This window comes from Primulina tabacum, chromosome 9, assembly GCF_025594145.1.
Source record: "Primulina tabacum isolate GXHZ01 chromosome 9, ASM2559414v2, whole genome shotgun sequence".
Classification (NCBI taxonomy): Eukaryota; Viridiplantae; Streptophyta; class Magnoliopsida; order Lamiales; family Gesneriaceae; genus Primulina; species Primulina tabacum.
The window spans coordinates 34,955,211-35,015,284 of record NC_134558.1 but is presented as its reverse complement, the minus strand read 5'-3'; the positions used below and the strand labels follow the sequence as shown (position 1 = coordinate 35,015,284).

Genomic DNA, 60,074 nt, shown 5'->3' with positions numbered 1-60,074 from the left:
ATAGATTTCACTGTTAAATTCAAATAATAAAAGGAGGAAGATTAGTCGGACTTCCGGAAGCTAAGGAGATAGATACATACACGCACTTGTGCACGGATTGGAGTTTTTAGAGCAAGAAATTCACGGAGCCGTTGCTGATTGAAAGAGTGGTGATCGCCGTATTGCCCTGAATGTTGCAAACATCTACAGACAACCTCCGTAACGATGTTGGCTGAAGATCGTGTTTAGTTGCTCGTGTTTTTCGGGATCACGTTTTGCTTTCTTAATTACTGTTTATTATTGTTGGTTGTTTTAGAAGGCATTTATTTTCTCAACCTGTTGAGAAAATTGATTTTCGTCTAGATTACTAGTGATAGGTTTCTGTAAACGGTTAAGTTTTCTAGTGATTAATTTTTGTCCTGAGACACCGCGCAAGTATTTATACTTATGCAAATTTAGTCTTGTCCATTTAGTTATTTAAAGTGAATTTGTGTTACAAACTTTAATATTCCGCTGCATGTTGTCTCAAATGTTGTAACATTTGGCACAACACTTAATTCCGATAAAACACAAATTCATAATCTTATTTTACTGTTATTATATTAACGTACATCTGTCAAGCAATATTCCTTGCAAATATTATGATCTCCAATTACATAGTTGATTTCATATTAATATATCTGATATAATTTCATTTCAATATAAACATATGCCACTTTTTTTAAAGTTTAGCTGTCGAAGTTAAGACCTTAGATATAATAATATAAACTCGAGCATAATTTTATTTGAGGAAAGTAGATGATAGTTTACTTCGTAAAAAGTAAAATCTTTTAGATGATAATTTATAAATAACCTACAAAAAATTATTTTTGTTTTTAATCTTAGTCAAACTTTAACCTCATTGTTTTACCTCAAGGAATCAAGATACACACGCACACACAAGAATGATTTCCCCTCTTATTTTCACTCCCAACTTCAACATCATCGCCCTATTCCATTTTGCAATTTTGTAACTTCAAGTATAATAGTATTAATTTGGGGTGTTGTGGTTAAATTTATCAGGATGACGAGATTGGATAACTTAAAAAGTAAAAACTTGTGTGAGACGATCTCACGGATCGTATTTTGTGAGACAGATCTCTTATTTTAGTCATTCATGAAAAAATATTACTTTTTATTGTGAATATCAGTAGGGTTGAACCGTCTCACAGATAAAGATTCGTGATACCGTCTCACAGAGACCTACTCAACTTAAAAAAACAAAATAAGGACAAATTTTTTTTTAAAAGAAAACCTTACACACCAAGATTTTTACATTTGAGGGGTCTACAACATACATTTGCAGACCGCTCGCTGTATGCCTTTATTCGGCCAACTAGTTGAGCCGTCGGAACCATTGCAGTTACTTAAGCCAACAGTCCTCAGTATATGTACAAGTGATCATGGTCTCGTAACGCATTTACGTCTTCCACGTGAGATCCGTCAGCCATGATAATCGTGGTCCCTCGTTTCCCAAGCTTTTTTTCTACATTTACCAAACAAATGTGAAGCAAAGTGTCTACAAAGTTTCAAGATGGAATCCCGCGAGTAGAGATAATCTTTTGTTACATTTGTTATTTCATGTAAATATTTAGTATAATGTAAGATTTGATAGAAAACGCTCACCTGCTAAGGACAAGAGTTCTGATATTGATCCAGGTAGATGGGCGAGTTTTCCCCCGGCTTCGTTTTGTTTGTCCGCTGGATGATGTCCATGGAGTACCACCCTTGTTAGACGTATGCTTGGCGTGTAAACAGTGGAGCTAACTGAATTATTATACAGTCATGTGAGTTATGTACTAAGAAATAATACATTATAGTTCTATCACTGAGTGAATACAAGATGTGGAGCATCCTGTACTAAAACATCAAGCAGATGGTGTCATACTGTTTTCTTCTTGGCTTGGTCCTTCATGATTTTGACGTTCCTCAGCTGGTGTCATGGCCTGAAAATGAACTGATCAGCGCTTTGTACTTATGTTCAGTGATGGAAATGTGGCGGGATATATTCTTTTCGTAAACTATATTGGGTTAAACATCGCGGATATTTTCATGAAAACTAGATCTTCCTAGCCTCAAAACGTATTTTGATTGCATGTTAGCTGTGTCCGCTTTACTTTTCGCTTTCATGTATACATTCTAGGCATGTAATTCCAAAAACTGCCAGGTTTTCGTTTTTGTATGTTTCCAACTTATTAGAACAGACAATATGAGCGAACTGTGATTAAGACTTTGCGTTAGTGTAATGGTTCAAGGTTACCTCCACGTAGGATTCATCAAATAACTCCGTTACAAATGGCATCTCCTCTAGCATCTCCTTCTTCAGGCTTTTCAAATGCTGAAAAATACAGATGGCAGAAGCATTTATCATTTCAAAATTCATGTACACCATCAAACAGAGAATTATAAATAAAACACAGCATATGTTATGCTGACCTGAAGAAAATTTGAGATGATTGTCTTTCCATCTTCGTTTAGAGGCTGCACCAATTGCTTGAAATGATTGTGGCTGATCCTGATGACCTGGGAAAGTCTCTTTGTTCTCACTGTAAAAAGTTGGGGAATATTTAAGATCACACCGACTTCTCCAAAGATATCTGGAGATCCTAACTTTGTCAAGAACTGGAAAAATTACATCACAGTCAGATTTTACATGGCACGAAAATGGCATGCTAAATAATGGTCCTGGAGCTAAAGACTACCAAGCTAACTTAAGATGACGTTGAGAAAAGAACATCGTATATACCTGCTCCATTCTGTTTTTGTGCGTTAGCACGTCCTGCAGTTTTGGAGATTATAAGATTTTGCTTGTGTAAATATGCTAAAAAATAGTTGAAAACGTTATATTTATACCACTGCTCCTGATACTATAATGTAGAAATCAGTTGGTATCTCGTTTTGTATGACAATATCCATTCTAGGTGGATAATATTCTGCTCTCATCTCTGGAACCTGTCATAAGAAGATATCAGTACAAACTTATTTGATAACAATCTTGGTATTTAATGGTGACCATAATCTCTGAAATGCTTGATTTTTAGGAAAAAGATCAATTATTGAAAGTTAAAATGGATTACCAATTGGACAATGAAGTCTTCAGAAACTCCTTTGAAAAGGTAGCTGTTTTCGACTGTCCTACGAAAGAGATGCTGAGCAATGCTAGATCTAATTGCCTTAGGCAAGTCTTCGAGTACTTCTTCTTGCTGTAGTTCCGCAGTCTTGAATTTGAGGGTCACGTGTGCTAGCATTTGCTCCTTTAAGCCCTCCGGAAGTCGATTCTTGCTAGCATAACGTAGGATCTCGTGGATGGCATCCCTCTTCAAATGCAAGATAGATAAAAAAAAATATTGTCGAGTTTGAAGAGTATATATATCAGCAAAATGCACTTGCTTCGTAATGATCATTTACCATGGCAAATGTTCGAACCGAGCTATGGACAACAAGATTGGTCATATTTCCAATCAAATAAGCCGTTAGACCGATGTTGAAAAGCATGTAGAAGATGGAGAAAACCTTCTCCCCAGTATTCTCTGCGTGCAGGTCTCCATATCCTGTTGTTGAGAGAGTTACAATCGACCAATACATCGAATATGTATATCCTAACCACACACTTTTTTCCTCAAAACCGGGAACTTGAGATCCTATCCAAGTATTATCTGCAATACGATAATGTAACGCCAGCCAGAAGTAGAAGCAACCCGCGGAGTGTACAGCAAACAATGTCACCTGTCAGACAACACGGACGGTTAGGTGCATGCTTGCACATGATAAAGGGGATACAAAGTTACTTACACATATCAATTTGCAGCATCTAGTCCAAAAATAGCTGAAGCGAGTGTCTTTCTCTAGCCTGAAGCAAGCCAGAGAGCTCTTTTAGATATAAATGAGACGCAAAGAGTAGGATAGACTCGAATATTTTTGACATGCCTCCTCACAAACAAAACATAGATATGAATAGAATTTTGTTTTGCACGATCCTTGGAGTAGAGATAATACCTAGAGAAGAAATCGCTGACACGCCTAAGTCGCCATAGCCTAAGCAAGTTGAGGAAGCCGAAGACATCGCTGCTGGACTTTTTTCCAGTAAAAATCCTGTATATAGTTTGGAATGGTAGAGTCGAAGCTATGTCCATTGGAAACCATAGATGTGAAACATACCTGAGAAACCACAGAAATCATCAATATAAGAAACTCGAGAGGAACATGTGGTTAATGTAATAGCGTGTGTAGTTTCACACCTCAAAGCTATTTTCTTGTGATCATCAACGAGCAAATATGTGGATTTGTCCAAATACGCGACGAAGAAAGTGAGAACGATGTCGATACCGAAGAAGAAATCAACAGCCAAGTCGGCAGGCATCAGTGCTCCATTCGACAATTCCCTGAAAGCTAGCTCAAAAGGAGATGACCATGCCGAGTACACCACTAGCACCACCAAGAAACTCTGCCACCAACTGCAATCACAAAATTCTTGTGATTTTACACACTTTGAGAGTTTATATTAGAAATAAGAAAATTTTTGAATACTTGAATATACTCTAAAATTTACGAGGCATTTAATGGAAGCATAACTAGGAGGAGTAGGCCATCACTAATATTTTTAAATGATTTTATTAATGTCGTAGATAAGCATATATAATAATATAAATAAATTTTTAGGAGCTAATTGTTATTTTAATATATGAAATATTATATCAATAAAAAATTGTGAGCCCGTGAATATATTAATGGTGATTTGAATGGTTACCATATCCCACAAATAAGTCAAGATGGATTATTAGACACAAGGTTTAATTATATATTACTGAATAACATAAGATAATTACTGAATGAAGTGACAAGAATTTAACGAGTGGGAAAATTATAAACTATTTATTTATAGAGCAAAATTATCCTGAGAAATTTCAAACTAATGTAAAAATATAGGACCCATTTTTCGAAAGATGACCCACTTTTCAATGGATTTTTTTAATTTCTAGAAGAGAAATTAATCAGTAAAATTCATGCTTATAACGCATATATAAACTCAGAAAAAATAGTAGCAATTAGAGTGTATATGCCAAAACTATTTGTTGCCGACAATAATTTTGAGTCAACAAAATGATATGAAAATAATATATATAATAATTCAAACATTTTGGTCCCAAATTTAAATGTAAATTAGCTATCGATGGGACAAATTTGGGGGGAAAAACTCTAATTATATTTGCCTATAAAGCCAAATTTGGTGGTCAGACTCGATCGAATCGAGATGTCCAACGTATTGACCTGTAAAAAATTGAAGAAATATAGAGACCCGCATAGACCAATAATGAAGATGACCATAAATAATAATTAACTAATTAAAAATTTGTGTAAGACGATGTCACGCGTCGTATTTTGTGAGACAGATCTTCTATTTAGATTATCTATGAAAAAATATTAATTTTTATTCTAAGAGTATTACTTTTTATTGTGAATATCGGTAGAGTTGACATGTCTTACAGATAAAGATTCGTGAGACCGTCTCACAAGATATATACTCTGTTAACTAATCCGTGTGTGTTAGCGTGTGATGATTTAGTAGTTAATTAATCATTTTGTTAGTCAACGAAGTAATTAGAGGCAACTAAAGCTAGCTAGCTAGTATTAAAACAACTCTTAGACTTAATTATTTATTAAATTAAAAATTTACAAAACATAATTGTGATAATTAAACATAATTAATGCAGGCAATTACGCATTTTAAAAGGGCCTCAAAATTAAATTTCCCTATATGAAAAAATAAGCGCTCTAAATTTACGTGTTTACCTTTTTCTTGAGGACATCGGCTTAATTAAATGCAAAACTTGGTAGAAATCAACAGAACTAACCACAACGATGCATGCTAAAAACTCAGAACCAGAATCAAGATTCAAGATAAACACAAAACACACACACACACACACAATTACACATATATATTATGTATGTATTTCATATCAGAATATGTTCAAGAAATTTGGCTTTTATGAAAATTGAATCACTTTATTTTTTTGCACCTACTCTTTGCGATTTCTTGAGAAGGTCATATGTATGTATGTATGTGTGTATAAAACTTACCGGTATCTTCTGTCATAAGGAGCAATAACAAATTTCTTAAGAGTAAGAGAGCCCTCTCCGACAACCGTCCCAAAAGCCGGCAGAAGGCTGCTAGAAATAGAGGCCAAGTTCTTGATTTCTCCCTCGCTCGAATGATGCCGGTATATCAGCGGCACCGGCGATCTTGCCTCCGATGTCAATGGTGATCTTCCTTCCATTGCCATGTATATATTTACTATATTTTATTATGACTACTACATCAAACAAAAACACTCAGAGCTAGTGGGGAGAATTAAGCTCTTCTTTTCTTTCTTTCTTTCTTTCTTCTCTGTGCTCTGTGTGTAATGATTGTGTAGAAGGATCAGTTAATCAGATGATGCTATATGTATATGTATATGCACAAGAAGAATTGTGAAGAGATATTGGATTAATAATTTCTTTTATATATATTTTTGAAAATTTGACTCTTCTCTCTGTCCTTTTTCTAATATATTTGAAAATTTGACTTTTCTCTCTGTCTTTTTTTCTAATTTCGACTTATGTTATAGGGGGCGGTTAGTGGTGGTGGGATTGTTTAAAATATTGGGGATTTAATGATATTTTATTTTTGGTGATTACATATTTAACGGCAGCGGATTGCCAAGGCGTTGGGTGTCACAATAACAGTAATCTATAAATTATAAATAATAAAATATATTGGAAAACTTTTTAATTTGTAATGAAAGCAGGATTTGAAGTTGTCAAATTCAAATGTATTTGTCAGCATCAAATCAAAACACACACACGATTTATATATACGGGATATTTTTTTATAATTTATTTAATTTATATTTAAATGAATATCAAAATATAATTATAAAAAATAACGAAAAAATATATTAAAATAAAAAAATTAAAAATAAAAAAAACCCAATTAGAAATAGAACATGCAACTTATTATTTATGGCAAAAACTTGTGTGAGACGGTCTCACGAGTCGTATTTTGTGAGACAGATCTCTTATTTGGTCATCCATAAAAAAATTATTAATTTTTATACTAATAGTATTACTTTTCATTGTAAATATCGATATGATTGACCCATCGAGATTACCTTACAAGAGATATATTCATTATTTAGACAATAAAGATTCTATTAACTTAAATACATTAAATTACACCAAAATTTTAACAATTTATTAATATATATGCAATTATTAAAACTATAAATGTGACCAATGTCAACATCGGCAAACGGGACAAATTGCATTTACATAAGAGCCGGTTTTATGATTTTTCCATATTTTCACAAGCAATGAATGGGCAATGGAACGATTGGATTGTCGAAACCAATGGGAAACAACATTCACGACCATCAGCTGAAGAAAAACCTAAAAAAATCATAGCACAATAAACTATCAGTAATTCAAACGATCAGGATACTCTTAAGATGAGGGCGTTGACTTGTAAACAACAATTTTCCAACGTCATCGTGTGCCGACTTATTATTTTTTTAGTACATAAAATAATTGGTGCTATAAGACTATAATAACAAATAAATAGTCAGATGTGTGCGAGTGTTCCTTGAAACAGCAGTTTAAAATCCCAGTTTAAATTTCATTTAAAGCACACCATAAAAAAGTATCATAGACGTAAATTATGACTAGTTAAACAAATACCGATATCTGTTCACATTCACGATCACAAGAATCTTGATGTATTTAAAGAGTAGAGTTACGAGAATGTACCGATGAAACCAAGTTTTATCACACCGAGGAGTGCACAAAATTTCCAGAAATCAAAGAATATACATTTACAAGATCAAGCACCTGTGAGCACACGAATGCATTCACGTCAGATGATACACAGATTTAGAAGGACTGATGATGTACCAACCTTGGAGGGTAATATGAAAATGAACCCTCAGAAGGAAAAAGAGAGGAAAAATGGCATCCCTCCTACAGATGGAGATGCTATATCTTGTACAGGCTGTGAGCACACTAGTATTTACATGTTTGTTTCAACTATAAAAATTTATGATAGTAACGATGAAAGCCAACCCGACCCTCGTTAACATCTTCCAAACATCATGTCTTCACGACATCTTCTGGAGCCGATGATCCGAAGAGGACTAGGAAATTTCTGATGCCAGTCTTTCAGAGCTTTTCTTTTATTACAATAGATTTGAAATTCCAACATTATGTAAATTGATATCTTGTACCAGCATCTCTGGAAAATGACGCAGCATCAGGCAAAAAAATTGCAGAACATGGGCCATGATCACCTCAGACTAACTTCTGGTGCCTTGGGGCAAAAGCTACATGTACTGTGCCAACCACTGCTTGCACATATCAAGAACTGGAAGTGCATTGGCATGTAACGCCTGCAAATATAGGTACCGACAATGGTTTATCACTGATGAAGAGGTAGTAGTGACATTGAAGTCCCGAAAATTTAATTTGGATATGTGAGCAAAACCTGATGGGCAACATACTGAACATCAGCCACGCTGCCACTCCTTGATGCAATTTGGAAAGCACTTTTGAGACGACCACACACAACACAGGCCAACACTTTCCTGCAAAATCCAACTTAGACTGTAAGGCGTTCTGATTCAACCGGTGATGGGAAAAGGTACAAGGAATAAAGAAAAACAAGATTTGTGAGAGACTAAAGTACTTGTCCAAACCACGATTACAAAGAAAAATCAACCTCCTCCTTTTTATCCACTAACCGGATGGATTCAAAATGACAGGGATGAGCAACATCATTTAACCATTTTGCGGGGCATTTGGTGAAACAGTGAATTATAGTTTTAAAATTAATGTGACTACTCGAATGTGCTTGAATTGCAATTCATGTATAACGTGCATTGGAAAGAACAGATTTGAGTCCCAAACTTAATTCCTGATTAACAAAATCAACAGACTATCGAACAAGATATTTCCCAACATTGCCACTCGATTTGCGAAATCTCTGATTAAAGTAGCAAGACGAAAAAGATACCTAACCTGTGGCTGCTAATCAACATGTCAATAAGGCGATCAGGGCGCTCCTTATGTTTGTTAGCATACACATTAATTGCTGTCCCCAAGACCTGCAAAACATATTAAATACAATAACTACGATACATATGGGCGTAACTTCTGAAAAAGCACAAAATCAAAGCACCAAAGTAGATCCCCTGTTAACTCAGACTTGGTAGGCCTCCCAAAGCTAGAGTTCCATCAAGTGAATCAGAACATCTATACCTCCCTAATATACAAGATGGAAATTTTACGTCTACAGTACAACATAGACATTACCATATTCTAAGTTTAATGAAAAACACACAATATCTCAAGTCACGTCATTCAACATAACTGAGGTCATCTACTAGATTTACCATAAATACAGGATATTTATGTTCCAAATGAGTGCGAGAAGTCACTTTAGCATAAGTAAGTCCCATGCTCTTATTTCACCATCTAGTTTGTCAATTGCTAGTCTGTAAAATCTAACTTGTCTTGCAGTATAATAATATCAACTTGGGTAAATTTGCACTCAAACTGCACAAACACGGAGACCAGAAATCATGTTGCAGTTCTATTTGTACCTTTTTATCTGTAATTATTAATACAAGTAGAAACCAAAATACCCTGTGCTCAAGGAACAGTACCTGATCCCAATCGTCCTCATCAATGGTACCCTTGATATTTCTGAAAAACTCAGTTAATTGTCCTCCCTTCTTTCTCTCGGCAAGTGATGCAGCAACGCCAGCATAAATGTCAACAGCTGGAACAATTTCATTACCGTAAATGTACTGTTCATAATTCACTAAACAAAACAGGCATATCAAGGTATGGAACGACCAATAATTGACATAATAAAATAAATACCTGGAAGATTAAATTCATAGACTACTTGGAAAGCCAAGTCAAAATTCTTCTCACCAAGAGTCTCCGCTATTTCACATCTTCTCCTGCATATACAAACATAATATATATTGGGCTCATTACATAGACAAAATATGGGGATGGCGAAGGGAAAGACAATTGAATCAAGACTTCAGTAGGAGAAAAAGCCTTTCGAGCTCAATTCAGAGACCACTAATGCTACTATTCTATCTATCACATAAAAATGAACATGTGAAAACGTGTGTGGGTAGGTAGACTCTCTTAACTTCGCCATTTAACTGTATAATCTCATATAAATTCAAGAAGATGCAAAATCAGGGCTCCTGAAATAAATTTGACATGAACTCTTCAATATAGCGATATCAGTCGTTTGTCAGAACAAGGGAAAGAAATAGGTGCATAGAACTATTTGGAAGCTTTATGTTAAGAAAAAAGGTAATGGGTTTAAAATCTGAAATGAATTAATGTGTATAACCCAGCATATGATTTGACTTCAACAAAATGATTTTATCTTGACCTTGGAGCTATGTCAAAGAACTTGCACTGATACAATTAAAACATAAGCTTATTAAACTTCTGTTCTGATTTTGATAAGGCATGTTAAAATATCAAGGAGTAGTACTTCGGTGACAGATGGAGAATAATCAAGCAGCAAAAATATAAAATCATGAAACCTGAATGTTTCAGGGTCATTTGGATTCCCGAAAAGAGAGTGTTTCCATTGTTGACCTTCTGCATCACTGAAGCATCTCACGACATCCATCTAAGAGGCCACGAGAATTTAAAAAGGTTATCTAAGTTGACGTGCAAAAATGCAAGTTGAACTTGCACTATGAAATTCACAGCCTCAAGCGACACAAGATTCAGATGAAAGGGAAGGTGACAATCAAATAATATGAGGACAATTGTATGTTAAATGTCTTCACAAGACAACTAAAACATGTTACCAACAGTCACCCACCAGATACTGGAAACCAATACATGATATTTAAAGCTGATGCCAAACCTAGAGATTATTTTGTGTTCCGAAAATTGATTAATGGAAATGCTCATTAATTGGACAAGGGGTCAAGAAATGCACATCAAAAAAGAAATTTTAAGACAATTGAGCTTAACAATTTCATTGACTAGAAGCTTAGAAGCACTTAAAATAGCTCTTGCAAAAACTACCTTAAAATTGCATAACCAAGCCATTCCCCGTGAATATTGACATCACAAAGTCTATAGAGCAATGTAGACAAGGATCTAATAAAAATATGCAAGAAGATTTTGCGAAACAGATAAAAGATTATCAAATGACAATTATTCCGAACAGGGTACAGAAGAAAGTTATGATATTCACAATCAAGATGACGTAGTGGCACATTGGTTAAAGAACAAGCATCCAATAGTTCATATGAATAATCTGCCTTACACATTTCTTTTCACTAGCAAGTGATATGATTCCTTCCACTTAGTGACTTCATATTCATTCCATATTATTACCTGAATCGCAATACGAGCAGAGAATTTGACCAATCCTTCTTCAGTAAGCTTCTCTGAAGCAGTTTTCCCCCGAATACCTTTGGTTACAAGTTTTGTAGAATCACTCACTCTATATCGTGCTGACAAGCCTTCGTCAAAATGCATCTGCACCAAAAAAGGATTGGGATATGAAAATGAAGAAACATTAATCAGAAAAAAACTTGTCAGCTTGCAAATTTTGTAATAGGAGCATGTTATGAGTTATGTTATAATTCTAAATCAAATTTTCTAAAGAGCCAAATGTGTAATTTTATATGGACAATTCAGATGCGCCTGGACTCTCAATCTCGTAGGATGTACTTAGCACATAAAAAAACATGGAATATTCACCGAAATTTGAACATAGACAAGATGAGATTCAGTCTACACAAGTAAACTAAAGAGTAATTTCATTTTGGAATTTCGAACTTCACATACATAACCATAGCTAAATGTAGAGTTTGAAGTAACCATGCTTTTTCTACGCTCAGTGCTGCTTGGGGGGCTTTATTTTCCTGTTTGATTTATTGCTATCATATACAATCTGACACCTCTCCGGATTACTTAATATATGAGAGGCTAGAAATATGATGAGTGCATTTTAAACAGTTAAAAGATGAGAGTTAGCACAGCATTTACAGAAGACCAAAAACTTTTGCTCCTGATAATCAACACTCCAAGAGCAAAAAAAAAAAAAAAAACTCAATAATTTTGGATACATTAGATTGAACCAAATACATTAAAATATTGTGCTCAAGTCCAAGATTTACACGAAAAAATTAATTCTTTTTTCTCCTAGTCCTCATAATCATGCAAAATTTGTGCTCAATGCATCCACCCTTAGAAATGAATAATAATATACGACGCAAATATAAGTTTCAATACACAAATATACCATCTTCAAAGAACGGAAATATGTATTTTCTAAACAAGATAAATCAACCAAACATAGCATAATGTAGTTGTTGATTCCTCCATGTACCCCATTCTTTGCAGCAGTGACAACATTTTTTGGAAAGTTATTAATCAATTGGAGAAAATAAGACCAAGTAAATAACAAGTAACACCTATAAATACGGTATGGGTGACCTTAGCATGTTCCAAGTGCTTTAAAGCTTCCTCTTGAGAAGCAGAGTTCATAAACAACTGAATACAGCAAAGCCCAGCAGCAACATAGTCTTTTTTTATCACCTAAAACAACATTCAACAATTAGTAACCTAGTTACAAATCTATAGAAAATCTGATAAGATTGTCGGTTAAGAATCATATCAAAGATAGAAACGTAAGCATGCTACCACAAGCATATAAATGGTCTATCTTTCTTTCTCTCTCTCCCCCTATATATATAGGTTTCTGAAAGGAGACATTCGATGAAGAATGTCTCGTGAGGTTTAGAGAAGTAACAATTTTAGAATTAATTTTGACAATGGTACAGTATGCTAAAGCCCATCCCAGACGGTAAAAAGAATAAGGAACCTTTACAGCTATAGAATTCAAAAAATTGAAAGAAATATGGTGCTCCTAGTGTCATTACTCAGTTCAGCAATTTTTTAATAGAGAACAACCTCCTAAGATACTTCTAGGTCCTATTTCCGTTTTATTCCACTGAGTGATGTGGTTATAACTCTGAAGATTCCGACATAAATGTAAATCACATATTGTAAACTCTTTTCTCCAAACTGGAAAATTAAGTGAACAAATACTTCATTAAATAGAAAATCTAATTTTAAGGTAAAAAAGAATAAGCTCAACAGTGAAATGCACGTCCCAGACACATTTCAGTGATGGGCATCTATTAATCATTATTTTAATCCCTCACAGTTTCAAGTCAGGAGTCATACGTATGTCAGAAACTGGGATAGATCTTTTGGAGGTGTTGATTTAAATTATTTTTTAATAAAATTTATCTCAAGGAACTGGAAGTGTGATGCAAATTCCGATGCATTGATTCATGAATAGGAAACTATTGGAAATATATTTTATTGTATTTTTTGCTTAGATAGAATAGAAAGTATACACAATACAATCATAAAGATAGAGTAGGATTTGATTAGATCAATTAGGGCTTTTCATGATTACATTTCCTTAAATTGTATGTGGACAAACATGTATATATTATGTATCAGAATTAATAATGCGGCAAGCAAGAAAGTTTCTGCCCAATTCTTGTTTCATGGTATCAGAGAGGGCGATACTGCTGCCTTGTCTTTGATTCACTTGTGCCTGTTTCACTGTTCACAAAATGGCCTCCGAAGTATCATCCATCGTGGAAACCACATCAACCGTATCCAAATCCTCTTTTACTCTTTCGTTTGACAACCAGTCTCTAAAAATCACACATCACAAACTTAATGGCGTGAATTTTCAAGAATAGTTTCAGTCCGTCATACTTGTCATCATGGAAAGAGGAAAAATTGGCTAACTGAATGGAGCAGTTACTGCCCCGCTGAAAACTCGATTGTCATGGCTTGGCTCGTCAATTCTACGAACCAAGCATTGGCCGAATATGTCTTTTTTATCAGACTACTAAGGATTGGATGCAATTCAGGAAATATATTATGATCTCGAAAATACATCACAATGTTTCGAGATTCGCTAAAAAATCAACTTCAAACAAGGCGGTCTCACTGTTACAGAATATTGCAATTTCCTCATGGAATTGTGTCAAGAAATTGATATCCTTTTATGAAATTGGATGGGTATGTCCTACCGATGCCGAGAAGTACAAAAAGATGCTGGAAAGAGTCTTACATGGGCTGAATCCAGACTTAGATGAACTGAGTGGAAGGTTGCTGGGTGTGAAGCCATTCCCCGCTCTATGTAAATCTTTTGTGGAAGTGAAGAGAGAAGAAAGCATAGAACGACACACTTTGGAAACTCGAGGTCCTGCCCTTGTACAAACAAACACGACAATGGTCGAAATACTCCCTCGTATGACAAACCAGTACCCCAATTCCTGTCACTTGGCTGAATAAAACCCCAACACCAATGCTGGACTTGAAGACATGCTACGGCAGCTCCTACACCAGACCAAACTCTCAACAAATGTCGATGGTCAAAACTCTAAAACTCCCACCACTGCTGTGTCACGACAGGTACAATCAACCATATTTTTCTGTCAAAGCAACCTAATTGTTGGATCATAGATACTAGGGCTTCAGACCATATGACAGGGTCCATGGAAATTTTTGATGACCAGTATTTTAAATGGCGGTCGAAGCGGCCACCTAGGTGGTGCCTAGGCGGTAGGCGGCCCTCGACCGCACCGCCTATAAATGAGGCGGGTGGTTTAGGCGGCCCAAGCTATACGGCATTGGGGAGGCGGGTCGAGTCGGCGAGCAGGCGGGCGAGACGGGCAGTCAAGATTTTTAAGTTGTAGTCAACAATTTTAAAAACCTAGTCAAAGTCAACTAATTTTAAATATCAAAACCCTAGCTCACCTCACTTTCTTTATTTTATTTTTGGTTTTCACTCTCAACTCTCAAGTCTCAACCACCAGACACAGTCTGACACCCGCTGCCTGCCACCGCCGTCGACTGCCGCCAGCAGTCAGAATATTTAGGTTAGGTAAAAATAATTATATTAATTTGTTAGCACAATAGCATTAATATGATGATGAATTTTTATTAATTGCACATTATCTAGATGATATTATATTGTACGAAGCTTCTTTGTATTTAAACATTATTTAATTGTACATTTTACATAAAAAAATGATGACTATTTGTGATTATATTGCATGATTATCTATGATAATATATAAAAAAATTACTTAAAAAATTCAACCGCCTAGACGGCCGAGGCGGTAGGCGGTCACCGACCGCCCGGCCCAGCCACCACTTCCCGCCATTTACAACCTTGTTGATGACTATGCATTTGTGGGCTAGGGCAAGGTTTGCTTATCCAATATGATATTGAAATATGTTTTTTTGTGCCTATGTCATTGTTTGTTGTTTCTAATTATGATATTTTGTTATGTCATCAACGTTTGACACATCCCAATTTCTCTTATAAGCAAACGTAGTATTCTCATATTTTCATCAATAAGAAAAAGATTTGTTTCCGTGTGAGAATTGAGTTTTTGCAAACCAATCCAGAAGTTATCATCCGCCCCATAAATACAAACTCTCTAAACCTTTTTACCCGATTCATAGTTATATATGAGGTCCTCTCGAACATCTAATTTGTATCGAACTCACTGGTTTATTACTTTCATTGATGACCATACTCAGGTTTGTAGGGTCTATTTGATGAAAAATAAATTAGTCCTTTAACTGATTCACACAATTTCACAAATTTGTCCTAAATGTTTTCCAGTCCACCATCCAAGTTACTCGAACAGATGATGGTCGAGAATTTTTTTTCTCGTGAATTTTGTCAATATTTGGGGGATAATGGGATACACAACCAAAGTTCTTGCATTGACACACCTAAGCAAAATGGTGTTGTTGAACGAAAAAACCGTCATTTGTTGGAAGTAGCTCGATCTCTTATATTCACTAGTTTTGTTCCCAGTACTTATTGGGGGAGGCTATTCTTACGTTAGCTTATTTTTTTAATCGCCTACCTTCAAAGACCCTTCAATGCAGAACTACTTTGAATGTTCTTGTTGAATACTTCCCAACCACGAATCTTTTCAATTCATTGTGTCCAAAAGTGCTTGGTTGCATTGCTTATGTCCATAATACACAACCAATCGAAGTAAACTCAATCCCAAAGCCTTTAAATGTGTCTTCATTGGGTATTCTCCGACCCAAAAAGGATACATATGTTATTAACCCTTCCTCAAGCGTTTCTTTGTCTCATGTGATGTCACTTTTTTAGAAAATAGGATGTTCTATTCGAACGACCGTCTCCAGGGGATAGAATTTGGATAAAGACGAGCATTGGGATCCCACGGTCTCATTTTCTATATCACAAGATGTCTCACCATTATTCATACATTTGGCACCAACCGAACCAGTGCATACATGATAGTACACCACTTCTACACCTGAATTTAAGTTTCATTCCTATTCCTGATCCAAGTCCGTCAAGTCCAGTATCACATCAAGATCACGGAGGATAACCTAGTTCCATGAAACCTCTTTTTTCAAACCTATTCTCGCAGACCGAAAGCTCCACAACAAGATCAATCGTTGAACGAAGAATCGGTTTCTGTTCAGAACAGTGACTTGGAGCTGCCATTGCAATGCTGAAAGAGGTAAAATCATGCACTAAACACCCTATCTCAAATTTTCCAACATGCAGAAAATTATCTCCTTTTTTAAGGCTTTTACAGCAAAGATTGATGATGCAAAAGTTACAAAAGATATACACAAAGCTCTAAAAGACCCAAAGAGGAATGATGTTTTGCAGGAAAAAATGAATGCATTGCATGAAAATGGAACTTGGGAAGTGGTTGACTTACAAAAGGATAAAAAGGTCGTCGGGAGTAGATGGGTCTTCACTGTGAAATATATAAGGTTCGATTAGTGGCACAAGGCTTCACACAAACATATAGAATTGATTATGAAGAAACATTTGCTCCAGCAGCCAAATTCAATTATGTCCGAGTTCTCTAGCAGTAAACCTAGATTGGGAGTTGCATCAACTTGATGTAAATAATGTCTTATTAAATGGAAGACTTGATGAAGTGTCTATGAAGATTCCACAGGGGTTTGAGTTTTAGAACAAGGTTAAGTCTGCAAGCTTTAAAAATCACTGTATGGTCTGAAACAATCCCTACGTGCATGGTTTACTAGATTCAGTTCGACTCTTACTCTATTTGGATATATTCAAGGAAAGGCGAATCACACTATGTTCATCAAAAAAGGAGAAACTAAAAAAAGGCATCGTAATTGTGTATGTAGAAGATATCATAATCATCTACATCATAATCACAGGAGATGATATTACTGATATTCATAAGCTCAACAACAAGCAGAAGGAAGAATTCCAAGTAAAAGACTTGGGACGCTTGAAATAATTCCTTGGGATGGAAGTGGCTAAAAGTGAGTCAAGTATTTTAATTTCTCGAAGAAAACATACCCTTGAACTACTGAATGAAACCGGGAAATTGGGATGCAAACCAGTGGGAACTTCATTGGAAAGAAATTGGAAGAGCTAGATTAAAAATGATGAGCCATCCATGGACATGGGGAGATACCAAAGCCAGGTTGGTAGATTGATTTAACTCAAGATTATAAACGATGAGTTCCATGGAAATGGGGAGATACCATAGCCAGGTTGGTAGATTGATTTACCTCGCTCTTATAGGATCAGATATTGCATATGCTGTGAATGTCGTAAGTCAATACATGCATTCACCTAGCCAAAGACACATCGAGGCAGTAAATCATATTATGAGATATCTTAAAAGGACTCCTGGGAGAGGACTGATGTTTGTTAAAAATGAGAACATCAGTATTGAAGGTTATGTTGATGCTGACTGGGAAGGGAGTGAAGATTGCAAATCAACTTCACGATATTGAACCAAGTTGTGGGGCAACTTGTGACTTGGAGGAGCAAGAAACAAACAGTTGTGGCAAGGAGTAGCGCAAACGCAAAGTTTTGGGCTATTGCTCAAAGAACGTGTGAAGTTATATGGCTTCAGAGACTAACGCAGGACTTGCAAATCCCCACTCACCATCCAACCAAGTTGTACAGAGACTGCAAATCTGCCATTAGAATTGTGAAAAATCCTATTCAGCATGATCAAATGAAACATGTATTATTAATCGAAACTTCATCAAGAATGAAATTGAGGAAAGAGGCATCGACTTATGTTATATCTCTTCCCGTGCACAAGAGGCAGATATCCTAGCAAAGAGTCTCCCTAGGCCAAGTCATGAAGATCTACTAAACAAGCTTGGAATGCGAAATATCTATTCCTAAGCTTGAGGGAGAGTCTTGGAGATTATTAAAATAAAATCTATTATATTTTTTCTTTAGATAGAATAAGAAAGTATACACGGTATAATCATAAAGATAGAGTAGGATTTGATTAGATCAATTAGGGATTTTTATGATTATTTTTCCTTAAATTGTATGTGGATAAATATGAATATATTATGTATCAGAATTAATAAAGCGGCAAGTAAGAAAGTTTGTCCAATTCCTGTGTCACTAACTATAAATTTCTAGAATGGTATTGCAACCAAAACAAGAAGTCAAAAAAGGGAAGTTTAACGTAAAGAAATGTGCATACCTGGAACTTGTACAGATAATTGAAGTACTTATGAGTTTCACAGTAGAGACAGATGCGGGCAACTGCCGCAGCAGTGTGCTGATTCACGGACTGATCTTGTGCCGTGGAAATCCTTGATGATATCACTTCCTCTAGGACAGGAATGGCGCCATAATCGATGCACAGATCACATAAATCATCGATCGTCCCATAATCAGTTGCTAAAGAATCTGGTCGTTGAGGGGAAGAAGATGTAGCAACCGCAACCAGGGAAGATGGCTGTGGTGGAGTGGGAACGGAATTGGAAGGAAAAAACAACAGGCAAGCCTCCTTATATCGGCCATGTCTAAACAGAAAATTGAGCAAATGCTGACGAGCATACTGCAATTGCAAAATATACTGTATCAAGGAACTATATGTGGACCAATAAACTGACATAGATCATAACAGCTATGAAGTTGATTGAAAAAATCGCAAATATAAACACAGAGCACAGCCAACATGACAGCAAGTGAATCAAAAGCCACAATTATCTGACATGGAATGGGGAAAAGATACATTGTAGGAAAGCAGGAGACAAAGAGAGTGAACGCAATTACCAGCATGCAAAAACAGATGAAACAAGAATCAAGACAATTAATAATTAAATAACATTGATACGAGTAGACAAATAACTAGCACATCATACTTACTGCTTGAGTTCCTCGAGTCGTAGCTATATAAAATTAAATAATCCATGTCCAAATGAGTTCGAAGATATTATCAATAAATTTGAGATGGATGTTAGAGCCAGATAATAACAGCGAAGTTCTAAGTTCTAACTTAGAAAACATGCAAGACACGGTCCTAAGAAACAAGGACAAACAAAAAAGAAGAAGAAGAGAACCCAAATCACTCTAGAATGACTTTAACACCAAAATATTAGGTCATAATAAATCAAAACACTTACTTCTTGTAAATAGTTAACACATTCATTGTATCTAATACTGTCGAGGTTGCTTCGTGGTCCCTCTTCAAGATCTGAGTTATGTGCAGGACTGTCCTTAGTGGCTTCTTGGGACCTCCTAGACCTCTCTGACCGTGGAAATGTAGAAGGCATGTACAAAATATTAAGATAGGAATCAGCAGACAGAGGGTCATCTAAAACTGCTGGTGCACTTTTAGCCAAATGTTCATACCTATATCATAGATTGAAAATGCACAGGATAAGCTGACATATTGGATGCACAGGATAAGCTGACATATCAACTATTTCAAAAAGGGAAACTAATTATATAATTTAATTTGCTCTTGTAGCTGAACTTCAATTGTGCTGGTGAACATTACACTTACGTGTCTGGCGATGTAAACAGAATTTACAGAAGAAAGTAATTCTATGGATCTTAAATCCAATCCAAAAAACTGAGAGAACACGTCAAACTTTTACAGCAGCAAAATGATTGTCGGAAGGATCCAAGAATTTCTGGGTAAGTCAATAATTTCTATAAAAATAAAGTAAATTTGAAGTCAATAAGGTGATACACTGTGTGAATAACAATTAAATGACAAATTAGTTCAAGGTCTCCAAACACTTCCACAATAGCAGGTTATTTTGATGGAACAGCTCCTACAGGTTGAGATTTTAGTGGCAAACCACTCATGCAGTACAAGCTATCTTTTGCGGTTTTAGAAGTGATCCTTCCAAGAGACTATTTTCATTTACAATTTGAATCCCTATGTCCTTTTAGTTTTCTCCATGTTTAGAACCCAGACTCCCCAATATTTTCTTAATACAACATTTTCTCAGAAATTTAGGTATATGATTGTAGATTTAGCCCCATTTACCTTTTTATCAGGATTTCCACTAACACAAAATATTCTAAGAATGAAATGCTGAGACATGCAGCATATTTTGTTCAAAGTCGACTTCTGTCCAGATCTGAGATCAGAAAACCCCAGTCAATAATCACTTTCAGTTCGATACACAAGCAGGTAGCAGCATTATTCAGACAAAGTAGTGAGTAGAATATCTTCAGGAGAAGATTTCTTTTGCTAAAGTAATCAACTTTTCACCAGGATTTGACAATTGATAATCAAATATAGAGGCCAGGAACAACAGATCACTAAATGCGGTTTAAATGCCAAGATTTCATTTTTCAAGTGTAAAATCTTACATGGACCGTACTGATGCAACATCAACCGGAGGACCTCCTTCAATAGTACTAATGATGTCAATAATCACAGGGGTAGAGTCGCCCTTATATAACTGAAGAGCTTGCCTGTACATTATCCCGTAAACTACGTTAAATAGAGAAGGCATTATTCTTCTAATAAATCCATGAAGAAGATATGACCAAATCATTCATGGAACAAGCTTTAACCACACTCCCCCGACATAATGAAATTTTAAGAGATAATTGCGCGAAACACCCCAATGAAATTCTAGTTGAGCTAAATCCTCCATGTGTAAAGGATTTGAACATTTTAGTCTCTCTTTTAATATGCAGATTGTGTCAATACCTTTGTGAAAATCCTCGTTGAGCTAATACCCTTCTCTATAACAGATGTGAACATTTTAGTGCTTCTATTATATTCTTTTAGCATGCAGATCCCATCCCGTTTCTATGAGAAAATTATGTCAAATGTCCATCAACGTTTTTTCGCATATCTCATTTTTTCCCATTCAACATAAGATTAATTGACGTAATTAAATCGAAACAACTGTAGCAAACTTTGATTTGTAGTAGAAAAAGAGAATTTTTGGGAATTAATTGGCTAAAATGTTAAACAACTTCAAATTCTCGTTGATCTAATAACATTACAAATAGAGGAATTAGTTCAACATCTTAACCAATTAATTCCCAAAAATACTCCTCTTCTACTAGAGAATCAAAGTTTCTCACAATTATTTCGATTCAATTGCATCAATTAATCATATATTGAATGCGTAAAAAGAACGAAAAACACGAAAAAACGTTAATGGATATTTGGAGTAATTTTCTCATAGAATAGGGGTCTAAATGCTCAAAGATATATAAATAGACAATGAAATATTCAAATTCGTTACAGATGAGGTATTAGCTCAACGAAAATTTTCACAAAGATATTGACACAATTTGTGTAATAACAGAAATACTGAAATGCTTAAATCCATTTTTACGGAGAGGAATTAGCTCAACAAGAATTTCATAGGGGTATTTGGTGCAATTATCTTGAAATTTTAACCTACTTGAATTTCACACGAGCTTGTGCATAGTGTTCTGTTCGAATCAGGGCATGGCCCCATGAACTCCAAACAGGGAAAACATCGATCTGAAGAAAGAAAATAAAATATAAGTAGTTGAATATAACTGGACAACTAAGGCCAAAAGGATTTGGTTATCTCTACCTTACACTTTTTACAAGTATATACAGCCATGCTATACCGTTCCTCATTGATCAATCGATCCCTAAGAGATTGGGATGACTCTTTATCTGCAATATCATCAAGCGAGGCAGCTATCCCTGATCCCAAAAGACTCTGCAGTAATTCGGCACGTCCAAGCCACACATCTACCTGAGATACTGCTTCAGAGAGTTCATCAGTTGACTGAGTGCCCACACTAGAGCCGCCTGTATCAGAGGATGCATCATCAGCGTCCCGGCCTTTTTCAGACATATTACCAGACAAATCATTGGCCCCGGACAATTTTCTAAGCTGGGATTTAGCAAAAAGCAAACCCTGCAAGATCCAGAATGCATTCCAAAAATGTTAGTCTAATGAAATGCTGCACTTTTTCTAACAGTTAACAAGCTTGGTACCTGCACAAATGTTTCTGTTGCGTGATATGCTTGACCAATAGTTTCCATAGATGCATTTTCAGGCAACTGCAGAGAGCTCAAGACAATTTTCATCTGATTACTACACAAGTCCAGAGCAGCTTTTCCAGCAGCACTTTCATCTGAACATAGTGAGAGTAATGCCTTGGAGGAAAAATACAACGCAGGAATTAGGATTGCTGCTCAAATTGATCATTTTTTGAGTGCAGCTAGATAAGACTTCTCAAATTGCTTAAAGTGCAAATACAGTTAATTCAGGCCAAATTTTGAAGACGAATAATGAGGATTAACTGCATGCAGACAGGAAACAAAGCATGCAAGTTCAAATCAAAACTATACAGCAGGATATACTAAGTTCTTGCACGAGATATAAATTACCAACGGACAATCCATCAAAATAATTGACATTGAACTCAGCGATTGACATTTTTAATCCTTTATTTTTGCATATAAAGGAAGCTCTAGGCTCCATACTGATGGTACTCACTCATACATGCTAAAACTAGCCTCAGAATTCTATCAATAGCCAGATTTTGACATCATATTGCTATTACTCAGTGCAAAATATTGAAGAGGCTGTGAAACTAGGTAAGGAGAAAATATGGTAGATTTCGTATCAAGTGCTAATATTTCATATTCCGAATAAAAGCAGTTAGATCTGCCTGAAATACAATGTTCTCAATATTCTACAGTGCAGGTTTCTGCTGAAATATGATACAGGTGCACCATAACATGAAACATTCATTCAAGACCTGAAAATTTTCCAAAATTTTCAGACGTAGCCATCATTTCTTTTTCTTTTTGGTTAATCCTAAATATTAAGATTATGTAATTCACATTGTGAAAACAAACACTTCCGCCACAATATTAAATGAAAATAACAGTCTTCAATTTATATGAAATAATGGGTCTGAAGGAATAAGAAAAGTATCCATCACTTATGTTGCACAGATCTATCAAAAATAGGCTTATGCTAGGCATGTTTCTCGATGGTAGCTTATTACTGAGTCAGAAAAAGGTCGTCACATAGGGAAATCCTTTGATCTTGACACTGATGAACACAAGATAAAACCCAAATTAAAAATGCATAGCAGAAGGTGCCTGAACTCGGACATCTCAATAACGGATGCTCCATTCTAGCAGACCAGATTCTACAAACCTTGAACAGAATGACGTCAGGGGCACTTTCATATCTATGAGAAGAACGGACAGCTTCGTCCTTCTTGAGATCACTTGTTAGCATCCACTCTGTAGCAATAGAAGCAGAAGGAAGCCTTTCTTGACCATCCGCGGTGAATAATGAAACACGGTCTTCCTGAATACCAGTCATGGCCTCCCAAGCAACCTTTTCAGATTGTGTCAATCCTGAACTTTTTCTCTTCCTCTGATTGTCTTTTGGTGCACCCTTATCTCCTGCATTACGAGGAGTCCAAGAAAATGCCCGACGAGCCTCTTTTTGCAAGTTACTCAAGCTGCTACTAAAAGATGACCTTGTGGGTGTGCTAGCCTTGGTTCTCTGTTTTGCTCTTGGACCAGAAATTGAAATCCTGGATTCCCTAGCGGGGAAACTCGTGCTAATGGCAATAGCTTTGGCAGCATATCCAACAATGATGCTGTTGTCTCTCAATGAGGGGAACTCTTTGAGTATCTACAAGCCATTGGTACAAAGGGTTCAGGACAAGCTAGTATTAACAAAGGGTGGTTGATATGATAATTTACCAGAGAAGCAGACTGCAATTGCTTCCTCATAAGCAAAACTTCTAGAATCAAACGAGGGTGTTCGTGCAGGGAAGAGCATCTTTGCTGCCAAGGTAATGGCAAGGAGGCCAATACACGAAGACCTAAAGCCCATGCGTTCAGCCGGGAGACCTCAACTTCGGAAAGATTTCCATCTCTTCTCTTTAGAAAGAAGTGCACCTTATCGAAAGCCACCAAAATCTAATTTGTCAGAGCTGGGTAAAACAAATCATTTAACTTGTCAAAACATAAAAATATCTCAACTTACAAGCAGCTGCTTGGAGCTAAGGTTGGGCAAGAGTTGCATAGCACTCATCGCAACAGGCAAAGCATCTTCAGAATCATGAAGTGAAGAAAGAAATCGAGAAGCTTCTGCAGGGCCTCCACCACTTACAGGGTCTGCATTGAGAAGCTTAACAAGTTGACGGCCCTGGAGTTCTCTTCGCAGTTCAATAGAAAGTCCTGCACTTTCGGCCACTTCTAACGCGGCCGACACAACTCCTTTCTCGGCCAATCGAAGTGCAAGACCCTCAGGATCTTCCTTACAATCTGTCTCAACCTGAGTGAAACAAAAAAATAATTGCAGTAGAAAAAAATTGTGCTGAATTTTTCGAATAAAAAAAAATTCATGTGTGGAGAAAAAGAAAATACATGTTCACATTTTTATTCATTTAATAAATTAACAAAACAGATATTTCACCTCTTGCCAGCTGGTGTAGCGATCATCTGCACATAAAATGCGTTTGAATCTGCACAGGGCTTGTTTTCTTTGAACAACCTGTATATACAAACGGTAAATAACGCGAATGTCAACTTATTTCCTGCAATACAAAGCAGCATCCTTTTGTTGATAAAACTTGTGCCATTTAAAGTACAGATCAAAGCCAATTCAAGTACCTCAATTTTAAGTGGATCACCATCAGGCAAATGGCAGCTGCACACAGTGAGAACATCCAAAGCTGCTTCCAGCTCCCATTTGTGCAAATATCTGAAGAAAAATAAATTTGTCAAGCTATGGCAAAAGGAAAGGGTATTATTGAAAGACTGCAACAGGACTTAGTCGTCATACGTAAGAGCTAGTCTAGCTGCCCGCTGTTTATCCTTCATACGTAGACAATACTGCCAACTATTGCTCCAGATACGAAAGCCTGAGCTACCTTGAGATGGTCCGGAAAAAGTATCATCCTCCATACTAATAATGAGCATTTGAAGCAACCTGTCTGAGGCCCCATTGCGCAAGAAACGGTCAGACAGTGCTAGAGCATCAAGCAATTTCCCTTCATCCATCAATCTGTTCGGTAAAATTATCTATTCTAAGTGAAACAAGTTTATTTTACTTATAGGAATAGTACATCTATGACATACAGCTGAAAGATTTTACCTGTCTACAGCTTTTTCATAGGGTCCTTCATTCTCCCAATCAAAAGAAAGGAAAACTGCATTATCATGTTCTACAGTTTCAGACCTAGGAGATTCATGCCTGACATCAGAAGCCACGTTACCTTGATCCTTAAGCTCGGGCAGTGGCATTGAAAGGTTACTACCAACATCATCCATTTCTGATTCAGTGTCAGTGTCATTTTCACGAAACCGCTTCATGAAGGTTTTGGTTTCAGAATGGTCTTTAACCTCATCTATTCCATGTTCTGTCATGACAGCAAACTCAGAAACTCGGTGAAGGTTAGTTTGCATTTGTATCCAGCGATTCAAGGTTGGAAATCTGCAAACCAAAATGAAAAGAGTTACAGATAGGTTGAACATTCACAAGGTTACCACAATATTTTGCTGAAACAAACCTCTCTGATTGATCCAGGGCAAATTCATAAAAAAACCTATCGTCATAAGGTGAAGGTAATAATCCATCATTCAAGGAACTAGTTATAGCAGGATCACTGCCACGGTACAACATAGTACTTCCAAACACACAAGCAAGGACTGCCCTGACAGCAGATAGCTTGACAAGATGTTTCACGACATCCAACTTGAGAGGGTATAACGGGACTCCAGGAGTGGCCGAAGAACGAGTATAAAACATCGGTTTAGCTTCTCTGATAGGTGAGATAACCTTGCTTTCAGTGTAAATCTTAGGAAGGCTTGGAATCACTGGAATGCAAGCCCATCCGTGACCAGACCTTGGAGGGTAGACAGGAGGTACACAAGCAGAAATAACTTCATGCACAAAGTCTGAACTCATTATCTCTGCAACCTTTCCAGCTGCATCAGTGCTGCCTCTTTCAAATACCAAACGAGTTAAGAGCTGCAAGAAAGTTCACAAACTAGTATAAGCCAAGTTGGACCAGCGCCCTTTACACGGTTCATAATGGATGAGAAGGAAATGTCTCGGACAATGACAGTAAATCAGCAGTAAGAATACTAAACAATCCAGTTCAACATGACCAGATGAAACATGCATAAGTTAAGAGATGCTTCAACTTTTCACTGTGATCAACTGAAAGTTTCTTAGGTCCTAATCAATAGTTTCAGTTTCTAATTTTTAGCATCTTCATTTCTGTCGAGGTGTCGTTGAGCTGTAAATAGCTCTGTAAATAGGTTGGGAGAATTAATTTGTAATCCCTGAGATTGAGGGAATTAGTTAGGTAGTTTCCAGATTTAGGATTGAGTTAGTTTCCTTATTTTTCTCCTTGTAATCTCCTATATAATACGTATTATATCAATTCAAAGAGAATGATATACAAAAAAAAATTCTTTTTCTCTATTATCTGATTTCTCACGTGGTATCAGAGCCCTAGGAATTTTTCTGGGGTTTCGTATTCTTCAAGCAGCCTTCATTGCTGTGTGTTTCCTTTTCATATTCCAGTTTTTTTTCTGGGCTTCCATTTCTACGTGTTCCAGCCTTCATTGCTGTGAATCTCTTCTTCACCATGTCAATGTCCGAAGAATCCAATTCTGTTCAGAAAATTGGAGAGTTGCAGAATATTCGGGCATCCAACAGATTCAATGGGAAGAACTATCTCAAATGGTCCCAAATTGTCCGCACATACCTAAAGGGCAAAGGGAGGCTTAATCACCTACTTGGAACCGGACCAGAAGAAAGGGATCCAACCTTTGCCGCATGGGATGAGGAGGATTCCATGATTATGTCCTGGCTATGGGATTCCATGGAGCCAACGATCAGTGACACTTGCATGTTCTTGAATACAGCAAAGGAAATTTGGGACTATATCAACCGCACATACTCGAAGGCCCGCGATGCTGCCCTGGTGTATGACATTAAGGAAAAAACCTCCGCCACCAAGCAGGGAGACAAATCTGTCATAGAGTATGCAACCCTGTTGCAAAATCTTTGGCAGGAATTGGATCACTATCGGGTAATTGAGATGAAATGCCCTGATGATGCGGCCACATTGAAGAAATTCATTGAGAAGGATAAGATTTATGATTTTTTGGCAGGACTGAATTCTGAATTTGATCAAGTTAGAATCCAAATCCTCGGCAAGGAGGATACACCGTCTCTAGAAGAGACAATCTCATTAATCCGAGCAGAAGAAAGTCGGAGGAGTGTCATGCTAGAACCCCATACTATGGATGGGTCAGCCTTGGCAGCGAAAACAAATCAGGAGCAGTCGAAGAATGATCTGCGGTCAGCCTTAGCAGCGAAAACAAATCAGGAGCAGTCGAAGAATGATCTGCCTAAACACTCGGGTAGAGATAACCAAGGGAACAAAGACAATCTTTGGTGTACTTTTTGCAAGAAACCGAGGCATACAAGGGAGACGTGTTGGAGGCTGAATGGTAAACCTCCGAGCCGAGAATGGGGCAACCGTGGGGGGCAACAAAGGCCTCAGGCACATATGGCAGAGCAGCCCAATATTGAGGAAAATTCAGCAATAGGGGGGTTCAGCAGCGAAGAAATTGAGAAGCTGAGAAGCTTAATGGGATCTCTTGAGAAGCCTTCTGGAGCATGTTCAATGGCTCTTTCAGGTAAACCTGTTTGCATGAATGTCTTAGACAAATTCTATCCCAACTCTTGGATCATAGACTCCGATGCTACAGACCATATGACCCCCACATCACAAATCTTCCATTCCTATACCCCATGTCCAAGTAATAGAAAAATTGTTGTGGCCAATGGCTCTTTAGCTACTGTTGCAGGGATTGGTGATATACATATCACACCTAGCCTTATCCTTAAAAACGTTCTCCATGTACCCAAACTGTCAACGAGCCTTGTGTCTATTCAAAAGTTGACTCATGATCTCAAATGCTATGCTGTTTTTTGCTCTTCTTATTGTGTTTTTCAGGACCAGGACTCGGGGAGGAGGATTGGACTTGCTAAGGAAAGGAACGGTCTTTACCACCTTGAGCCATCCCAGAAACTCAGGAGCAACTTGTCTTCATCTTTCCTTAGTTCCTCAAACAAATATGTCATTTGGCTATACCACCTACGTCTTGGTCATCCCTCTTTTAGGGTCCTAAATATAATGTATCCTCATTTATTCCAAGGATTAGATATTTCGGAGTTTCAGTGTGACATTTGTGAATTGGCAAAACATACCCGTGTATCTTTTCCTATTAGCAATAAAAGAAGTTCTCATCCTTTTCATTTGATTCATAGTGACATATGGGGTCCCTCAACTATACCTAATGTTTCCGGGGCTCGGTGGTTTGTGTCCTTAATTGATGATTGCACCCGAGTTACATGGCTCTTTCTTCTTAAACAAAAATCTGATGTTAGCACTGTTATACCTAATTTCCATTCAATGGTTCAAAATCAATTTGGGGTCAAAATAAAAAGCTTTAGGACAGACAATGCTAGAGACTACTTCAATCAGATTCTATCCCCTTACTTCCAATCTCAGGGAATAATCCATGATTCATCATGTGCGGACACACCCCAACAAAATGGGGTAGCTGAAAGAAAGAATGGCCATTTACTCAACAGCACCCGAGCCTTACTGTTTCAAGGGAATGTTTCTAAGTCCTATTGGGGAGAAGCCGTTCTTACTGCCACATATATGATAAATAGACTTCCCTCCCGCGTGTTAGAAAACAAAAGCCCCATAGAGGTCCTTAATAGCTTCTACCCTCACTTCAGAACCTCAAATGGCATCACACCTAGGGTATTTGGGTGTACTGCATTTGTTCATGTCCACAAACAACATAGAGGGAAACTAGACCCCAGAGCCATCAAATGTGTTTTCCTCGGTTACTCATCCACTAAAAAGGGATACAAGTGTTACGACCCCTCTAACAGAAAATTTTACATCTCTGCAGATGTCATTTTCACAGAAAATAAACCTTTTTTTTCCAAGTCCTCTCTTCAGGGGGAGATTTCAATGATGGAAGATAGTACTTGTGAGTCCTTTGAACCACTTAAAACCCTTGACCTTCCGTATGTGCCAACCCGTGTTGTTGAACCCGAGTCCTCTGAACCAGTCACATCTGAGTCACCCGATCCTGTCACTGAACACGTATCATCTCCTACTCACAATTTCCCAAGATTTCCTCAGGTGTATTCAAGGAGAAAGACCGTTCCTGAACTGACACAAGTCCAAGAATCCAATCCAAATTCTGGAAATGAAATTACGGTAAGATCAGATCCACCTTTACACACACAACCTGTTGAACAAACCACTAATTCAACAACCGTTCTGGATCTTCCCATTGCTGTTAGAAAAGGAACCAGAGAATGTACTAAACATCCACTCTATCCACTATCTCACTATGTCTCTCTCAAGCGCCTATCACCAACCCAAAAAGGATTCATTGTGAGTTTGAACACCATTGCCATCCCTAACAATATGGCTGAGGCATTGTCAAAAAGGGAATGGAGGGATGCTATGAGAGAGGAAATGAGTGCATTAGAAAAGAATAAAACATGGGAGATCGTTGATAAACCGAAGGGAAAAAACATTGTTGATTGCAAGTGGATTTTTACATTGAAGTACAAGGCTGATGGATCCCTTGAAAGATATAAAGCAAGGTTAGTAGCCAAAGGGTACACTCAGACTTATGGGGTGGATTATCAGGAAACCTTTGCTCCAGTTGCAAAAATGAACACTGTGAGAATCCTGTTAGCATTGGCTGCTCACTTCAATTGGCAACTGCTACAATATGATGTTAAGAATGCATTCCTCCATGGTGACCTAAATGAGGAAATCTACATGAACATCCCACCGGGATTTGAAGGGGACACAGGTAACAATGTGTGCAAGCTGAAAAAGGCCCTTTATGGATTAAAACAATCTCCTAGAGCATGGTTTGGCAGATTTGCAAAAGTCATGAAGGAATCTGGCTATAAACAAAGCCAAGGTGACCACACCTTATTCATTAAGCATTCGGCTGGAGGGGGAGTGACTGCTCTTTTAGTCTATGTGGACGACATCATCGTGACTGGAAATGATGAGAAAGAGAAGCATGAATTGAAGCTAAGACTAGTAAAAGAATTTGAAACAAAGGAGCTGGGGAAATTGAAGTACTTCCTCGGTATTGAGGTGGCACATTCAACACAGGGAATCTACATATCCCAGCAAAAGTACGTAATTGATTTATTGGCAGAAACAGGGAAGACTGGGTGTAAACCGATCTCTACTCCAATAGATCCAAACTATAAGTTGGGAGAAGCTAAAGAAGAACCAGCTGTGGATAAAAGAATGTACCAAAGGTTGGTTGGCAGACTCATATACCTTACTCACACTCGACCAGACATAACATATTCTGTAAGTATGATCAGTCAATTCATGCATGATCCAAGAGAACCTCATCTTCAGGCTGCTTACAGGGTACTGCATTACTTGAAAGGCAATCCGGGGAAAGGAATCTTGTTCAAAAGGAATGGCACTCTTACTCTGGAAGCCTACACCGACGCTGACTATGCTGGCTCCCTAGTGGATAGAAGATCAACTACAGGATATTGTACTTTTCTTGGAGGTAACCTAGTGACATGGAGGAGCAAGAAGCAGAATGTAGTGGCAAGGTCATCTGCGGAATCAGAATTCAGGGCTATTGCTCAAGGATTATGCGAATTACTTTGGTTGAGAATCATTTTGAATGATTTGAGAGTCCAATGGGAGGGTCCTATGAAGCTCTACTGTGACAACAAGTCCGCTATTAATATGGCTCATAATCCCATACAACATGATAGGACAAAGCATATTGAAATTGATAGACATTTCATCAAAGAAAAACTGGAGGAAGGGTTAGTGTGTATGTCCTATGTTCCATCAGAGAGACAATTAGCCGATGTTCTAACAAAGGGGCTGAACAGTTCGAGTTTCCATAATCTTGTATCCAAGCTGGGAATGGAAGAAATCTATTCCTCAGCTTGAGGGGGAGTGTCGAGGTGTCGCTGAGCTGTAAATAGCTCTGTAATAGGTTGGGAGAATTAATTTGTAATCCCTGAGATTGAGGGAATTAGTTAGGTAGTTTCCAGATTTAGGATTGAGTTAGTTTCCTTATTTTTCTCCTTGTAATCTCCTATATAATACCGTGTATTATATCAATTCAAAGAGAATGATATACAAAAAAAAATTCTTTTTCTCTATTATCTGATTTCCCACAATTTCAGTAAAAAGTTTTTTTATTTCAGTCTCTGTCCTAAACTAAGGAAAGCTCCGGTCTGCGTAATGAGTCTGATTTTATGCTGCTGTACCAGATGAAGTTTACTTGTATGTTGGATACTAAATCCTACATAAATTTAAGTAGGTACAAATATATTGCATGATTCAAAGGTGACAATAAACCAATGGATAAATTCTGCCCGTTGTAGTAGAGAATGTCTAGGAAGTAATCCCTCAATAACAAAAAGCTCATAAAGAGTAACGGCTCTAGCAAGCCATTCGTTCAAAGACATTATCTGTCCCTAACACCATTACTCAATGCATTATACATGAAATATCATTCAGTTATAAAAATTGTATTTGTAATGAAATTTGGCAGGGATGGACAGAAACTAGCATGACACACCAAATATGTGATTCAAAAACTACCCCACCTCCGCCGCTCATACAACAAATAAACTAAAATGCAATTCTTCAAGTACCCTTAAGATTGTCATTCATTTATAATTAGCACACATGATGTATGCACATGAAATATTATTTAATTATAAAAATTAATGTAATGAAAAACATTCATCTCCAAATTCAGTATGTAAACTTTATTTTTTCGAAATAATTACATTAGAAGTTATTGAATTATTGTCATGATATTGATAAATAGCAAAAAATTAAAGACAACCAATAACAATGCATACACAAGTTTGGCAGCCATCAATCAGTTAAAAACACATACATCATAAATGAATCAAGCTTATACTCCATAGTATAAGTGAGATCATCTTGCAGATAGCACACTCGCTCACTTCAGCATGTCATCATGACATAGTAGCAACTATTCTAGCAATCCAAACTTTGATTAAGTATAAATACCAATAAATGGACCAACTACGCAACTTCTGTTAAAAAGCTCGTGATCTGTGTCACTCATTGATTCAAATCAGGCATGTGCGAATTGTATCCCAAACTTCTCTCAATTTAAGTGAAAAATCAAAAAGATGAAAAAATCTAAATTAAATTATTTTATCGACATTAACCAAAACTTACGGCACTAGTTCTGATCAATATATAGAATATACCACCCACATAAAGAGGAAAGAAAACAAAAGGAGGTGAAGGAAGAAAACTTGCATCTTTGGGCCACTCATACACGAGGGAAAAATAGTTGAAGTCATGAGTTGTATCGGTCCCGTCAACAATATCACCAATAGCAGCAATGTGTAAAATGAATTGAGATAGGTATGTTGTGATCTTGGAGCCAAAAGGTCCAAACAGTTTTTTTTCTGAATCTTTGACATCATAACTTGCAGAGGTCAAATTACTTTCACCAGCTTCTGGTATCAAGGATGATTGCTTCAGGTTTCTCAATCCGAGCCCCAGAACTACGTTCATGTCATGGCTTGGAAGCCCTCTCCCATCAGAATATGAGCTCTCGCCACTAGCATGGTCCCTTTCTGTCTCTTCGTCAGCAATCGCTCTCGCAAGATTATGGAGCTTACCTGAACTCATTAATCAAAATGTAATGCCTTGTCAACAAATCTGTACATCACCACCTTATCTTCAAATAACAAGTTGATAGAACAACAATTCTAAGAAAGGAAAATAAGAGGCAAAAAGTTAACCACTAAGGAACTGCCGCTTGCCCTTGTGAGCATCCTCAATCATTTGATGCAGCATAACAAGAGCACGTTCTTTGTTTCCTTCTCTCTGAAACTCCTTTGATAATGGAAGTATCACTTCTCCAGAAAAAATCGCCTGAAGAGCTGGAGACTTTTCCTAAAGATATAATCATAATTAAAGGGAATTAGAGTTAAAACAATCCAATTCACATGCAAAGAAACAAAATGATCCAAATTTAAAAGGGTAGCCTTCATCTGCTGCTCACAAAGTTGATATCACAGACAAAGTTTGAGATTCCTAGAACTGCCTTGTTAATACTTGGAACCACGGACGGCAATGGACCGCGTTCCCAAACGTATTAAATCCTCCCCCTTCGGGCTAGGTGTAGACCACGGATCTAGAAGCAGGTCCGAAGAGGATCGCGGGTTTTAATGGACCTCCCCCTTATATATATAACTAATAATTATTTTATATTTTATATTATATTAAATAATTAATAACCTAATACTCAACTTCAATTCACATAATGTTGGTCTCTTCTTGTTAATTTATTACTAATATGTTATGGTTTGGATTTAATTTTGATGAATATATTAATTTTTTGATTTTTTATTGTGTAATTACTATAACTAAAAATGTATTTAATGTGTACGGGTTCAAACAGTCCAACGGACCTGAATCCACTATGTTTCGGTGTGGGTCGGGCGGACCTAAAAAAGATAGGGTTGTCCGGGTTCGGGTCGGGTCCAATTTTTCCTTGGCGGGGTGGGTCCTGGATCGGCCAAAATCCATCTCATACCCACCCCATAGTCATCCATGTTGGAACTATTTTTAAATCGAGATGTATAACAAAAAATAGAAACAGCATAGAGCGGTAACTTGAACTCTTGAAGTAAACTAGCCACATAACACTACACATAAACATCAATGGTACAGAAAGGATTTCCACCAATAAGTAAGGTTTTAAAAAGGGTGAAGCATGACGAAGCATTGATATCAAGCATCAAGCATTGCAATATTAAGCACAATTAGTCGAAGTTTTTTTGAAAAAACCATTAAATTTTTTAATATAATTTTAATAATTATTTTTAGTCGAGTATTAAATAAAATGATAGAAATACAATAAAATTAAAATCAAATGCATATGTTCTAAAAGATAGAAAAGTCCTAAAAGTGCAATATTTAATAGCTTCCTACAAATCTATAGAATTCTAATGTAACAAAAAATATCTCATTATCAATCAGTGTGTCATATCTTTAAATAAAATATAGATGACTTTCTATTCAATAGTTATTTATTTTCATAAAACATATTCATTCAAAAATTAATGAAACCTTGTTTATTAAAGTTGAAAGCAAAAGACGAATTCTTTTTTTATATAAGAAATGATATTTTATTAGAATAATTAAAGTTAAAGGTTACAAAAGACGGACAAGCTATTCGCAACTACTTAAAAGATAAATGAAGCTCTGGTTACATCAACTGAATCTTAATCGACCATAAGCGTGTTTAGGCTTAAGCAAGATTAAGCACAACTTAAGCGAGTTTTTTTAGAACAATCCTGTAAGTAGAATCATAAGAAAGTCATTTCCTCATGTTCAAAGGGCAATAAAAAGGAAGAAGCATCCCTCATCAATCTTCAATTCATTATTACCACTAATCATTAAGGAAATAAGAACAAGATAACTAATCCATACCTGTTCTGAGAGCTCGGACAGACGCTTAAGGACACGCTTAACAATAGATATAATTGCCACTTCGCGAACTTGATCCCAGTAAGTTGACCCCATCTTTGGAGCAGTACCAGGATAGATCTCAGAGAGCATAACTTGAGCCTAATGAAAAATATTCACTTAGTTAAACTCAAGCCAGAACTGGAGCATCTATTATCGATTTCTCGTCACAGATCATAAAAGAACGAGACAAATTTCAAGCTACCATTACTGTAGCTGAAGATGAAATCCATGTTGAAAAGTGAAAACAATAAAATAAACTATTGCCGCTCCCACCACCCAAAAAACCTTCCAATCAAAAAATACATTAGGAATTTAGGTGACCTTGGAGAATTATCCAACTCAAAAAAGGAGACAGTCGAACCTCTAGAAGTAAGACCTCTGGTTAACAACACAGCAAAAGCAAGGTTGGTCTATATACCTGATTCAGAAGCTTCAAAGACATTTTAGGCAACTTGGAACATGCTGCTGATACATCAATGCATAGGAGAATCTGTAAGGGAACACAAACAAATCAATCTACAAGCACATTCAGAAAAGTGAAGGCAAAAAACAGTAACAAAGAGCTTTTAGAAGGAAAAAAACAGTGAAGAAAACATACAGCTGCCAAAGAACCCAACTGAGAGCGCAAGGACAAAAAATCCAATTCTTGATCAGAGCTACCATCAGCAGCACGAGACACCACATCCTCCACCTAATAATAAAAACAACAGAACATCAGATTAAGAAAGGTTACGAGCTCAATCATCACTCTTCTTAAGAAGTTTTTTACCAGGTCCTGCCACTACCATTTAGATAACTGTTTAAAGCATCATGCAAGTAGATATGTCATCAAAATTTGACACAAGAATAAATGAAATATCAGTTCAAATACCTTCCACCACGACCCCAACTTTCTATGTATCACTTTTCTTAGATTTTTGGTTCAGCAAGGAAGGACAGCTATGGATGATGGTTTGGAGCAGAAGAGGAAGAGTTTTCAGGGAAAAGCACAAGAGAGAGTGGGATACATAGTCAAACGGTAAAAAATATATTTTACCTTCGCCTGAGATGAGTCATAAATTTTACAGCAGTAAAGAGTGTAACAAAACAATTATCAAACATTATCAAAAATATTAAGGCTTTGTACGTTTCAGTGTACAAGCAAAAAATTTCTCACTTTTTACTCCAAATGTAGACATCTGTTTGCTCCACTTATTTCAAATAAAAAAATGAGGGAAAAAATTCATCTATCCTTTCTTCAGTTTTTCTCCAAGAATTTTTTTTCTTTACTTACAGAATCCCAACCCCCATTTCCCTTCTTTCCTTCTCTCTATCTATCATCTTTTTCACAAAGCAAACATGTAATTCCAGAAATTATAATCAAAATACCACTTTAAAAAGTCACATCCATTAAAGTAACAATTTCACGTGTACACAATCACCGAAGTTTTCATAAACCTTTCAGATACAAAAGTAAAAGTCGTAAGAGAAACATAAGGCCCAAAAGACCTAACCATCAAGACAAAATTTTGTCATTAGTTAAGATCTTACAGAAGCTTTACTGAAGGCTCTATCCACCCATTCAGTCAATTCCAATGTTGCTTTGTCTTCTGGAGGTAAAGAAAACCGATAAATTGCTTCTTCCCCGATGTCATATTTTGCCCTTTGCATGCAACTTCAATACAAGCGAAATCAGCACCACCAATAATGACACAATCAATTATATACCGCTGATAAAATTATATGGATAAAGATACATAGAAGTACAAACACATTTATATGCATAACCACAGATATATATATGCAAAACTACACACGTGAATTCATACAACATTCATAACCAACGAGACAAGATTTCCAAGAGTAAATGATAAAAAAGAACATAAATCATAGACATGAAGCAAAGGTAAATAACAAATTTCAACATCATAACTCACAGATTAAGTAGAGTAGATGGTGCTGCACGCAGCACAGTTAAAGCCTCCTTCCACCTCCATTGGCGTTCGGACAATGGCAAGAGGCGTTGCAAAATTGACAAACGCCATTCCCAATCTTCAATGAATTGTTTAGCCTTCAAGATTCTAGATTCCAAGGCCTGTTTACCACTAGTCAAAATACGGCCATCCAGGGAATTATCCAGATCATCATTAACTGATAATGGTAGTTGCTGCCGCAAAATATCAAGTACTTGGCCTGTAAAGGAGACAACCATCTCATTTCCCCGGTCCTGAGTCATGACATCTCTTTGTCCCACCCCAGTGAGAATATTAAATGACTTGGAAGATCTTTTTGAAGGATCATTAGGTGCCCATTCAAGTTGGAGATTGTCCATATAAAGAAGTGAGATGATAATGTTCACCATGTATATCTGCATTGTATGCATGATAAATCATAGCATCAGGAATGGACAAGGATAAAAGGACAATAACATCAGATATTTAGCACTAAATGTCAATATAAAATTAATTTGACTGATTATAGTTAAAACATAAGTCTTTGCCTGGGTGGTTGAGTTATATGGAGTTGATCAATTTGGAGTTCTCGTGACAAATTTATAAACTTTAAGTAGCGTTCCTTGTTTCACATACAGATAATTTGTTTATTATCTCCACAACCAATGCAATGCAAACAATTATACAGATACAAAATAATTTAATGAACAAAACCTAAAATAAGTTGGTATAAGAACAGATAATTTTTCAAGTTATATTTAATCTCAACTGATACCCCAAATCACCACAGTCCTCCATCAGTTCACTCCATAATCGATGGTCAAGAAAGAAAATTTGAAAAGGAGGCAATTGATCAAATTAAAAGATAAGACAATAAAGAGAGGGGACAAACATTTCAATTTTACTGAAATACCTTTACAATGTTGACATAACAATAAACTAGGTGGCTGATTTCGATGACTAACCGGAATTATACATTCCAATGCTTGGATTCCTGAAGAGTGTTAGAACTTTACAAATATCCATAAAGCATTGTTGTGAATTTCAAAAACATAATAGATCAGTTGTTAGCAATACTTGACCATTGTCTGGATCTAGAACACCAACCAGTGTTCGGAAGATTCATTGGAGTATCAAAAAAAAATCAAGATTAGGGAGCTTTTTTAAATGCAAAGAAATACTACTAGCAATTTTATTGACTGATGAATTTGGAAATTTCATTGGAAAGATTTTAGTTGTATGATAAATATGCAGAGTGCAAACAGCAAGACCTTGCGAGGAATGCTCGTGATCGTCTCCAAATGATTCTTTAGTTCTTTCAAATAACTTAATGTCATTTGTTGATCTCCTGGTCCATCAGAAGTACTCTTTTCCATTGTTCCAAAGGCGAGAACAGCAGATTCAAGAGCATATCGCATGTGCATTAGTTCAATATCTTGCATCCTGCCAAACGAATTCAATGCAATACAAAACCCATGGAGTTTATAAGAATATTGAGCTTTTAAAAAAGAATGCTAATCTGTGAAACAAAAAGAAAAAAATCTCCCTAGCATGAAACTGAAACAGCACTATTGCAAGCCAAAAACTACTGTGCCCCATATTCAGTCAGAGCTATATAATCAATAATGCATTCATAAATCTACAATATAATCCCACCCTAACATAAGCCAGTTAACAAATATACTGGCTCGGTAAGATAGAGTGGCTTACTTGAGAAAATAAAATTTGAAAATTCATAAGAACCGTACAACCACGATAACACTGTTCTAAATATAATATAACATCTACAGTCATACCTCTTCCAAGCTTCTGCTGTCGAAGAAATTGGCTGCAAGCTGAGCAATTCAATCACATCTTGAAATCTTATGCTGGGAACTAAATCAAAAATTACCTACAAACAGAAATGTTATAGCACACCACAAATCAGAAATAATTAAACAATTATGTCAGAACATTACTTATATTAATATCAAAGATGTCCAATCCACTCGAGGAATCTACCAAGAAAGAATGAGTTGAATGTGCATCAATGTTGGAGTATACGTTTAAAAAACTCACCCGGAGAGGACTTTGGACTGATAACTTCTCCAACACAAAATTTTCCACAAATGGATCGAAATTATGATCCTCGGTACCATCGTTCGTTAAATCTTTTCCAGATAAAAGTACAGAAGATTTGAGACTCCATGACTGACCAGAATTTACAGAGGCAACAAACGAAGCAACGTCAAGCCGGTAGCATAATGTATCACAAAGATGTTCCACACATGATGCCTGCCAAAAATGAAAATAACAAGGAAACGTAGTTGAAGCCATGCAGAATAAGTAACGGAGATATTGACATATAAAAAATAATGGATGCACTAATAGCCATTTACCTCATCAAATTTATTAGCATAAGGAGAAGTCTCTTCCAACCTAAGTGCTTGAGATTTACTTGTCCATAGAGACTGCATAAGTTTTCTTCTCATTCTGGTTTTCCCAGCCAAAAGATCCCAACCCAAGGCAGCTACCAGGGGTTGAAGCCGAGGAAACAGCATAAGAACCTATGTGCAAGGTACAAGATATTAAAACACATATAATAACCAGAATAGAAAGGGAAAAAAAATCACTGCAGGATCAAAAAACATTGATGACTCCAACACCCCAACGAAAAATAAAAAAATAAAAAATCAGCCAATTTTTACTGCGGAAGCATGACAAATGGAAATTGTCCTAAAACTCTTTTTACCTCGAGAGGAAGCCTAGAAACAGGATCGTGCACAAAAGGTTCCTTCACTAAAACATAATTGGAGACCATGGGAACGTTTTACCGACTCGTATCCAAGTCTTCGACAACAAGCATAATAATTGGACATTGGCATATGTTAGTTAATAGGCAACATTAAAATCTATCGTTGTAGATGTAAATGTTAACATTTCAAGAAGAAAAATTAGTTCACCAATAGCCGTATGTAACAAGTCTGGAAAAGAATAAACAATAATCTACATCTAAGTCATTAGACTAACTTACTGGTATTAGGATTTAGGAAGTGATCAATATATATATTTTTACCAAACTCATTTCATTCCGTAACTGAACTTATAAATGCAAAATAATGCAAACATAAAATGAAATATAAATTAAATCATAAGTATAAATTGACACCATATAATGTTTTATTACCAAAAAACACCAGACAAACCTGGGAAGCTTCTTGAATCTGATCTCGCTGTACTAGAGACAGAGCAGTATCCATGACTGTTTCCAGTGCATGGAAGCCTTGCACACGAGCATGATGATACAAGTCCCTCATGCAAAAAGCAGTGGCAATTTTCAGAGACAATGATGAGTCATTTAAATTTGTCTCGAGTGTTGTTTCTGATATAAACTTTTGAAGGCGTTGAAAAGGAATAGGAATCTGGTTGGCTTCACAAGCACTGTGTGCCTCAATTTCTTCAGAAAGCAAGTCATCTTGAATAAGCTGTAAGACCAAACATCACACAAACTACATGGTGATATATATAAGAAAATTTGAAGCGAACATGCAGGAAAATGCTTGAAGATGAAAGCGATATTTTCACGTTGGTCTATGCTATTAATATTGAAATCAACCAGATGTTCTATCAATGCTATAGTAGCATATTTCCGGACATTATGCTTGTCAAAATTTCCATTCGGTGATGGGCTCACTGCAGCAGTAGGATGCGATAAAAGCAATATATTGAACTCGGATAATGCATAAATGCTATTTCATTCTGTTCTTTAGTACTGTCTTCCACTACTTTTACAAGGTATAGAAAGATAAACATGAAGCAAACAAACTACATCAGAAATATTGAACAGAATCAAAGGATGAATTCAGAAATTTTTATTACTCTGGTTTTTAAAACAATATAGAGCCATCGTGTCAAACACTAAATGCACAAGTTCATACACATTTAACACTTATCAAATACAAAGAAGAGACATCTACCAATGGAAATCAGAATTCACTCCAAATTTAAACATGAATAAACCAGCTATAAACAATTGAAGTATGAAGTCAACCTGAAGCATCTTAAGAAGGGGAGTGGAATGAGATGAAAGCGCTTCTTCATATATAGAGAGCAAGTTCTTCCTCATAGCACGTGATTTGTCTCCATAATCATCCTTCCCTGATAAGACCCTCTTAAGGAGATCTTGCAAAACTATGCTATTACAGAATTGAAAAAGAGTAGCAGTAAATCACAAGAGGCGAGTCAGAAATAGTGATTCAAAGAGAAAACAAAAACAGGCAGCTAAGAGCTTGTAGACAATGTAGAAAAATCAGGAAATGTTAAATCCGGATGTACTCATTTTCATTTCAAGTGAACATCAATAAAAGTCCACTACATCAGACAACTAACGCCGTGCTCAAGTTTAGCCAAGAGAGCAAAGGTACACATACCGATACTCAGCCTCTTCAACTCCACATTCCAGACGAAGAAACCTAACGTGCAAAACTACGCCATCCTCGTCACCATTTCCCAAGCACTGCCTCATGGCATCCAGGTGTGCTACCTGCACGCACTTCTGCACCAACCTAAGAACCTCCTCCTCTACATTCTGTCGCCTCACCTCTGCCCTTAAAGCAATAGCCAATCCCCCCGAACCATCTTTCACCACCTGCCCAATTTGCATTCCTATATTCCTACACAATGCGTCAAAGATATCAGAATTATCCAGAATCACCTTTCTCAGCTTCATGCCTTCCCTCTCATCCAAACCCCTCAAAACCCCCTCGTCCATTTCTTCCAAAACTGCTAAATCAGGCATCAAACGGCTCAATCCCGCTTCCCATAATCTCCCCAGAACCATTAACTCGTCATTCTTGGAACTCCCAACAACAAATTCCTCACTCCCTTCCGTATTTACACTATCCTCGACTTTTTCCAAGACCCTAGATCTTACGATATGTACATACAACAAAAACTCCACACGCAATTTCAACATATTCTCATCGAACGACCAAAGATTTGCTGTGGGGTCGGGGAATTGAAGAAGTTCGAGTGTGCATAAGAAGGTGAGGATGGCGGGAGAAGGGCATGAATCGGACCAAAGAACCGGGTGGTTTTGACTCACGTTCCCTCCCCTGGACACTACAGTCTGAAGAATGGTTCGTGCAAGATCAGCGTTCCGGGTACGCAGGCTCCGGAGCGTGGCCCGAAACGCCTCGAATTGTCCAAGAAACAAGTGGTTTACGGTGACTCTGGAGAGGAGCTCGGTGTCCTTGTCCTCCATGATTAAAATTTCCTCTCCTGAAAGTTCCTACGAAATATACATGTCCTAACACATCCACAGTAGCCTCTCGGATCGGGAAGAAGGTTTATAGTGTTCGATAGTCACATATACGGCGTCGTTGAGTGGCAACGGTTTCCCATTTACATTTGTTTCCTTTTTTAAAAGAAAGATCCGTCCAATATTTATATACCACGAAAAGAGATGTTTATAATATCATATCGCGAAAAAAGGAAAAAATGTGAGAGAAGATTCATACCACATTTTCTAGACGTTCAATGGAACATATGATCCATTCTTCTCACTTTTTTTTTTAATAAATGTCAGTCACATGTCTTGAATGCTCATCAGTAAGTTGGAATTCTTGGGAAAAGATTTTTCTTTTTCTTCCATGAGCCGTCGAAAAAAGAAGAGGGTAAAAATAGTTCAATTTTTTATGTTCTTTGAAAATCTGATACTTCAATGGTAATGATTGGTTAAAAAAAATATAAGTTCATATCACATCTTTTGACGGAGAGATTGATGTCATATCATCAAGTGGTGTTGGTAAGATTCATCCCACAATATAAAGAAAATAAAATTCGAAAATAATATCAAAATGTAATTGAGATTTATAAATTACGAGTCCATTTTTATTTTTCTTTTTTTTCTTTGATATGTAAAAATTGTGCACTTTTATGCAAATATGACATGAAGATTCGACGATACACATCATCATCTAATAGTAAAAGAACTCGCTATGATATCCATTTCACATGTACAATGCCATCAAAGAAAGGGGTATAGGTAACTGATGTTTGGCACAACATTTGAAATCTTTACGCCTCTCACTATTCACCGGCTTTCACTCGTTGGGAACACGGGCGGAGCTACACTCTTTTGTACTCGGGCTCTAGCCCGGATGGCTCAAATTTTTTTAAAAAAATTTATATGTAAATTTTTTATAATTTGAAATAATATGATATTAGTCTAGGTAGATCAATTTAAAATATTAAAAGATTGTAGAGTTTAAAATTTTAGCTCGGGTAGAGCCATATTTATGGCTCCGCCACTGGTTGGGAATCCCAACTTTCTTAGAGAAAACTTCATGCATTGAATGCTAGATGATGGTTTTCACTCTTGCTCTTCGCTTTCAACATATTTTGAAATGAAGTAACTAGGAAAATAAAGCAATGAAGCCACTTCAGCCTAAAGATCGGATTTTCTTGATAAAATTTTTAAAAAAATTCCTTACAAAATTATTGTTCATAGCTAAAATAAAAGATATGATAGTATCTTGCGACTTGCGTATATATGCAATGCTACAGATGAAGCAGAATGAGCAAGATATAATATGCTGCAGCACCAAAAAATCGGTTTAATAAATAATCAGTATGAAAGCTTCCTTCGTGGCCTTTTGAAGTCTATTCACTAATATCACCACCATCTACTTCGTCCTTTGTTTGCTCTTCTTTTGCAGTAAAACCACACATCTTTATCCTAGCTTCTCTACGTGCTGCACGCTCCTCTAGTTTCAATTCCTTGAACTGTTGTTCGATGTTGGCCTCGTTAAGAAAATAGTTTACAAGAGAAAACTCTCAAAGAAATAACGTATAGATCTGGAAGATCAAAGCAAGTTTTAAATAATTCAAGATAATGGCTTTAGTCACACTTCCGCTTAAGTTTTTAGTCAAATTCTTAATGATTTGGCATGATGGATTATGTAATTTATGGATTTTTTTCCAACAAAGAAAACTAGCTACATCTCCCCGAGATCTTCATACATCCGTGTCCATCTTGTGGTACGGTTTCTTCGGCAAGCACTCATCAATCCCACCAGCCTTGTCTATGCAGCGCAATGCATGTGTGGTTACCTTAATGTGAAGATGACGATCAAGGATGTAGCTGAAGAGCCGCTTCTCTTGCACTTTGGGCTTCCATGTTCTCCTACTCCTGTCAACATCACCAAATCAAAAAGTATGATATGGGAAATCCAACAAGATAATTCAAAGAGCTCTAAACAAAACAGAAGTATTTTCCAACAAACACAACAATAAATTGAACTCAAACACATATCTCTGACACGTAGAACAAGAACATGAGCCATCAATATTTCAGCCCACCTCAAGGATAGAAAAGTCCAACCTAAAGATACAGCACAAGTGACCACAAATATGCTCATTTCAACGGTTTTTACTACAACTTAAAGATATTATAGGTTCATTCTCTAACATTTTATATGTTGCGCAAGGCTCAGAGCTACTGCCAGCTTCCACGCTTTTTTTTTTTTGGACGACACATGGTCAATCACTGTTCGATGAAATTTCACATTGTGCATTACACACTCTCAATGTAGATAACTTTCAACAATTCTTCATTCTCCAGCATGCAATACGCATCTTTAATTATGCAACATTCAATGCGCGATGCGGAAAGAAGATTTTGCCCTTTCAAGTTGCAAATCAAAATCTTGTCACTGTGCATTACCCTTACTTTAGCTAATTGTTCATCATCCACGTTGAGGATAGCGGTGCAGAGACCAACTGCGTAGGGTGGTCCTTCATATTAATTCAATAACGCAGCAAGTGACTATTTATTGAGTTCAACAAACAAATACAAATCCATTTTGCAAAAACACACTTTATTGGACAGGAAATTACCAGGAATCGTGTAAAAAATGTATATATATATATAAAAGACCAAGGATAGATAATTTTTATATTTTATTTTAAATATTAAAAAGAACCGTAGTGCCCGTTCAGTATAATTATATTTATAATTATATCAGAAGATATTTAGAAAATAAATTTAACACCTACCATTGATCATAGCCCTCTTAACTTGCAGTTTTGAAGTGCCTCCAATATTGACCTTAAATATTTTTTAGATGGCAACAAAAATAAGTTGATGGAATGCAAGTCAAGTGCTTATGCGCTTGCGCGCACCTGAAATCATGGAGTTTGGTCCGATACGCACCCCAGACAAGAGGGATTCATATGAAATATCTTCGTATATCGCTTGGAACGTGGAACTTATCTTGAGACATCGAAAAATTTTATATATAATTAATAAGAAAATGTTCTTAGGAGCACATACTCCACGAGATCAAATATTACACAAAGGACAAAAATTGTCCTCACAGAATTTGAATGCTACACAGAATCGGGAAAAATAAATAATATGAAATTCTGCCTGTCGTCTGTTTCACACAGACTACTTGAAACAAGATTCAAATCCCTTCCTGCGATGCACGGTGTAAGAATCCCGTAGCTGAGATCTTTTATCTCACACGTCATACTTGCAGAGGTCCTCGAAGCCCATGTATTCGTGGCGCTGCATCTTTCCAATCATGTTCGAAATGCCAACCCCACCTGTTTTTAACCAGGAGAGAAAGCCCGTCAATCAAGAAAATGTCCGGCATGCCGAGAATCTTATCATAGTTGGATATTTGTCTTAGACCATTAAAGGTCTAAGAGGTAATATATTCTAAATGCAAAAGATGCTCACCTAGAGAGATGGCGCTCACAAAGATCGTGAAAGCTAGAATGAAGATGATAATGGATGCCCTTCCCAAAATAACGATAATTCTTCTAACGACATGTTGCCCAACAAATGCAGCAACAGTTGCAACCGCAACAAAGTACAGAGCTGCCATGGAGAACAGCAAATCATTTAAAACGAAAAGTTCCAAGAAATTTTTTTTTGGCAACAATATGAAAAAATATGCATTTATTGTCGATATTCACTTACCATAAGGAACGGGAAAACGATTTAAGAGGTAATACTCAACCACTGACATTGATGAGGAGAACATCATGGCAAAAGTAGCTGTGGCACTTGAAACCTAAATGGGAATGATGTTTATACATTAGAGCTACGGATCATAATTTGCCAAGAATTATCAAGAAACAATTGTTATGGCTTGTCGTGCAGTAAAAACATTACAGATTCTTCCCCTAATATACATGGTGATTCAAGAGGAAATTAGGTATACGGGTCAAATACAAGTAGGTTATAAAGAATTGGAACTTGCCTGTGGAGCAATACCCAACTCCAAAAATAGTGGACCCATGATAAATCCACCACCAAGACCAAGTAGCCCACCTACAACACCAGCCAAGACACCGAAGAAGCCATAAATAATCAGTTGGAGCACTGTCAAATTGGTACCCGAATCTCCCTTGGATTCAATTTTTCGCCATCCCTTATATAGGCAGAGAGCTTCATAACCAGATACACCAAACGACACAGGGATCTGCAAAGGAATCTCAAGTGGATGATTGCGCAGAACAAAATACAAAAATTTCTTTAATATGATCACACGCACAAACCTGCAGCAAGTTCACCACCCAGTATAATGCCGAACAAGTAGATGTGTAATTCTGTAGCAGCAATTCAAGACCGGTAAGTTTACTTGGTTGCACAAGTTTGAAGAAACTAATAATAATTGCCAAAAAAACCAATATGGCAGTAAAAGGGTAGAAATATTCACCTTAGCCAGCTGAAGTGCAAGAAATGCAAACCAAACAAAGGCCAGAAGCCCAAACTCCTTCCAGCAAACATTCTCAATAATGCCAACCTAAAACATCAAGATATATAACTAGGAGACTTTGGTTTTCTCTGAGTATTTGATACTAGGAGAAACTTCTCACCTCGCTTTCTGACGAACCTTTGGCACCCTTATCCGTAACGGGGCCACCAGGAAGAAGCTTATATTCTGCTTCATCTTTACCGCTGCCTAACAATACAGAAGCATACATGCTTAATAATTAAGTGAATCGAGAAGGACAAAAAGGAAAAGGATATGGAATCAATCAACTCACCATTTGATTCTAATCGCTTTGCATCCTCCTGCAACAAGAAACAAAGGACTATTTAATTATTTGAACTTTCATACTAGGTGAAGCATATATTTTTGACAACCGAAATAATAAATCATGGACATAGTAAATGATGATTATGGTCACCTTCTTCAAGATAGTTTCTTTCTTCCATGTTTCAACGCCTTTAAGAAAGGCCCTAGTTGATGTGGCTGAAATCCGTATATAAAGTAAGGAAATAGAAAAAGGATTCTAACATGTAAAATTTAATACACCAAATTATTACTTATGAAGAGAATGATTAAAAGAACGGTGACCATCCAATCTGCAAATAGCACATTGAAAGTAACCCCAATACTTATTCCCAGCATGAGCATTGGTTGGATGAGAACGGCTAAGTCATAATCAATGATGGGCATGTCAATGGTAGGATGCCTGAGTTTAAGATTGTAGTAAACAGTTGATACGGCAGCACCCATGATCATACCTGTTGTACAAGAAAACGCATTTATCATTTTCATATGTATAATAAATTACTTGTCAAACACACTCGCACACTCAACAAGACCCCGAGATTATTGTCAACAATCTTGGATTTGAACCAAACATTTATCTTGAAACGATCTTCATAAGCTGAAGGTATAAATTCAAACCGGATTGCATAGGGACCTAATATTTTGCTTATCACGTTTAAATTAATTCAATAACATGATATGTACGTAACATCAAAAGGTTTTAACATTGTTGCTTAAAAACAAATATAAAAATATGCGCAAATATTGCAGGGCAATCAAATATGTTTCTGACTCACATTTTGAAATAGCAGTTGATGATTTTGGGTCAAATCCAATAATCAGACTAAGCATAGGAACATATATCCCCCCACCACCAACACCGCCGACGCTCCCGAATGCTGCTCCAAAGAATCCAATTATGGAACCGACAACAATTTGCCAGTTGAATTCCAGATCCTGTGGGTCACAAACCCAAGGAATAGATTAAAGGCAACGACAAAGATAATAAATCCAACAACACCATAAGATGATTCGGTTCACAGATTTTCACAAACCAAGTACAATTCAAATTATGTACGTCAGTCGAACTAAGGAAAAAGCTATAGTGTTGCAGACTGCGGGAAGTACAAGTGTCATTGAATAATAAAAACAAGGGAGGGGAAGAGATAGGTAGAGGTCGCGAATTTCATGTATTTTGAGGCGCAAAACTAATATATTAAGAAATACAAATAAAAAATTACTCGGTAGCTTCACCTCCCTTCTAGATCCTCCCCTGGGTGACCAAATTTCGATGCACAATTCTCATACCTCGTGCAATGACAATAAATACATGACGGATACGCGTTACAACAGACAAAAAAAAATTAATGTTGGCGATCCAATTACAGATAGATAACAAGTTAACGACACTTTAAATTGTTTCCTTGACAAAAAACAACTCCTCTCACCAATAGCCATAAATACTTCTAAATTATTAAATCTTCAAAGTCAGTATACATGCAAGTTATGATCAAAACAAAATTTTAAAATCAAGAATTGCATTTATCACGATGCTTCAACAATAAAACTGGAATCTATAATCTTGACTCACCGGCCAAACATGCTGGTAACCTGATGCGTCTGATTGCCATAGGAAATTCACAACATCAGTCAACAGATCTGAATCCGGATCATCAATCGAAATCCCAGTTCCGTTATATGGCAAAGATTCTCGCTTTAAGCTTCTCTCAGCAGAAACAAATATTGATGCCAACAAAAAGCTACACAAGACAGTTAAAAAGGGCACGAACGCCTTCCATTTCCCTTGATTTCCCGCCATCAAAAAAATTTCCCGATATCCCACCTCTCAAGAAACAAGATCCTCACTTTTTTACACACTCCCACTTCGATTCGAAAAGGGTCCCTATATATTCACAGGATTCAGCTAATTGGTGAGGCAGGGTGAAAAAAACAAAATCTAAAAGAAGATCTTTGAAGGGACAATATTGCTTAGAACGAAACAAAAGGGAACGGAACCTGCGTGTTTAAAAAGAACGATTTGGAAGACGACATGGAAATGAAAACAAAATACGAAAGATGAAAGACCGCGAGGAAATTGCTGTAGGGTAAAAGTTTAATGATGCCGTTGGCGTTGATGAGAGGAGTTTGATTGAGATGGTTGCTATGTAGGAAAGGCGATAATGGGACAAGTTGGTACTTTGGTTTACAAAACGACGCAGTATTGGTTTCCGAATTGACCCTAGGTGGAAAATGCTGTGGGCCCAATCCATGCTTGCTAAATTAATTTCAAATAATTTTAAAAAAAACAAATGAATAAATAATTTTTTTAAAAAAAAACATGTTTGTTTTCTAAAATGACAATTGCTCTCGTGTGTGTACATGTCAAATCAATTCACGACTTTTTTTTCCCTATTTTATTAAATACATTTTATTTAAATTAGAGTATTTGAAAAACAAATTTAATTAAACACAATAATTATATTAGGAAATACAAAAATTAACACATAGAGAGAGAAAGGGTTGATATATTATTTTATGTAGAAAATAAAAAAAATCGATTTGATAAAATAAAATCATGCGAACGAAGAGTAAACATGAATGTATATTAAAAAAAATTTTAGAGAGCATGGCTGAGAAGTATAATTTAATATTATCTATAACGGTCAATTTCCAAGTTGGACGAGCTTAGCTGGATAACATGAAAAGTCAATAAATGTCAACACCAATTGCAGAACTTCCTACCCACTATCTAATTGATGAATTTTGCTCTCGGATATTGTTATTTGCATTCAGAAAATATTATTTTTTATTATAAAAATAGATATGATTGACTCATCTAGTAAATTAAATAAAGATCGATGCTCTTTCCACCCCCTGAATTTTAGATATGATTCATTTGTTTTCTTAGTAGGTCTCCTGTGAGACGATCTAACGAATCTTTATCTGTGAGATTGGTCAATTCTACCGATATTCACAATAAAAAGTAATAATTTTCATTGATGACCCAAGTAAGAGATTCGTCTCATAAAATACGACATGTGAGACCGTATAACACATGTTTTTATTTTTATTTTTTTATGTAAAAAAAATAAATTTATTATTAACGACAATAGATTTGTTTTTCCAAATTTCAAATATACATTTGATATTTAGGTTATCGACATCATGTACTATGGGTCTGTGGCACATGGCTACAGGGATTGCATGGACGTCACATTATTTAGGAATCTTGATAAGTATGAATTTCAAATACAGCTCAGACACGTCCAAATTCTTATATGTCAATGATATACTGAAATACTTATATATCGACAATTTTAACGATCATTAATTTGTTTATTAGTTTTGTAAAAAAAAATAGATATTAAATTTACATAAAACATACACTGCTTATTTATATTAATTAATTATAATATAAAATTTATTTAAATTATAACATTTCAGAATGTGATGCAAAATATTATATGAATGAATTAAATATAATATAAAAGTTATTTAAATTATAACATTTCAGAATGTGATGCAAAATTTTAAGAGCCAATCAATTGGAGATAACTTATGAAGATGATATGTTGTTAGATTGTCAAACTTACGTGCCGGGCCACGAAGCAAAGCGATACACGCAAAACTTGTTTACAAAGTGTGAAAATCTTCAAATGAACGAAGTTTTTAGATAAAACCAAAACTCAACATCGTTTTGTAAGTTAATTTTATGATACGAATTTTTAACTTGATTCAATTTATGAAAAAAAATCTAAGAGACCGTCTTACGAGAGACATATCATTTAGATAATAGATATCCATACATTTAACCATTAGTTATTTTTTATTATATATTGTTGCACAATATATCGAACGATAAAATACATTAAACTTTCGTACAAAAACAATGAACTAAATGACGAAGAAAAAACAACATAGAAAAGCTTAAAGTAAACCAAACTGAGGCCTGTACAAAATATAAAGTCCTTAAAACACATTTGTCCCCTCCCGTATGTGCTACGAGGATCGTTTTGGACGTCTGTTTCCATTATACAACGGAACTACCAGCAGTGACTTAGCATGATACACTACTACGACGAACTGAAAATGTACCTTCACTTTATTACCGAAATTTAACGGAGGCCAAATGGAAAGTAATCTTACCATTAACTCAAGAATATGAATATCCAAAAGTCTTCAATTAACTCAAAATTGTTGAAAGTTAAAAAACATTTCTATATTTAAATACATATTTAAAATATAATTAATAACTTATAGTCCAATACTCAATCTAAGCTTATATTTTAAACAACACAAATTTCAATCGATACTAGCTATATTACATATAGGCAAAATGTTAATTTTAGTCTCATAGGTATTAGTTTGTAATATTATTTTGTCATTATATTTTATTAAATCAATTATAATCATGTAACTATTTTTTAACTATTAATTTTAGTTTTTGTCGTCAAAATCATACAATTATATGACTAATATAATTGTTATAATTTATAAACATGTTGTCAAACTTGCGTTCATATCTCGATAAATTTTTTTAACTACGTACTTACATATATTTAATAATAATATTGGTCATCTACATGATTTTGAAAAATAAATAAATAAAATCGATATAAAAAAATAATTACAAATCTATAATTGATCTAACAAAACATATATAATAAAAAATGTCAAAACACGGAAATATACATAACTAAAATTAACATTATATATTCCATTAATATTTAATAGTGATATGGAGAATAAAGTCGAGCGCAAACAAAAATATAAAATGCACGCTCTTCACGCATATACAGTGTAGTTGTATTATTGCTCCAAAAGGTGAAATCGCTCACCTTACGCGCCACTCACTCTCGGCCCGACAGGATTGTGAGAGAAAGTAAATCATGGTGATTCAGCCAACCAGCAGCAGCTAGACCTTATGCTACGCCGCGCACAAGGGAGCTCCCCCTCATTGGAGGGAATTTAATTCCCACACTACCGCTTGCGAGACTCGATCTTTGGTCATTGCTCCAAGATTCATTGCTGCTGACCAACTGAGCTAGGTCCATGCGGGCCAGTGTAGTTGTATTATTGCTGATATATGTTATTGAGATTATGGGGCCCCATCGGAACTCCTCTATAACACGGGATTGGAGAATTATTGTCCGGTTTTATTTTTTTTCACAAATTTGATGATGACTTTGGTCGGATGGTACTCCAATCCTATAAATTAGGGACTTCTCAAAGCTCACATATGGCTAACTATCGAGTGCACGACACGATCGGCTATTGAAGCGACACATCGACTAGTTAAACATTGAACATAGAGTGGTTAAATCAATTGTACTTTTTTTGTCATAATATATATATATATATATATATATCAACACGAGGAACCTTCCCAGATACATCCACCAAACTCATAATAATAATAAAAAAACAATTGATTCCATCAAGATGAGGAACCTTCCCAGATACATCCACCAAACTCATAATTTTAGAGTAATTCGTGCACGTCACTTTTAGCGATGAATTAAACAGAAAATCGATACATGGTTGCAATGAATTGAGTTGATAACATTATATCAAAGGGGAAATCAGAAGAAAAATAAAAAAATTTTGTATTTAAAATATCGATTTAAAACGATAAGGCGCACCGTTTTATCTTTGGAGCATGTTTGGTTAAAGAATTTCATTGGGTAAAAAAATTTATTTTTTTTTTAAAAAAAGTATGATTACGAAATCAGTTTTAAAAAAACACTTTAAAAGTGTATTTTGTGGAAGCTGGAATTTATAGTTTTTTGACTTATACTTTTAATTATTTTCAATAAAAAAATTGAAATCATTTTTTTTGTTGAAAAATATATTTAAAATGTGAGTATTGAATATTTGAATGTTGAATATTTGAATGTTGAAAATAAGAGTTGTAAATATTGAAAATTAGTGTGTGATGATGTAGGTAATGATGTATTTTATTTTTGGATTATTTGTAAAGATTTCCTATAAATAGATCTCTCATTTGTGAAGAAAATTACAATTGAGTAGAGAGAAAAATATTATAAAGTGTGTAGTTTGGTAAATTTTGAGAGTTTAAGATTTTTACTTTTTACCATAAATTTTTACTTTTTCACAACACGTTATCAGCACGAAGCTCTAAAAGTCCTACATACTTTTCCAAGCTCCAAACAGAAGAAAAAGGTAACAAAAATAATTATATTTATTTTACTGTTATTTATTTATTGTGTATTTATTTAATATACAATATAATGTTATTATTAGAAATAATAAAAATAAATTTTTCATAAACTTGTTATAAATCCTGGGAGGATGTTAAGACGACATCCCACACTCCCGGTAAGGGATACGACAAGTATAAAAGCCTATAAGGTTTTTAGACAAAATAAATTATGACACTCATTATAATATTATGATATGATATACATAATTATTTAAACATGTCTAATATTATATATATCATATTATTACCATAAAATTATACAAATACATACTTTTATTTTTTTTGTACCCCAACGGTCATAAATGGTAAAAAATGGCTAGTTTTTGCCCTATAAATATGATCTCACAAACACATTCCATCACTCCAACTTTCTCTTCTTCTCTAAAAATTATTCATCATCAAATTTTTCGAAGAAAAAAGAAGATGGCTTTCTCAAGGATAATTTTAATTATTTTGGTTGTCCTACTCACGAGTCTTGTATTTATCGGAGAATATCATCCTCGTGCGTTTTCTTTATTTTTACAAATACTTGTACTTGTTGTTTATCCGTTACTTTGTATTGCAATAATTATTAACTAATAAAATGCATCGTAATTTTTTTTAGTACCACCATGTCAAATTTAACAAAGCTCGAATTTGTTGCGCTCGACATCACGGGAAAGAATTATATGCCATGGACTCTAGATGTAGAAATGCATCTTGAGTCATTGGGTCTAAGCGAGACCATTAAAGAAAATGGCATATGCACATCACAAGAAAAGGCAAGCCATGATATTTTTGCGTCGACATCTCGACGATGGATTGAAATGTGAATATCTGACTAAAAAAAATCTCATGGCTTTGTGGAAGGGATTAAAAGAAAGATTCGAACATATAAGAGAAGTTATACTTCCGACCGCCCGGGATGAATGGAATACATTGAGATTCCTAGACTTTAAAAAAGTCAGTGATTACAATTCGGCGATGTATAGAATAATCTCGCAATTAAAATTTTGTGGACATGAGGTCACAGAATCTGAGATGCTTGAAAAAACATTTTCCACATTTCATGCATCAAATATTACTCTACAGCAACAATATAGAATACGTGGATTCGCGAGATATTCTGAACTCATCGTCTGTCTTCTTGTGGCGGAAAAAAAACAACGAGCTATTAATGAGAAATCATCAGTCCCGACCCACTGGATCAACAGCATTTCCAGAAGTAAATGCTGTAAGTAAAAATGAATTTAAACCTGGAAACCAAAATCAAATTCAAAGACAAGGTTTTGGTCGAGGTCGAGGTCGTGGACGTGGACGTGGACGTGGAATTGGCCGTGGTCGTGGTTTTGAAAATAATCGAGATAGTTATTTTTATAACTCATCTCAAAAGAACGTCCCAAACCATCCACAGAAAAGGCATCATGAGAATACAAGTGTTAATGAGAAGCACTCAAAAAGATATGAAAGTTCTTGTTACAGATGTGGTACTCCAGGACATTGGTCCAAAGTTTGTCGAGCCCCTGAGCACCTTTGTAAACTTTATAAAGAATCATTAAAGGGGAAAGAAAAGGAGACCAACTTCACTGAACGCAGTGACCGTTTGAGTGATTCAACTCATTTTGATGCTGGTGATTTTATGAATGATTTCTCTGGAAATGATCAATATGTTGGTGGGATAGAAATGAACAATATTGATGCTGCAGATTTTCTCAACGATTTCTCTGAAAATGAACAATATAATGATAGAATATAAATGTACAATAATCTATTTTTCATGTATTCATAGAATAATGTTTTATTGTATAATTATGATTTGTGTTATATTTAAATATATATTGCAAGTAATTTATTTCATTGCATATTTTTTTGAAGTTCAAATATGGAAAATGCTATGAGCAAAGCTGAAGTTTGCATACCCGATAGTGGTACAACGCACACTATCCTCCGAGATAAAAGATATTTCTTGAAACTAAAACCAATAAAAACAACGGTGAATACAATATCAGGTACTGTAGACTTGATTAAAGGATGTGGTAAAGCACAATTTTTGTTACCTAATGGTACAAAAATTTTGATCAATGATGCTTTATATTCACCACAATCGAAAAGAAATTTGTTGAGTTTTAATGATATATATTCCCATGGGTATGATACTCAAACAATGAATGAAGGGAATAAGAAATATATGTGTCTTATCACATATAAATCAGGAAAGAAATATGTGATTGAAAAACTACCAATGCTCCCTACTGGATTGCATTATACACATATAAGTCCCATTGAATCAAACATGGTAGTTGATAATTCTTCGATATTAACCAATTGACATGATCGATTGGGACATCCTGGTTCAACAATAATGCGAAGAATTATAGAAAATACACATGGTCATCCACTGAAAGACCAGAAGATCTTTCAGAATAATAAGTTTCAATGTAAAGCATGTTCTCTTGGAAAACTTATTATAAGACCATCACCAGTCAAAATCCAAACTGAATCACCAATGTTTCTTGAACGTATTCAGGGTGATATTTGTGGACCAATCCATCCACCATGTGGACCATTCAGATACTTTATGGTATTGATTGATGCCTCCAGCAGATGGTCACATGTATGTTTATTATCAACTCGAAATGTTGCATTTGCAAGATTACTTGCTCAAATAATAAAATTGAGGAATCAATTTCCCGATTATACAATCAAGAAAATTAGACTTGATAATGCCGGTGAATTTACTTCCCAAACTTTCAATGATTATTGTATGTCTATGGGAATCATTGTTGAGCATCATGTTGCTCATGTACATACACAGAATGGATTGACTGAATCATTGATTAAACGTCTGCAAATGATTGCTAGACCAATGATAATGAAAACAATGCTCCCTATTTCTATATGGGGATATGCAATTTTACACGCTGCTTCATTAATTCGCATCAGACCAAGTGCATATCATAAATACTCCCCATTGCAGCTTGCATTTGGTAAAGAACCAGACATTTCTCATCTGAGAATTTTTGGATGTATGGTGTATGTGCCTATTGCACCACCGCAACGAAAGAAAATGGGACCTCAAAGAAAGGTTGGAATTTATATCGGTTATGATAGTCCATCAATCATTCGATATATTGAACCTCAGACAGGCGACGTGTTCACAGCACGTTTTGCTGATTGTCATTTTAATGAGGAAATCTTCCCAATGTTAGGGGGAGAACAGAAACATACCGAAAAAGAAATTACATGGTATGTATCATCATTGTTACATCTGGATCCAAGAACAAAACAATGTGAAAAAGATGTACAACAAATTGTACACTTGCAAAGAATAGCAAATCAAATACCAGATGCATTTGCAGACACAAAAGGGGTAACTAAATCATATATACATGCTGCAAATGCCCCTGCTCGAATTGAAATTCCAAATAAACAAATGGAAGATACTCATGATGTCATTAAACGCCTGAAGCGTGGAAGGCCAGTCGGTTCCAAAGATAAAAATCCTCGAAAAAGAAAATTCATAGAGAAACACGATGATCACAAAATAAAGAATGACGTTTCTGAAGAAACACATGATGATCACAAAATAGAGAATGGTGTTCCTGAAGAAACACATGATGATGAAAATGTTCTGTCAGAACCACAAACTGACGAGAATCATGAAATCTCTATCAATTATATTAATACTGGAAAAATATGGAACCGAAAAGATATAGATGAAATTGATGATATATTTTCTTATAATGTGGCAATCGACATCATAAATGATAACGAAGATCATGAACCAAAATCTTTTGGTGAATGTAAAAATCGGCAGGATTGGATAAAATGGAAAGATGCCATCCAGGTTGAATTAAATTCGCTAAATAAACGTAATGTTTTTGGACCTATAGTCCTTACACCTGAAGGTGTAAAACCTGTTGGATACAAATGGGTTTTTATTCGAAAGCGAAATGAGAAAAATGAAATAGTAAGATATAAAGCTCGACTTGTTGCACAAGGTTTTTCTCAAAGGCCTGGAATTGATTATGAAGAAACGTATTCTCCTGTGATGGATGCAATTACGTTTCGGTATTTGATTAGCTTGGCGGTATCTGAAAATTTAGAAACGCGTCTTATGGATGTTGTTACAGCTTACTTATATGGATCACTTGATAGTAATATATATATGAAAATCCCTGAAGGATTTAAGATGCCTGAAGCACAAAGTTCAAAACCCAGGGAATGTTATTCTGTGAAATTACAAAGATCATTATATGGGTTAAAGCAATCAGGTCGAATGTGGTATAATCGACTAAGTGATCACTTGATGAAAAAGGGATATGTAAATAATTCAATATGCCCTTGTGTTTTCATTAAGAAAACAACATCCGGATGCGTAATTATTGCTGTATATGTTGATGATTTAAACATCATTGGAACGAATAAAGAAATTCAAGAAGTTGTGTCATACTTGAAGGAAGAATTTGAAATGAAGGATCTTGGAAAAACCAAGTATTGTCTGGGTTTACAAATTGAACAAAAAGAATGTGGAATGTTTGTTCACCAGACAAATTATACAGAAAAGATCCTTAAACGTTTTAATATGGATAAAGCAAATCCTTTAAGTACTCCAATGGTTGTTAGATCATTAAACATACAAAAGGATCCATTCCGTCCATGTGAAGATGATGAAGATATTCTTGGTCCAGAAGTACCATATCTAAGTGCCATCGGTGCCCTTATGTACCTTACAAATTGTACAAGGCCTGATATATCTTTTGCCGTGAATCTGTTGGCAAGATTTAGCACATATCCAACAAAGAGACACTGGAACGGAATTAAACATATATTCCGTTATCTACGAGGAACGACAGACTTGGGACTTTTGTATTCAAAAGATGCTAATCCAAGTATAATTGGTTATACTGATGCTGGATACTTATCTGATCCACACAAGGCACGTTCCCAAACTGGATATGTATTTACTCGTGGAGGCACTGCAATATCTTGGCGTTCTCAGAAACAAACGCTCGTAACAACTTCATCAAATCATGCCGAGATTATTGCACTACATGAAGCAAGTCGTGAATGTGTGTGGTTAAAATCAATGACCCAACATATCCAAATTTCATGCGGATTATCATCTGATGAGAAGCCTGTGATACTATATGAAGATAATGCTGCATGTGTTGCTCAAATGAAAGAAGGATACATAAAAAGCGACAGAACTAAACATATTCCTCCTAAGTTCTTCGCATTCACTAAGGAGCTAGAGAAGAATAAATATATTGATGTTCGTCACATTCAATCAAGTGAAAACTCATCAGATCTCTTCACAAAGGCACTTCCTACGTCAATATTCAGAAAGCACATATATAATATTGGGATGCGCAATCTACGAAATTTGTGAAGAATTGTTCGTGTCAACATGAGGGGGAGTTTACGTGACTGCACTCTTTTTTCCTTACTATGGTTTTTATCCCAATGGGTTTTTCCTAGTAAGGTTTTTAACGAGGCAGTATAAAAACACGTAATGAAGACAATCATTATGATCATCATCACAAGGGGGAGTGTTGAAAAATATATTTAAAATGTGAGTATTGAATATTTGAATGTTGAAAATAAGAGTTGTAAATATTGAAAATTAGTGTGTGATGATGTATGTAATGATGTATTTTATTTTTGGATTATTTGTAAAGATTTCCTATAAATAGATCTCTCATTTGTGAAGAAAATTACAATTGAGTAGAGAGAAAAATATTATAAAGTGTGTAGTTTGGTAAATTTTGAGAGTTTGAGGTTTTTACTTTTTACCATAAATTTTTACTTTTTCACAACATTTTTAAATTTATCTAAAAGTCAAAATCGTTTCTAATAATTTGAGTAAATCACTTGATACAATATAATTATTTAATTTCAGAGTGGTCTTATTTGGACTCGAATTTCGATCAAATTTGATTTTATAAATGATAGCCATCATCACGTAATCAAGACATCAATTAAACGTGAGTCACCGAACAAAGTCTGGATCGCGACGTGTTCGGATGTCCAAATTATTTCTTTTTTTTAATTATTATTATTATTTTGACGTGGGGCTGCTGTTTTTCTTTTGGTTAAATTAAAGATAATACACAAAAATCAACATTAAATCACGAGTTCTTGACTCTGGTAAGGAGCAATTGTAATTGACAGTATTTCAATTAAAGGTTTTAGTTCAGTTCGGTTTCGATTCGGTTCGAAATCCTGTCTAGTAAGTATCTTACGCATCCGTTTGACTCGTGATATAAAACAATGAAAGAGACACAACTTGATTTGTGAGACGAAATAATAAATTGAAAAAAAAAAACATAACATAATTATTTTTTAACTATCTATACATTATTTGATTACATCAGACAACTCAACCTTACGAGAGGAGAGAGGCGAGATCACGACTATCCTCGAGATCTCAATTTTTTTAATTATATTTATTGTGTTACTTTAGTCAAAAGTTGGGAGCACAACAATATTAGTTCCCATATATAATAATTTACTAATGTTTATTTTTATAAGCCTTTAGTTTAGTTGGATTTTATATAAAATTCGAATCAAACCATATTATATTGGTTTCATAAAATTTTAAAGCAACCAAACCATGACTTCTTTGTAATCAACCCATTAATTTCGGATTGTTCTGATTTTGACGATTCAATTTAAATTTTTGAGTTTCATAATGAATTAATACATAGAAAAAATTGCAATGAACGGTTGATAGAAGTTGAATGAACGCTGGATTTAATCATAAGTAAAATATAATAAACAAAAATTGTTATACAAGTTTCAAATTTATTATAAAAAAACATAAATTTTATAGATGTGTTTATGTTTATTTGGGA

The 60,074-nt window shown here is 35.7% G+C and overlaps 3 protein-coding genes across 3 annotated transcripts; all 3 read right to left on the bottom strand.

The window, feature by feature from the left end:
• Positions 1 to 1,240: 1,240 nt before the first annotated feature.
• On the bottom strand, positions 1,241 to 6,514 carry LOC142555512 (potassium channel KAT3). Its single transcript, XM_075666401.1, has 13 exons — positions 6,100 to 6,514; positions 4,257 to 4,472; positions 4,015 to 4,176; positions 3,811 to 3,868; positions 3,427 to 3,744; positions 3,096 to 3,335; positions 2,872 to 2,970; positions 2,765 to 2,797; positions 2,455 to 2,640; positions 2,279 to 2,356; positions 1,907 to 1,964; positions 1,645 to 1,785; positions 1,241 to 1,504 (listed from the first exon to the last, which is right to left on the bottom strand). Exons 1-13 carry the CDS (start codon positions 6,300 to 6,302, stop codon positions 1,401 to 1,403), a joined length of 1,896 nt encoding a protein of 631 aa, XP_075522516.1. The 5' UTR covers positions 6,303 to 6,514; the 3' UTR covers positions 1,241 to 1,400.
• A 1,286-nt stretch (positions 6,515 to 7,800) lies between these two features.
• Positions 7,801 to 42,352, bottom strand: LOC142555514 (uncharacterized). Its single transcript, XM_075666403.1, has 36 exons — positions 41,373 to 42,352; positions 40,994 to 41,138; positions 40,149 to 40,427; positions 39,342 to 39,509; positions 39,022 to 39,237; positions 38,760 to 38,854; positions 38,235 to 38,406; positions 36,949 to 37,379; positions 36,563 to 36,686; positions 35,631 to 35,723; positions 35,451 to 35,522; positions 34,994 to 35,131; positions 33,298 to 33,451; positions 32,807 to 33,174; positions 25,955 to 26,415; positions 25,540 to 25,878; positions 25,228 to 25,449; positions 25,056 to 25,146; positions 24,859 to 24,936; positions 24,427 to 24,717; positions 24,141 to 24,338; positions 23,581 to 24,069; positions 22,404 to 22,565; positions 21,991 to 22,323; positions 21,832 to 21,914; positions 20,777 to 20,881; positions 19,573 to 19,801; positions 18,645 to 19,004; positions 12,544 to 12,645; positions 11,437 to 11,580; positions 10,626 to 10,714; positions 9,934 to 10,016; positions 9,714 to 9,829; positions 9,067 to 9,152; positions 8,534 to 8,633; positions 7,801 to 8,438 (listed from the first exon to the last, which is right to left on the bottom strand). Exons 1-36 carry the CDS (start codon positions 42,203 to 42,205, stop codon positions 8,373 to 8,375), a joined length of 7,515 nt encoding a protein of 2,504 aa, XP_075522518.1. The 5' UTR covers positions 42,206 to 42,352; the 3' UTR covers positions 7,801 to 8,372.
• Positions 42,353 to 45,213: 2,861 nt separating this feature from the next.
• Positions 45,214 to 49,147, bottom strand: LOC142555511 (sulfite exporter TauE/SafE family protein 3-like). The gene is made up of 12 exons (XM_075666400.1): positions 48,607 to 49,147; positions 47,813 to 47,972; positions 47,288 to 47,488; positions 47,149 to 47,213; positions 47,005 to 47,032; positions 46,834 to 46,919; positions 46,674 to 46,760; positions 46,513 to 46,563; positions 46,215 to 46,436; positions 45,932 to 46,025; positions 45,689 to 45,829; positions 45,214 to 45,552 (listed from the first exon to the last, which is right to left on the bottom strand). The coding sequence occupies exons 1-12, from the start codon at positions 48,832 to 48,834 to the stop codon at positions 45,467 to 45,469; spliced, it is 1,449 nt and encodes a 482-aa protein (XP_075522515.1). The 5' UTR covers positions 48,835 to 49,147; the 3' UTR covers positions 45,214 to 45,466.
• Positions 49,148 to 60,074: the final 10,927 nt, after the last annotated feature.

Bases quoted from the DNA above. Each gene is read 5' to 3' on its own strand.
- LOC142555511 (XM_075666400.1), bottom strand. From the start codon at position 48,834: ATGGCGGGAAATCAAGGGAAATGGAAGGCGTTCGTGCCCTTTTTAACT. The intron at 47,033-47,148 runs GTGACCATAATC...TTCTTGTTGCAG, and splicing joins AAGAAACTATCTTGAAGAAG to GAGGATGCAAAGCGATTAGA. The intron at 46,437-46,512 runs GTTTGTGCGTGT...ATTCCTTTGCAG, and splicing joins GGGTGGTGAACTTGCTGCAG to ATCCCTGTGTCGTTTGGTGT.
- LOC142555514 (XM_075666403.1), bottom strand. From the start codon at position 42,205: ATGGAGGACAAGGACACCGAGCTCCTCTCCAGAGTCACCGTAAACCAC. The intron at 25,147-25,227 runs GTATGACGACTA...ATTTTTCTTCAG, and splicing joins GCAGCTAGACTAGCTCTTAC to ATATTTGCACAAATGGGAGC. The intron at 8,634-9,066 runs GTTAGGTATCTT...TGGATTTTGCAG, and splicing joins ATGTTGATTAGCAGCCACAG to GAAAGTGTTGGCCTGTGTTG.
- LOC142555512 (XM_075666401.1), bottom strand. From the start codon at position 6,302: ATGGCAATGGAAGGAAGATCACCATTGACATCGGAGGCAAGATCGCCG. The intron at 4,473-6,099 runs GTAAGTTTTATA...TTGTGATTGCAG, and splicing joins CCTTATGACAGAAGATACCG to TTGGTGGCAGAGTTTCTTGG. The intron at 3,745-3,810 runs GTAAGTAACTTT...GTTGTCTGACAG, and splicing joins GATGCTGCAAATTGATATGT to GTGACATTGTTTGCTGTACA.